Consider the following 71,778-nt stretch of genomic DNA (forward strand, 5'->3'; position numbering starts at 1 on the left):
GCCTGGAGAGGGTTGAAGGAAGTCGCAGGGGGCGGACCAAGGCTGCTCGTGCAGGCGGCGTGTTTGGACCTACTTGCAATATTTTATCTCTATAGCACACTAGGCTCAATTATTACTACTCTTTTATTCATGATTTTATGTGATCTCATATTTGTTGACAACTTGCTACTAGCAAATATCATAAACAACATCAAGTGACTGAGTGACCAAAAATTATATTTTTAAATTCTGACACTTGTGACTTTGATGAGTCACTACTCTGTGGTTGAGTATAAAGTGAATGAAGTATCCAATGAATATCATCAAAGAACTGAGAATTTGACAGCAGTGATTCTTAATATCTTGTACCTGGCCAAAAAGCACAGAGGTACGTTTGTAAGCAGATTTTTAATAGGAGGAAACTCGAGAAATCCTAGAGCACTTATAAATTCAACTGTAGTCTTATAAATCAATCTGAATTTCAAAATCAGAATTTTGATTTTAAAAACCAAAGTTGTGCTTGGATTTCTAATTAATAGAAGTATAAGATAATAAAATCATGTTATTTTAAGTTGAGATAATTTTACATAACAACAGACAATTAGTACAGCTTTAGTATCACATAACACAGAAGAGGAGAAAAAGAACAAAAGATACAGAAAAGTAGATATGCTATAAGATATCTAATCATAGGACAAAGGACAAAGTAAATGACTCCATAGAAATTATATGAAGATAAATAATAGGTATCACTAAAATTTTTGGAGATACTTATTCTTTGAAGTCTGAGCTTATTTTTAGAAAATATAGACACAGAACTGTCCTCCTTATCATCAAACAGGATTATTATATCACAATATCAAACACTGCTTGACTATATTTAAACTTAAGATATATGTGACTCTAATGTGATGGACACCAATATTTGAATGACAATGAGGGCAAAGTTAAATTTGCTCACATAACTCAATATGGATAAGAACACATAGAGTTTCTTAAGGCAGTCACTATGGGTATAAAGTGTTAAAATATATTAAGAAGGAATAAACCTTTTGAGTGAGATCATTGAAACTTCTCAATGGAAATGTATAACCTCACCTAAATTTTCATTTAGTAATGACCCATCAAACTGGAAGCCAGTTTTTTAAGAGAAAGTCATTTACCCAGTGTATAAAATTTTCTTCATGGAAAACTCATAATCATGAAACTTGAATACTGATATATTTAAATGATTTGGGCACCAGAACTGAATTGTTAAAAATTGTTAAAATACTATAGGTATTAAAATGAAATCTGCTCTCTACTGGGAACCCCATTAACCATACACTAAGAGCTGAAGGGTGGTTATTACTTCACTTTCATTGTCAATAATTCACCTGGATAATTTCCATCTTTCATTCCTATTTATATAGATTCTGTAAATAAAATGTATTGCAGCAAGAAAAAATAATTCCAAGGAACCTAATACATTCTGATTGGAAACAAATTTATGGCTGACATCTTATTATTGTGAGTTCTAGTGACAAGAGATTATCAGACAAGAAAGGAGCTATGAACAAAGAAAGATACGCTCATGATCACACCCTGAGCATTGCTGGGCATGGCTTAAAAACAAAACCAAAAGAAACAGACCTAACCAATGCCAGGTAAATTCAGGCACAGTATAAAAGAGACATATTCAAGTTGTTCACAAATATTATGAGAAGAAACTGACACAGAGTGGCAGTGAAGTACTCTTTGTGATCCAGAAGTGACATTTTTACACCAGGTCAGAGCATTCAAAGGGCAATAAAGGCACCAGGACAAGGAGAGAGGACTCCCATCCACACAGTCCCAAGAAATTGAGGCAGAAAGATATAGCAGCAGTGGGGTTCTCTTTGTGATTCAGAAGTTCTATTTTCATATGCAGGTCAGTATACTCCTAGAAATGCAAAGCTACTCCAGACTTCAAAGGTCACAATGGTAAAACAATGCAGAGGCCCATCATACTTAGTAAACAGATAGTAGTTCTGAAGACCTAACCAGTATCATCCAGCTGTATAAGCTTTCTTATAAGGACTTTAGAGGGGAAATGCTGAGTATGTTTAAGGAATTCAAAGAACCATGGAACAGGACAGTCAATAAGACTCAAGAGGACATAAGAACAAAAATGAGAAAACTCCAAACAGAAATGACAGAATTGAGAAACTTGTCAGGCAAAATGAACAAAATGGCAAAATGGAAGACCTCATCAGCAGAGTAAAAGCTACTGACAATAGAATTAGTGAGCTCAATGATGAACTGCATAACACCTCTGGACAACAGTAGAAGATGGCAGAGTCTTAAAATAAATAAACAGCTGACAAGAAAACTTAGGGATGAATTCAAGAGAAAAACCATAACAATTATTAGTGTCTGAGAAGGCCAGGAAGACAATCCAAATGAAGAATTAACAGTCAAAAATATCATTGCTGAGAAATTCCAAGAACTAGAAAGCTCATGAACCTACATCCTAGACATCCAAAGGGTAACAGCCAAAGAGATACAAAAATTACTCCAGGGTATATCCAAATCAAAATGATGAAAACCACAGATAGCAATAAAATACTAAAAGCTGCAAGACCAAAGAAGGAAATTACATACAAAGAAGCATCCTTAAGATTTGCATCAAATTTATCAAATGAAACCATCAAGACCCAAAGTTACAGTGAAAAATGAAATTAATGTCTCACCAAGAATATTTTATCCAGTCAGTCTGTCATTCAAATTTGAAGGAATGATACACAGCTTCATGGATAAACAACTCAGGAACTATATTTAGAAAATTCTAAAATTTCTAAATAATTCTTGTGAATTATTTCTTAGCCATTACCCTGCATCTTCAGACCTGTCAGCAGAAGGGGCTAGAGGAGCCATGCCAGCGAGGGAGTCAGTCAACATGTGGTTCTTTATTATTCATATTTTTATCAATAAAATAATACTGTGGTTTGGATAGGGATTCAGGTTTCAGAAATAATATAAATTACCCAGAGTAATATTAATCTGGTAGAAGTATCTAAAACTCTCCAGGTCAACTGAGAGGAATTGAGGCCCATAGATAATGATTAATGAGTTGATTAAAGATCACTGTAGAGAGTTGAGGATTAATTCTATCAGGATCCTTGAGACTGATACCATATTCCTCCACTCCACGGGCATTGACCCACCAACTCAGCCCTTTAGCTGAATAGTTTTCTGGCTTGAATCTATCCACCCCCACTCCCTATAGTTGAACATCTTTAGAGTGTGTTTGATCATCAGAAGAGCATTCTAACCACCAGTGTACCCAATTTCCTTCCAACCTTCTTCTCTACCATCGCCAGACATTTTGTTCTTTTTCTTTCTCTTCCTTTTTTGCACTATAGTTTGCAATCCTGGTGCCTGAAGTTCTTGCTTCAGCCAAAGGAATCCACCTGCCTTTATTGGGAAAGTTGTTCTGTGTATCTCTACATATTTATATTCATATGAAACTAGAAGAACTCTATATGAAGTTAAGAAGTGTTGAGCACATGCATTGTATTGCAAGAAACCTGAGTAATATCTCAAGCAACACATAGCATTTGAGCACCAGAGGAAACAAACTCCAAATACAGAACCAGAAATAATACCACAAGCAACACTGGTGAGGCCCAAATCATTATTCCACACCCCAAATAGAATGAACTGGAGATAGAGGTGAAGACCTAAAATCATGGGCTACGTCTACTCTTCCTAGAGATGGAACCAAAAACAAATGATAAAAATACAACACACAAATGTATTTCCCTATATTGAACTGCGGGAAGTTATTTTGCAGACTTTAGAAGGCTAAATCACAAACCAAAGTGGTGTCCAGGATTCAGCACCCTCCTCCCAACTATTTCTAATGACATAAAAGGGACATGCATATCTCCTTTGAATATTGTAGATATATTCCCTTAACCACTATAACTATTATTGAATATCCCCTAAAACGGTGACAATTGTGTCCACTGTCTTAAGTTAGTTTGTTTATTTTCCCCACTTTTTATCTTTTCTTCTCTTTGTGGACTGTTCAATAAGGAATTTTGGTGAAAGAGTCCTCAGTTTAATGCTTATGTTTTAACCAAGTCACAGGGATTGTTGGACTTGTTCTTGCGGCCCTCTTATGTGCTGATAATACCACATGGCATTATTCTTTGTTTGTATAGGCACATTAAAGTGGAAAATACTATACATATAAATAAGTTATTATCTAATAGAGATAGGAACACACAAATCTTGTAGTGCAATGGGACCTTACACCCTGAACATTGACATGATGACCTAGCACAGGCCTCAGAAGTATGGGCATTCTCCATTCACCCCTGAATCAAGGAAGCCATCTATGAAACATCCAAAGTTGTTTATGTCATCACCTGGAAGTGATGACACTACCAAGGAAGACACTACTGCTGCTCTGACATCGATCTACTCAAAAGAGTCTTCCCTTAACATTGAGAAGACTTAAACAAAAACAACGACCTGTGTACTGGACAGGGCTTTCTGCATTGCCCTTTAATTGTGAGTTGAAATTAGAGGATGCTCCGCACCATCTTGATTTCAATGTAGGATATACAGATTCCAGGATCTTCAATACAGAAACATGATACCAACAACAGAGACTGTGTGAAAAATAAAACTGTATTGGCACTACAGACAATGACCTGGATTGGACAAACTAGTTTGCCTGGAGCCTAGAATTGGTCTTATGTCAGGAAACTTCAGGGGTAGGGTCTCCTTGTATTTAGGCCAAGGCTTTTCCTTTCCATGTCCCCCATACTTTGGTGGGCCTATGCAAATTATAATTGCCACTCTAACACCGTTTTTACCTGCTCCTTTGACTCTAAACTTTAAAAAAAAACCACTTAAACTTTTGAGGTTAACTCAAACTAATATGCATGTGCATGGAAATGTAAAAAAAAACTACTATGTCTTCAAGTTTAAGGAGTTACATAAATTTTATGGCTTTAAATTGCTTTGTGTACCACTAAGAAATTTTATAATGAACTACAATCTGGGGTCTTGAGGGACAAAGTAATTGTACATGGGTTCTGTTTTATCTTTCTTTGATTGTAAGTTTAAAATTAAGGTGTAAGCTGGGGAATTTTTTCTGAGAACTTTGTTTTTGGGTGATTGTCCTTCCACTGTAATTTTACCTTGTCTTCTTTCTTTGCATCATTGTTTACATAATTAAAAATAAAAAATTAAAATATGAAAAAAATACAACATATTGGAGCTGGAAGGTACCATGGAGGTAAGGCATTTGCCTTTCATGCAGAAAGACAGTGGTTCGAATCCTGGCATCCCATATGCTATTTCTGAGCATAGAGCCAGGAGTAACCCCTGAGCGCTGCCGGGTGTGACCCAACCCCCACCCCCACCAAAAAAACAACACATCAACTTATTTTTTTATGTCTGAAAAATAAAATTTATTTAATTTTTAATAAAACAACATCAGAAAACGTGGCAGGAAACATATCAGCTGAGATAATAAGGTGTTGATAATTCAAGAAAATTAAAACTTTGAATTCATTTGATAGAGAAATATTGATGGGTGCAGTACATTTAGAGAGAAAGCATAATATCAGATCACTGAGTAATGCGGTTTTTCCAGAGGTGACTCAAATCAGCACTGAAATATATGGGGAAGTGGATTGCTAGAATACAGGTAGACACAGTCAGGACACTCAGCAGCAAGAGGCACTGGAGCAGGTAGGGCGGCAGCAGGTGGTCTGGCAGCAGATGGGACGACAGCAGCTAGAAGAGATGCAGCAGGTGGGTCTGCAGCAGCTAGAGCCACCGCAGGGAGAGCCACAGCAGCTGGAGCCACAGCAGGATGGGCGGCAGCAGCTGGAAATGCAGCAGGATGGGCGGCAGCAGCTGGAAATGCAGCAGGATGGGCGGCAGCAGCTGGAGCCACTACAGGGAGAGCCACAGCAGCTGGAGCCACAGCAAGAGGGGCGGCAACAGGTGGGGCGGCAGCAACTGGAGATGCAGCAAGAGGGGCGGCAACAACTAGAGATGCAGCAACTGGGGCGGCAGCAGCTGGAGCCACCACAGCAACTGGATCCACAGCAGCTGGGGCGGCAGCAGCTGGACACACAACAGCTGGGACGGCAGCACACAGATTGGCAGCACTGAGGCCTGCAGCAGCTGGACACACAGCAGCTGGGGCGGCAGCAGGTGGGCTGGCAGCACACAGACTGGCCACACTGAGGCCGGCAGCAGCTGGACACACAGCAAGAGGGCCGGCAGCAGCTCTCTTCACAGCTCTGCTCAGAGCAGACAGAGCCACAACACGAGTTGACCATGGTGTCAGAGAGGGGAGGTTCTGAGTGGGTTTCCAAGAAGGTGGATTGAGAAGTTTGGAGTTTCCTTTTCCCCAGTCCCCTTTTATACCCTGCTAAGGAGCCTGCTGTCATCACAAGTACATCTATTTCCTTGTCACTCTTTTTCCTAATGGAGAAACTATTTGACAAATTAAGTCAATTTGTTATTCTGGTTAAAGGATTTAATATGGGTGGAAAAGACTGATAAAGTACTTCCGTCCTTCTGAATCACCTTCCTATGATTTTTTTTTTTTTTTGCTTTAAGGAATGTTGTCACCTGATGTCCTGTCTTAGTGGTAGACGATGCTATCACATATTGAGACATAGTTTCCATCCTTAGGTGATGGGAATACTTTAGGTATCCATTCTTTGTTAAGAGAGAACTGCAATTCGGCAATGCTCCATTGTTGCCCCGTGGGCTAAGAAGGTTTAAGTAGAAGTCAGGATCATTGGCATAAGAAAAAGAAATTTATGATGGCATAATTCTTTCCCCTAGGTTATCCATCACCTCTGATTGGAAATATCAATTTAAAGAAGAAAACTAACCTTTAAGGAACTTTTCATTTTATTGATGTATATTTTAATGTAAAACTTCATCAAAGTATTTAAAGTGAAGCATTTAACACACTTCTGATGGCATTATAACAATAAAGTAATAATAACTACCTTCAAATTGCATTTTCTGCTCTTTTGTGACAAAAATACACAACATTACATTTCACCTCATTATTTCTCACCTATAACCTTTTTTGTTTGTTTTTGGCCCAAACACAGCTTTGTTCGGGACTGATTAATGGGGTTGTCAGTCCCATTACTCCTGGACATGTGCTCAAGAACCCTTCCTGGTAGGTCTTAGGGAATCATATTTAGTGCTGGTAATTAAACCCAAGCCAGCTGTGCACAAGATAAGAGCCCTATACTCTGTATTATCTATCTGGCTCTCATAATTAAAATTTTAGAAAACCAAGGCTTTCTGCTTCCTGGATTTAATAGAGCCCAAGAACTCATAGCTACTGTGTTTGATACTTACATTCCAACTTAGATTATCTAAGTCCTTGACTTTTACCTCTAATTCACATACGCCTATCTTGCTTTCTCTCTGTTGTCTTTTGGGCCTTTGAAGATATCTTGTCTATTGTATTTGTTGTTCAAGTTGATTAACAATTTTAATACCTCTGTCTTTATTTTCAAAAATAAAAAAATGAATACTGAGATAAAAGTTAGTCATATATAAAATTTTTGGTGAGAAGTTTCAGTGAAATCTTTATTGGGCAAAAAGTGCCTAATAAATGACTGACTGATTTATGTTTCAAAAATGTATGATATTGCCAGTTCTTCCTTTGGTTATTTATATGCTTACTTCCTTTTGAGGAATGGGAATCCAGAAAAGGAGAACACTTATTGTGTGTTTGGTTTTGTTTGTTTTTTGTAGCTACAACCAGCAATGCTTAGGGCTTATTTTTGACTTCGTGCTTAGGGATCATTCTTAGTAGTGCTCAGGTGTGGTCCCAATATCAAATACAGATTAGTTTTTACAAAGGTAAACATCTTATTCACTGTACTATACCTCTGGCCCTCTCATTAGATAGTATAGACTTACCAAAAGTTATGAATGGAAATTTTAGGATTTCGGGAATGGGGACATTCATTGGTATCTATATAGATCTCTCTAAGATCGGAGCCTAGATAAATCAACCTGTTTGAAAGAGTTTTCATAAAACATTTAAATGCTCTGAGTTGGTGAATACATCAGAACAGTTACAACATAAGGTGATGAAATTTGAGGGGGCTGATAAAATGACAGAATCATGGTTCCAAATGATTTGTACAAGACTAAAATTTACAAGACTTAGAAATTAGAATCATTGAAATGAGCAGTCATACATGTGTGTTGGTGCATGATTACAGGGAGCTGGGACTTTATCCAAAATTCTAAGGCAAACTTGTACTACCTAAACACCCTGAAATATATCATTAACTTTTCATACATCTCAAATATCACAAGACAAAATGAGTCAATTACATGTGTTATCAGCTGAGCAGAGATTGAAGACTGCCAGTCTATAAATACCCACTGTACTGGAGATTTGTGTGTGTGTGTGTGTGTGTGTGTGTGACAAGAATGAGACTTTAATCAGTTTTAAGTGGAGTTTATAACACTAAGAGATAAAAGGTTGTTAACAAATACAATAACAAATGGACCTCTGATTGGTGTGAGGGATTAATCTGTACACATATTTTTGTGTGTGTATCTGCAGTGCATAGCATTTACACAGAGAGCCACTACTGCACACCACAAGAGTATCTAAAGAGGCTGAATTGGAATACAGCTGTTTAAGAGACTGAAAGGTTTTAGTATATGTATTCTATATGAAAACAGATTGAACTGGGGTAGAAGGCAACTCTGCTGCACATGGTGGTTAAAATCTACCCTTTAGTGCACATTTCCATCCCTTCCATCTGTATGCATGAGACATTAACAGTACTTAAAGGAAATATGGCACTTACTTACTTTGTGGCAACCGCAGCCATCATTATGAACATGTTGCAAAATTTTTCTAAAACTAAACATGTAACTTATACCCTACTTTTTTTGTAAAGCTGAAACATTTGATGCTGATAGAAAACTCCCCTTTTAGTTTGTAACGTGTGCCATAGCAAAGGATGGTGATGCCTTTTATTCAACTACCCATTAATAAGTATGACAAAAAATGTTCAGGAGGAACTCTACAGAAGATTTGAGATGCTAAGGGCCCACTTGTAAGATTTCTTTAAAATGATGCCTTGAAGTAATTTCGGGCAAGTAAGCGCTTCACATCCAAAAATGTCTAAGAAAACATTCCAGAAAATGATATAGATTACCTAGAGACCGCATTTCAGGCTAATTATGAATACTGTCATAAATAAAGTTTTTATTAGGACTTGAAAATCTTTCACTCATAGCTATTCTTGACAAATTCTATGAGGAGAGTAACTAAAATAAAGGAGAGTAGTATGTATGTATAATATATATTTATATAAATATATAATAACTTTTTTCATTTTCAATGACTACTTAATAATATGTAAGTAAGGCTTCTCAAAAAACATTGAGACATTCAAACTCAAAATCTTCTGTTCAGAACTTTCCATTTCAAAGAAAAGTATTAACAGTGCAAAAGGCCATTATATTGTTATTATTTATGACTTGGCCCTCCATGTGACATATTGGTACCATAGTTTATAAACATACTGTGCCCAAAACTGTGACAAATAACAGTATTAATAACTATTTTCAAAACATGAAGAGTTTATTTTTATTTCAGTCAATAATTTTCAGCTTTATGAAAGATAACATGGCATATAAACTTTAATATTGAGATCTTAGGAAGAATCTTTTCTAAAGTAACCAATTTAACTTATGAGCAGTCAATTAATTCTCTACATACCAATGTTTAAGTATAAATGTGTAAATCCTAAGAACCTTGTAAAAATTTGCATTTGTTTAGTGAAAAGGAACATGTCAACATTATTATCTAAAAATATTTTTGAATAAGTTTTGCCTACCCTATTTGCCATCGTATTCTACAAATGCTACTCTAAAGTCCTCTGTAATCTGTATTTGTAAATTAATTAGGTCATACCACAGTTAGTGAACAATTTCAGCACCAATAAGTTGTTGAAAACTAGGTTTTACACCATTAATAAATAAATTGCCTGGAAAGTCATATGTTTTAAAGTCAGGTATAATTTCAAAGACACCAAATTTCTGGGAAAATATTCTTTTTAATATTATTCACATTGTTTTTGCAATAGTTGTTTTTACTCTGCTAAAATCCTATGCAGCCTGGGCATATCAAATATTATATTTAAGAGGTTAAATTGAAGCCCTAATTCTAACTATAGCACTATAAAGAAATAATACAACACTGCACACTATTACAAACATTTATTTTTCTATAGCAAATTAATGAAGCATTATGTGAGACACTTTTAACTGAAAAAAGTGTTATTTATGCAGTCTTGAAAATTTACTGCAACTCTAATTTCTTTTTTTAACACAAATAATGTCCTTTTAAATATAAACATATGTTGTCACAAAAAGATTTCATCATTGTATCTTACACTGAATGTGAAAATAATGCTGTCACAGGCAATAAGTATTGGAAAGTAATGAGGGGCAGGTTATTTGTGTGTAATATTAATATAGATAAGAGAACACAGAGTTCCTCAAGGCAGCCACCAGAGGTATTGTGACATATAAGTTGTAAGTATTTATAATATCTAAAGAAGGAATAGAACTTTTGACTCCAGTCAGAATTCTTTTTGGAAATGCATCATCCTTCACCCAATTCTAGACCTGAGCCAGGTTTGAAATGTATGTAATGGGATTTTCATAGGGTACCTCCAGGAGCAAAAATAATAAAATTCAGAAAAATAATTTGCTTGAAGGGTGCACATAAAACTCTCTAAGTCACCTGAGGAAGATAGATCTCTACAGAGAATGGTTAATGAACTGAATAGAAATCACTGTAGAGGTCAATTCCTCAGAGGATCTTTGAGACTTCACTTCTTTAGGGAGAAGAGCTTGAATCTAATCCACCAACTCCATTCTTGGGCTGAGAATCTCTTGACTTAAATTACCTTCAGTTTAAAATACCCCAGAGCTTACTTGCTCATCAGAATATACACATGTAGAGAATATATATGAAACCACTTTTGTTATTAGAAGTAAGAGTACTAGGGAATGGAAGTGAAATTCTGATTTCATATACCATCTGTGATATGTCTGAAATAAAATCAGACACTAAATAGCAGGGCTGACAAGTTAAGAAATAATGAAACCCACGTCTTAAACATGTATATTTTGAAAATTAAGATTTATTTGATTGCAGAATTAGTTTTATAAGAGATAATACAGCAGGAAATATATATCAGGATTACATTATAATAAACATTTTAGGATATTTTAAACTGATAGTTCATTTGGGAAAGAGAGAGAAACATGGATGAGTGCAGTAAATTTAGATAGAAAAACATTTTAGAGCAGTAGGAAATGTAGTTTTTCTATAAGTGACCCAAATCATTTTAGAGTAGGACTATATGGGGAAGTAAATTGCTAGAACACAGGGGAACACAGGTCAGGACACTCAGCAGCAAGAGGCACTGGAGCAGGTAGGGCGGCAGCAGGTGGTCTGGCAGCAGATGGGGCGACAGCAGCTAGAAGAGATGCAGCAGGTGGGTCTGCAGCAGCTGGAGCCACCGCAGGGAGAGCCACAGCAGGAGGGGCGGCAGCAGCTGGAAATGCAGCAGGATGGGCGGCAGCAGCTGGAGCCACCACAGGGAGAGCCACCGCAGCTGGAGCCACAGCAAGAGGGGTGGCAGCAGCTGGAAATGCAGCAGGATGGGCGGCAGCAGCTGGAGCCACAGCAAGAGGGGCGGCAGCAGCTAGAAATGCAGCAGGATGGGCGGCAACAGCTGGAGCCACAGCAAGATGGGCGGCAACAGGTGGGGCGGCAGCAACTGGAGATGCAGCAGGAGGGGCGGCAACAACTAGAGATGCAGCAAGAGGGGCGGCAGCAGTTGGAGCCACCACAGCAACTGGATCCACAGCAGCTGGGGCGGCAGCAGCTGGACACACAGCAGCTGGGGCGGCAACAGCTGGGGCGGCAGCACACAGACTGGCAACACTGAGGCCTGCAGCAGCTGGACACACAGCAAGAGGGCCGGCAGCAGCTCTCTTGACAGTTCTGCTCAGAGCAGACAGAGCCACAACACGAGTTGACCATGGTGTCAGAGAGGGGAGGTTCTGGGTGGGTTTCCAAGAAGGTGGATTGAGAAGTTTGGAGTCTCCTCTCCCCAGATCCCCTTTTATACCCTGCTAAGAGGCTTCCTGTCATCACAAGTACCACTATTTCCTTGTCACTCTTTTTCCTAATGGTGAAACTATTTGTCAAATTAAGCCAGTTTGCTTAAAAAGTTTTAATATGGGTGAAAAATACCGATAAAGTACTTCCGTCCTTCTGAATCACCTTCCTGTGATTTTTTTTTTTTTTTTTTTGCTTTTGATTTCAGGAATGTTGTCACCTGATTGTCTGCCTTAGTGGTAAATGATGCTATCACATAGTGAAACATAGTTTCCAGCCTTAGGTGACAGGGATATTTTAGTTATCCATTCTTTGTTAAGAGAGAACTGCAATTCGGCAATGCTCCTTCATTGTTGCCCAGTGGGCTAAGAAGGTTTAAGTAGAAGCCAGGATCATTGCCATGAGAAAAAGAAATCTATGATGGCATAACTCTTTCCCCTATTAATCCATCACCTCTGATTGGAAATAACAATTTAAAGGAGAAAACTTAGCTTTAAGGAACTTTTCATTTTATTGATGTATATTTTGATGTAAAACTTGATCAAAGTAATTTGATAAAGTGAAGAATTTAACACACTTCTGATGGCATTATAACAATAAAGTAATAATAACTACCTTCAAATTGCATTTTCTGCTCTTTTGTGACAAAAATACACAACATTACATTTCACCTCATTATATATCACCCTCATAACCTTTGTTTTTTTGTTTTTTGTTTTGGCCCAAACTCAGCTTCTTTCGGGACTGATTAATGGGGTTGTCAGTCCCATTACTCCTGAACATGTGCTCAAGAACTCTTCCTGGTAGGTCTTAGGGGATCATATTTAGTGCTGGTAATTAAACCTAAGACAGCTATGCATAAAATAAGAGCCCTATTCACTGTATTATCTATCTGGCTCTCATAATAAAATTTTAGAAAACCAAGACTTTCTGCTTCCTGGATTAAATAGAGCCCAAGAACTCATAGCTACTGTTTTTGATACTTACATTCCAACTTAGTTGGATTATCTAAGGTCTTGACTTTTACCTCTAATTCACATACTCCTATCTTGCTTTCCCTCTGTTGTCTTTTGGGCCTTTGAAGATATCTTGTCTATTGTATTTTGTTGTTCAAGTTGATTAACAATTTTAATACCTCTGTCTTTATTTTCAAGAATGAAAAATGAATATTGAGATAAAAGTTAGTCATATATAAAATTTTTGGTGAGAAGTTTTAGTGAAATCTTTATTGGGCAAAAAGTGCCTAATAAATGACTAGCTGATTTATGTTTCAAAAATGCATGGTGTTGCCAGTTCTTCCTTTGGTTATTTATATGCTTACTTCCTTTTGAGGAATGGGAATCCAGAAAAGGAGAACACTTATTGTGTGTGGTTTTGTTTGGTTTTGGTAGCTACAATCAGTAATGCTCAGGGCTTACTCTTGACTCTGCTTATGGATCACTCTTAGTAGTGCTCAGATGTGGTGCCAGTATCAAAAACAGATATGAAACATCTTATTCATTGTAATATCCTCTGGCCCCTCATTTGATAGTATAGTCTAATCAAAAGTTATAAATAGAAATGTTAGGATTTGGGGGGTGGGGACATTCATTGATATCTCTATTGATCTCTCTAAGATCAGAGCCTAGATAAATCAACCTGGTTCAAAGAGTTTTCATAAAACATTCTGAATTCTCTGAGATTCATCAGAACATTTGCAACATAAGATGATAAAAATTTGAGGGGGCTGACAAAATGACAGAATCATGGTTCCAAATGATTTGTACAAAGACTACAATTTACAAGATAAAATCAGAATCATTAAAATGAGCTGTACATGTGTGCTGGTGCATGATTACAGGAAGGTGGGACTTTATCCAAAGTACTAAGGCAAATTTGTACTATCTAAACACCCTAAAATATAGCATTCATTTTAAGTATATATTCTCTATTATCACAATACGAAATGAGTCAGTTGCATGTGTTATCAAGTTGAGCAGACATTGAAAATTGCCAGTCTATAAATAACCACTATACTGGAGATATTTTTATGTGTGACTAGAATGAGACTTTAATTTTAAGTGGAGTTTATAACACTAAGATATAAAAAGTTGTTAACAAATACAATAACAAATGAACACCTGATTGGTGTGAGGCATATATATTTGTTGTGTATCCTCAGTGCATAGCATTTACACACAGAACCACTGCTGCACAGCACAAGAGTATCTGAAGAGGCTGAATTGGAATACAGCTGTTTAAGAGACTAAACATTTAAGCATATGTATTCTATATGAAAACAGATTGAACTGAACTGGTGGGGGTAGAAAGCCACTCTGCTGCACATGATGGTTAAAGCCTACTCTTTAGTGCATCCCTTCCATCCGCATGCATGACACATTAAGAGTGCTTAAAAGTAAATAAGGCACTTTGTGACAACTGCTGCCATCATTATGAACATATTGCACAATTTTTCTAAAACTAAACATGTAACTTGTAACCTACCTTTTTTGTAAAGCTCAAACACTTTATGCTGATAGTAAACTCCAATTTAAGTTTTTAATCTGTGCCACAGCAAAAAATGGTGATGCCATTTATTCAACTACCCATTAATAAGTATGGCAAAAATATGTTCAGGAGGAACTCTACAGAAGATTTGAGATGGTAAGAGCTCAATTGTAAGATGTCTTAAAAATGATGCCTTGAAGTAACTTCAGACAAGTAACTACTTTAACTTATGAGCTCTCAATTCTCTATATACCTATATTTAAGTATAAATGTGTAAATTCTAAGAACCTTATAAAAGAATTTACATTTGTTTAATGAAACGGAAGAGGTATGGAACATGTCAACATTATTATCTAAAAATATTTTGAATAAGTTTTGTCTAACCTATTTGCCTTCAAATTCTACAAATGCTACTCTAATGTCTTCTGTAATCTGTATTTGTAAATTAATTAGGTCATACCACAGTTAGTGAACAATTTCAGGACCAATAAGTTGTTGAAAACTAGATTTTTACACCATTAAGAAATAAATTACCTGGAAAGTTAAAAATTGTAAAGTCAGGTATAATTTCAAAGACACCAAATTTCTGGGAAATATTTTTTATTTTTTTATTTTTTATTTTCTTTTAATATTATCTTCAAATTGTTTTTGCAATAGTTGTTGGTACTCTGCTAAAATCCTATGCAGCCTGGGCATATCAAATATTATATTTAAGAAGTTAAATTGAAGCCCTAGTTCTAACTATAGCACTATAAAGAAATAATACAACACTGCACACTTTTACAAAAATCTATTTTTCTATAGCAAATTATAAAGCATTATGTGAGACACTTTCAACTGAAAAAAGTATATTTATGCTGTGTTGAAAATTTACTGCAACTCTAATTTTTTAACACAAATAATGTCCTTTTAAGTATAAACATTATATGTTGTCACAAAAAGATTTCATCATTGTATCTTATGGTGCATGTGAAAATAATGCTGTCACAGGCAACAAGTATTGGAAAGTAATGAGGGGCAGGTCATTCGTGTGAAATATTATTATAGATAAGAGAACACAGAGTTCTTTCAGGCAGCCAGCAGAGATATAGTGACATATAAGTTGTAAGTATTTAAAATATCTAAAGAAGGAATAGAACTTTTGACTCCAGTCAGAATTCTTTTTGGAAATGCATCCTCCTTTACCCAATTCTAGACCTGAGCCAGGTTGGAAATGAATGTAAGAATATTGAAATTTTCTTTTTTTTTTTTTTTTTTTTTTTTTTGGTTTTTGGGCCACACCCGGTAACGCTCAGGGGTTACTCCTGGCTATGCGCTCAGAAGTTGCTCCTGGCTTGGGGGACCATATGGGACACCGGGGGATCGAACCGCGGTCCGTCCAAGGCTAGCGCAGGCAAGGCAGGCACCTTACCTCTTGCGCCACCGCCTGGCCCCAAATTTTCATAGGGTATCTTTAGGAGCAAAAATAATAAAATTCATAGTAAATGATTTATTTGAAGGGTGTAAATAAAACTCTCTAAGTCACCTGAGGAAGATAGATCTCTACAGAGAATGGTTAATGATCTGAATGAGATCACTGTAGAGGTCAGTCCCTCAGAGGATCTTTGAGACTGCACTCACTCCAGGGAGAAGAGCTTGAATCTAATCCACCAACTCCATTCTTGGGCTGATAGCTCTTCTGACTTAAATTACCCTCAGTAAATAACCCCAGAGCTTACTTGCTCATCAGAAGAACCTACTCATGCAGAGAACATATATAAAAATCACCTTATTATTATTATTATTATTATTATTATTATTATTATTATTAGAAGTAAGAGTACTAGGGAATGGAAGTGAAATTCTGAAATCATGTACCATATGTGATTATGTCTGAAATAAAATCAGACACTAGATAGCAGGGATGACAAGTTAAGAAATAATGAAACCCACGTCTTAAATATGTATATTTTGAAAATCAAGATTTATTTGAGTGCAGAATTAGTTTCATAAAAGAATACAGCAGGACATATATATATATCAGAATTACATTATAATAAAAAATTTCAGAATATTTTAAACTGATAGTTCATTTGGTAAAGAGAGCGAGAAATATTGATGAGTGCAGTAAATTTAGAGGGAAAAACATTTTAGAGCAGTAGGAAATGTAGTTTTTTCATAGGTGAGCTTAGAGTAGGACTACATGGGAAAGTAGATTACTAGAACATAGGGGAACACGGGTCTGGACACTCAGCAGCAAGAGGCACTGGAGCAGGTAGGGCGGCAGCAGGTGGTCTGGCAGCAGATGGGGCGACAGCAGCTAGAAGAGATGCAGCAGGTGGGTCTGCAGCAGCTGGAGCCACCGCAGGGAGAGCTACAGCAGCTGGAGCCACAGCAAGAGGGGCGGCAGCAGCTGGAAATGCAGCAGGATGGGCGGCAGCAGCTGGAGCCACCACAGGGAGAGCCACAGCAGCTGGAGCTACAGCAAGAGGGGCGGCAGCAGCTGGAAATGCAGCAGGATGGGCGGCAACAGCTGGAGCCGCAGCAAGAGGGGCGGCAACAGGTGGGGCGGCAGCAACTGGAGATGCAGCAAGAGGGGCGGCAACCACTAGAGATGCAGCAAGAGGGGCGGCAGCAGCTGGAGCCACCACAGCAACTGGATCCACAGCAGCTGGGGCGGCAGCAGCTGGACACACAGCAGCTGGGGCGGCAGCAGCTGGACACACAGCAGCTGGGGCGGCAACAGCTGGGGCGGCAGCAGGTGGGCTGGCAGCACACAGACTGGCAACACTGAGGCCGGCAGCAGCTGGACACACAGCAAGAGGGCCGGCAGCAGCTCTCTTCACAGCTCTGCTCAGAGCAGACAGAGCCACAACACGAGTTGACCATGGTGTCAGAGAGGGGAGGTTCTGGGTGGGTTTCCAAGAAGGTGGATTGAGAAGTTTGGAGTCTCCTCTCCCCAGATCCCCTTTTATACCCTGCTAAGAGGCTTCCTGTCATCACAAGTACCTCCATTTCCTTGTCACTCTTTTTCCTAATGGATAAGCTATTATCAAATTAAGCAAGTTTGTTTTCCTGCTTAACCATTTTAAGATGGCTGAAGAAGACTGTTTCCTATATCTTTAGCCCTCGTGAATCACCCTCTCTGAATTTTTTTTTTTTGCTCTGTTTTCACGAATGCTGTCATCTGATGTCCAATTTAAATGGTACAGATGTTGTTATCACCTACTGAGACATAGTTTCCACCTTTAGGTGGTAATGGAATGTTCAGGTCTCTGGCTTATTGGTAATTTGTAAAAGAGAGCTGCAATCCAGTGATGACTCCTTCGTTATTGCCTAGTGGATAGATGTTTACGTATAGGATCACAGGCATGAGAAAAAGAAATCTATGATGCATAACTCTTTTCCCACTGCAACTCACCATCACTGATTGGAAACGAAGAAAATTGTATTGCAATAATTTCTCATTGGAAATAAATAACATAAGGTAAAAAACTAAGTGATATGAAATTGTTTTCAATATATTGATGTATAATTTAATGTAAAATTTACTAAAGAATTACATTTTGAGAAAGTAAAGATATTACTTTTTATGATGATGTTATATATTATGATGATGTCTGACATTATCATAACAAAAAAGTAAAAATAACCACTTTCAAATTGTGCTGTCTGCTCTTTAGTGACAAAAACACACAACATTGCATCTTCACTCTTAATGCTTTTATTTTTTTGGTTTTTCCCAAACTTAGCTCTGTTCAGGGCTTATACCAGGCACTCACTGCTCATGGATCATTTTGGTGAGATCACCTTTGTGATCATTACTGGGCATCTCATCTCAATCAGCTGTGCAATAGTCAAGAGCCTTGCCCAATGTACTATCATCTAGCCGTCAAATAAATATTAAGAATATCAGAGTCTGGGGTCGAAGTGATAGCACAATGGTAATGCATGAAGCCAACACAGGACGAACTGGTTCAAATACCGGCGTCCCATATGGTCCCTCAAGCCTGCCAGGAGCAACTTCTGAGCGCAATGCCAGGAGTAACCCCTGAGCATCACAGGTTGTGATTCCCCCCCCCCCAAATAATCAGAGTCTGTAGTCTATTGTTTGAATTTTCTGAAACTTACTCATGACATATACTGTATTTTATACCAATTGCTCAAACAACTCAAGTTTTCCTCCTTCAGAAAAACCCTATCATTTAATCCTTTTTCTTCACAATATAACTATGATCCTACTCCAGTAACTGGCCCTTGCCCAACAGGATATTTTCTATGCCTATCTTTGTTTTTGTACAAAGTAGAATTTTCTACTAAAGATTGACAGCATTAATTTATATATACATAGATTGACAACATTAAATTGTATATACATCTACTTGTCTTCAACTGTGACTTTATCCATTCATCTGTTCATGGATATTTGCATTATTTTCATATTCTAGGTATGATGGATAATGCTGAAATAGTAGATGTATAGAAAATTTTTGGATATCATTGCTTTAATATTCAGTAGGTGTCAAGGTATATGACTGCTGAATGATTAATAGCTTTAAATATTCAACCTTTTCTGCATCAGGGTGGTACAATTTTATATTCCCATCAGGAACTATAGTGCTTCTTATTTTTCTACATTTTCACTGATCTTTATTTTATCAAAGGATAGCCTTTAAGTTTGGGAATGATAGCTTATATTTTTCCAGAGACAATCATCTAGAAAGAAGCTTTGATCTCAGTGGGAACTAACTATGGGGATATAGAATATCTCTAACCAAGTGGAACCCAAGACTCAGATCTACCCTTTCTTCTTTGATTTTCCTTCTCACCATGATTCCTGTCTTCTGAATTTAAGTGAAACCAAGCACTCATAACTTGTGTTATGAGATTTATATTCCAATTTAATTAGATCATCTAAATCTTTGACTTCTACCAAATTTGTATCTTTGCATCTTGGTTATTTCTATGCTTACTTCCTTTTGACAAATGACAAAACCAGCAAAGAACATTTACTATATATTTATATTTTTCTTCTATTTTTATATTTGGTTTTGTTAGCTATGCCCAGCAATGTTCAGGACTTACTCCTGAATTTGTTTATGAACATTCCACTAGTGCTCAGAAGTAGTGCCAGGTATCAAATCCAAATCAGTCATAACAAGGCAAGCATCCTACTCACTCTTCTATCTCTCTGGCCAGTTCATTTGGTAGTTTATTCTTCCCAAATTGTTAAAATGTAAATTTTATGATTTTTTAAGTTTTTCTGGTTTTTATATTAATCTTTCAAGATCAGAGACTAGATGAGTTAATCTGGTTGAAAGAGTTCTTATAAAACTTATTCTTCTGGACATATACAAATAAGGCTATTAAAAGTGGATGAGACTGTTAAAATTACAGAATCATGATTTCAAATAATTTGCACAAAAACTCTATCTTGCAAATAAGGCCACTAAAATTTGAGGAGACTGTTAAAATGACAGAATCGTGATTTCAAATGATTTGCACAAAAACTATGTCTTAAAAGATAAAATGTCAGAATCTCTTTAAAATGAGTGTTTATTCATGTGTGAAGGTGTATGCTTATAGGGAGGAGTGATTCTTTTTTTTTTTTTTTTTTTTGGTTTTTGGGCCACACCCGGTGACGCTCAGGGGTTACCCCTGGCTATGCGCTCAGAAGTCGCTCCTGGCTTGGGGGACCATATGGGACGCCGGGGGATCGAACCGTGGTCCGTCCTAGGGTAGCGCAGGTAAGGCAGGCACCTTACCTTTAGCGCCACCGCCCGGCCCCGGGAAGTGAATGCAATATTTTAAGGTGCATAAGTAGTACAAAAACTTTGGGAGGAGTGATTCTATCCAAAGTTTTTGTACTACTTATGCACCTTAAAATATTGCATTCACTTCCTGTATGGCTTCTCCAGCGCCATATCTCAGATTGAGTCAATAATATGTGTTACTAAGTTTAGCAGAGATTGGGACTTCTGGACTATGAATATTCATTGCTCTAGAGATGGAAGAATTTTATCATGAAAATATCATAAGCATATAATCCACTAGTTGAGGCAGAACAAGTGCACAATTATTGCCAATTTCTGTCAGTCATAAAATAATGAGTTAAACCAAGATGCAAATCTGTACTGTGCTATACAAAAGAATGAGAAAGTCTTTTCAATCATCTCAGTGCATTAAGAACACATCTTAAAATATAAACTCAATGGGGCCGGGCAGTGGCACGAGAGGTAAGGTGCCTGCCTTGCCTGCGCTAGCCTAGGACGGACTGCGGTTCGATCCCCTGGCGTCCCATATGGTCCCCCAAGCCAGGAGAGACATCTGAGCGCATAGCCAGGAGTAACCCCTGAGCATTACCGGGTGTGGCCCAAAAACCAATATATATATATATATATATATATATATATATATATATATATATATATAAACTCAAGGCTACCTACAAGATTACAGAGAAATTGCCTTGGGATAAAGATAACTTTGCTGTTATACTGCTATCATGAAGAGTCGGTCAAAATAAATTAGACATTTAGTCTAAGAAAGATAAAACTGGGGTAAAATCTTTGGCTTTGGTTGTCAAAGGAATTCATCCAGAATGTCTGACCTAGAACAGACCTTGAGATTTATATTTACAAGAGCTCATATTAAGTGAAAGTCGAGGTGAGCTACTACTTTAGGATGTTCATTTAATCTTTGAAGGCATGCCTAAATTATGTATTGTGGACTACATAATATGAGAGACCCATGTTGCTAGTCATTGAGTTTGCCATGGCGACTTGGAATTTCCTAATCTGTGGAATCTGTTTATGGAAAACCAAACACCCAGCACAAATATGCAGTCTCTCTTGTGCATGATCTCTTTTTCTTTTTTTCCTCCTCTCTTTTTCTCACATGCAAGCACACACTTGCATGTAGCAAATATGTACATATACTCACAAATGATTAGTTTCTCTTAAGGTGGGGCTTATGGTCTTACCAGTGCTCATGACTTACTCCTGGCTCTATGGTTGAGGAACACTCATGGAAGTTCTGAGATATCATCTAGTGTGCTAGGGATGAATCCTAGATGGATGTGTGCAGCCCTATTCATTGTATAGATATATAATTCTGGCCCTTTTAGTATTTTTGTTTGTTTGTGGGCCACATTATTAGTGCTCTTTATGACGCAGATTGTATTTCAATAAATGTTATGCACATTGAAACTCACTAATTATTTTTTGTTTGTCTTTGTTTTTTTAGCCACACTTTAGCTACACTCAAGGATTACTCATGGCTCTGCACTCAGATATCACTCCTGGTAGGTTTGTGGGACCATATGGAATGTCGGGGATTGAAGCTGGGTCGTTTGTAAGGCAAACATCCTCCCTGCTATGCTATGACTCCGGACTAAAAATTAATTGTAAATGTGGTGATATGTCACTTACAGAAAGAATATTCCAAGTATCTAGCACTCTGTATGTTTCAACTGCTTTACATCCTGGTAAACATCTGCACCACTCCACCATGGTCTAGTATCAGTGGTCGGCAACCTTTTTTTTCAACTGAGCCAAATCTCGCCAAAACCACGATGGAAATTTATTTTGAGAGCCACACAGGGCGCGCACTGACAGAGGCTAGGAGCAGAATCCTGACTCCTGGAGCGGCCGCCCGGCACACAGAAGAGCCACATTAAAAGTGTAAAGAGCCACATGTGGCTCATGAGCCACAGGTTGCCAACCACTGGTCAGCTACTCACTGCTCTTAGATCAGCTATTTCTCCAGTTTCCTCCTCTTAACTTCTACTCAATAACCATACTTTGGGGGAAAAAAGTACTTTGTTTATTTTATTCCTTGAGTATAAAATAATGAAATTATCTATATTCACTTTTCTTTTAACTTATTTTGCTTACTACATCACTTCACATTTTAACCAGTTTGTCACAAAAAGAGAGATTTCTTCTTTATCTGTAACTGATATTCTATTGGACAAATGACCAAAAAATCTGGCTAAAGTCTTTAATGTAGGACCTGGTAGTGTAAATAATCAGTGGAAAATATTGATGGTATGCTCCTTGACATTATGCTCCTATTTCATTCGAACTAATTAGGCCATTATCAAGGCTTTGATTCAGGTTCATGTGATATTGCTATGCTCATGGAGGAACTTGGACAGAGAACCTGGACATAGCATTATAAAATAGCCTTTAAATAGGGCAGAAAAAAAGATTTTCATATTAGGCATTGTTATAAAAAACATAATTCTTACTTTTATTATTGTCTGATAAAAATTTCTGTTGCTAAAACATATTACTACTTGGTAAATCAGGGGAACCTAGTTCTAACATCATGCTCTAAATAGAATTATATATAAAACATTTGGCTAAATGATCGACTGATTAATGTATTTCCATTCAATTAAGTTTCTTTACAGAACAAACTGAAGCTAATAAAATGTTTAAAAAACTTATTAAAAACATTATTGGTCTTATTTTTATACAGCATGTTAACTATAGACTAATATTTAAAATAGAGTAATAGGTACCTGAGAAATATTACAGGGTGCTTGTCTTGTATGTGGCTTGCACATCATCAGAACCCTATAAAATTTCCTAGGCAATACCAGATGTAATCCTTGAGCATAATTGGATGTAACCCAGTAGCCAAAAAATTAAATAATGTTTTTATATACTGTATCTTTATAACATTGTTTGAACTTCCCTTGGTTCTCTATCTTCTATTGTAATTTAATATAATCTTTTTAATTTTTATAAAGTATTTCAATCAGCATGATTCATTAAATATTCTTTCTTCTTAGATAAAACTAGATTTATGGGAGTCAGAGAGATAGTACAGTGGGTAGGGCAGTTGCCTTGTAAGACAATGAACTCATGTTTGATTCCTAGCATCACACAATGTCCTCTGAGCACTGCCAAGTGTATTTTTTGAGTGCTGAGAAAGGAGTAAACTTTTAGGTGTGGCCCAAAAGCCAATATAAAAGTTATAAAATTTAATAAAAGAAAACAAATAAAATAATATGGAATACAATTGTCAAGAAATAAACATCTAGCTACCTACAGCTCAACAAAAAATAGATTATTGCCATTGTCTATAAGATTTTTGCTCATCTTTTAGAAATATTCCTTTTTCTTCTCTAGGGAAAATCTTTTATTTTTAAGTCCCCCACTCTCACAAATTATGCAGTCGAGTTTCCCACATTTGGGGAAATCGCAGGGGTCAGCACACCCTGAGTGCAATGGGTAAGCCTCACCCTGAGGAAACCACCTTTGTGATCATGGTATCTCCCTTGCCAGGAAAGTAGACTAGAGAAAATCTTTATTTGATATTTTCTCTTTGCTTTCTGAGCCACACTCAGCAATGCTCTGGGGTTACTCCTTGATTTGCACTCATAAATCTCTCCTTGCAGTGCTCAGAGGACTATATGGAATGACAAGGATTGAACCCAGAGCATCTGTGTGTAAGAGAAGTACATCCTCTTTGTTATTTGTCTGACCTCTTTAACCAGATTTTGAAAACAAACATTTAAGATTCCTTGGTTTTACTATGTAGACATATTTTAAGCCAGGAAGTTTAAATTTGTATGTTTTTTTTTGTCCCCCAATTTACAATACAGACCAGGCAAAGGGCCTGAATTGAGGTGTATATGGGGTGCATTTACTGTACCTCCTCTTTCTATACAGTCAGTGTAAAGAACACAGCCTGTGGTAAGAATTGGGAGGCCTTATCTTTTTTTTCTTTTTTTGATATATATATACATATATATACATATATATACAAATAAATATATATATACATATATATACATATATATGTATGCGTATATATGTATGTGTATATATATGTATATATACAAAAAATCCTTCACCATTGCAACATTCCCATGAGCAATATCCCAAGTGTCCTTCCTCCCCACCCCACACCAGCCTGTACTCTAGACAGGCTTTCTACTTCCCTCATTTAGTCACATTTTGTTATGATAGTTCTCAGTGTAATTATTTCTGTGACTATACTAAACGATCCCTGTGGTGAGTTTCATGTCAGGAGCTGGACCCTCCAGTCCGCCTCTATTTTGTCTCTGAGAATCATTATACAAATGTTTTTCATTTTTCTCAAAACCTATAGATGAGTTAGACCATTCTGTATTTATCTCTCTCCCTCTGACTTATTTCACTTAGCATAATAGATTCCATATACATCCATGTATAGGAAAATTTCATGACTTCATCTCTTCTGATGGCTGCATAATATTTCATTGTGTATATGTACCATAGATTCTTTAACCATTCATCTATTGAGGGGCATCTAGCCTGTTTCCAGAGTCTGGATATTGTAAACAACACTGCAATGAATATAGCTGTGAGAAAGGGATTTTTGTATTGTATTTTTGTGTTCCTAGGATATATCCCTAGGAGTGGTATACCTGGATCATATGGGAGCTCAACTTCCAGCTTTTGAAGAAATCTCCATATCGTTTTCCACAAAGTGATAAAAATGATAAATATATATCATATATATTTAAATATGATAAAGATGATAAATATCTATAAAAACTCAGCAATATGAGAATTAAAGGAACCTTTCTCAATCTAGTCAAGGCCATCTATCACAAGCCAGTGGCAAATATTATCCTCAATGGAGAGAAACTGAAAGCCTTCCCTCTAAACTCCGGTACAAGAAAAGGTTGCCCCCTCTCACCACTCCTATTTAACATATTACTGGAAGTACTTGCTATAGTGATTAGGCAAAAAAAAAGATATCAAGGGAATCCAGATAGGAAAGGAAGAAGTCAAGCTCTCACTGTTTGCAGATGGCATGATACTATACTTAGAAAACCCTAAAGATTCTATCAAAAAACTTTTAGAAACAATAGATGCATATATCAATGTATCAGGCTATAAAATTAACACACAGAAATCAATGGCCTTTTTATACACCAAAAATGATAGGAAGGAAATGGATATTAAGAAAACAACCCCATTCACATTAGTCTCACATAAACTCAAATACCTTGGAGTCTACTTGACTAAAGATGTGAAGGACCTATACAAAGAAAACTATAAAACCCTGCTACAAGAAATAAGAAAAGACACACGGAAATAAAAATCCAGCACCCTGTTCTTGGATTGGCAGGATTAATATTATTTAAATGACAACACTCCCCAAAGCTTTGTACAGATTTAATGCGATCCCTCTAAAGATAACCATGACATTTTTCAAAGAAGTGGATCAAACACTTCTGAAATTCATTTGGCACAATAAATATCCTTGAATAGCTAAAGCAATACTTGGGAAAAGGAATATGGGAGGTATTATTTGCCCCAACTTTAAACTGTATTACAAAGCAATAGTTATCAAAACAGCATGGTATTGGAATAAAGACAGACCCTCAGATCAGTGGAACAGGCTTGAGTACTTAGAGAATGTTTCCCAGATATACTGTTACCTAATTTTTGATAAAGGAGCAAGAAAACCTAAATGTAACAGGGAAGGCCTCTTCAATAAGTGGTGTAGGCACAATTGGCTAGCCACTTGTAAAAAAGCGAACTTAGACCTCCAGTTAACATCATGTACAAAGGTAAAATCCAAATGGATTAAAGACCTAGATATCAGACCTGAAACCATAAAGTATATAGAACAACATGTAGGTCAAACACTCCATGACATCGAGACTAAAGGTATCTTTAAAGAGGAAACAAGTGAAAGCAGAAATAAATAGATGGAACTATATTAAGCTGAGAAGCTTCTGCACCTCAAAGGAAATAGTGCCCAGAATACAAGAGCCACTCACTGAGTGGGAGAAACTATTCACCAAATACCCATCAGACAAGGGGCTAATCTCCAAAATATACAAGGCACTGACAGAACTTTACAAGAAAAAATTATATAACCCCATCAAAAAATGTGGAAAAGAAATGAACAGACACTTTGACAAAAAAAGAAATAAAAATGGCTTAAAGACACATGAAAAAATGCTCCACATCACTAATCATCAGGGAGATGCAAATCAAAACAACTATGAGGTACCATATCACACCATAGAGATTGGCACACATCAGAAAGAATGAGAACAAGCAGTGCTGGCAGGGATGTGGAGAGAAAGGAACTCTTATCCACTGCTGTTGGGAATGCCATCAGGTCCAACCTTTGTGGAAATTTGCATGCTTTTCATATTACATAAATGTAAATTATATATCCTTATTCTTATAGATGGTGGAATATGGCAGACAGCCTCTAAATTGGTCTAAATGTTTCCCTCTGGTGTATCATTTTACCCTTTTCCACTGCTTCTCATAAGCAGGATAGATTGACCATGAAGAGAATAAGATAAATTTAAGATGATCTATACTGTTAGTCAACTCTGTCTCCAATAATGAACTATCTCAGAATCAAAGGGAATTAACTCTCTATACAACAACAAAGACAAGAAATCTCAGATAGTATTATAATATATAAATATATAATAATATAATGTATATAATACAATATCCTCAAGGATTTTATTGACCTGGTCATAAATCACACAAGTAGGTTTGAAAGTGGACTAATCACAGAAGGATACTCAGAGAAGACACCATGCAAGATATATATTGAAGTTTCTTTGGTCAGTTAGAGCAGAAAATTCAGAAAGCAGAAAATTGTGCTTTAATTCCAACTCCATAATTAATAGTGTTTTAAGTCCTGACATCTCCAGAAATGGTAAAAAAAATAAGCAAGTTGTTTTAAGTTGCTAAGTGTAAGGTCATACTAAAAACAAAATAACTAATTAGAGCTTGCATGATTTTATTGTTTGGTTTTTGGATACTTCTCCAGTCTTAATCCTGATTTTGGGCAAAGAGATCACTCTTGGCATTGTTCAGGGATCAGAAGTGGTCTTGGGAATTGAAATGGGGTTTGACCAGTGCAAACTAGTGCCTTTATTCCTATACTATCTACTGTTCCCTAGGCCTATTTTAGGAATACTGATACAGAACTGCCCAGATTAAGAGCAAACTCATATCAGTGATTGGATGGCATCATTGAGATTAACATGCAAGTAAAAATTTATAAATAATGTTGACATGGACAAGTTTGGGAAAGCAATTAGGGGCAGAGTTACTTGTGTACATTATTAATATGGGTAAGAGAACAGAGAGTTCCTCAAGTCAGTCAGCAGAGGTACAGTGGTATCTAAGTTATGTCTTTAAACTATCTAAAGAAGGAGTAAAACTTTTGACTGCAGTCAGAAGTTTTTTGGGGGGCTTTATCATCCTTCACTCAAATTTCAGAATTGAGTCAGGTTGGAAATGAATAAAGAAATACTGAAAATTGCATAGGGTGTAATCAGGAGAAGAAATAAAAAAAATTCAAAGCAAACTATTTGTTTAGGAGATGTACTTAAACCACTAGAAATCACATGAGAATTTTTCCATAAAAATGGTTAATGAGCAGAATAAAGATAATTGTAGGGGTCACTCCGTCAGCGGATCACAGTAAAGGGTCGAATTCTCATCCACTCACTTCATTCTCTGGCTGAGCTCTCTTGACATGAGTTATCCCTCAGCTGACCTACCCAGACCTTGCTTGCTCATCAGGTGAAATCCTGAATCATGTACTGTATATGTGCTCTCTGCTGAGAGAATACTAGACAATTGGCAACAAGGACTGACAAGTCAAGAAATAAATAATGAAACACGTGATTCTTATGTATGTATGCGTTGGAAAACTAACTTTTATTTTATTTTAGAAATAGCTTCATGAGAAACATTACAGAAGAATATATGTATCAGCTAGGGTTACATTATATAAAGATTTCAAGATATTTTAAAATGATAGTTTATTTGGGAGAAATATGGTTATATTTATGGGCTCAATACATTTAGAAGGAAAATACAATTTCAGATCAGTTGGAAATATGTTTTTTCCAGAAGAAATTATATCAGCTCAGAATAAGACTACATGGGGATATGTGTAGTGCTAGAATACAGGTGGACACAGGTCAGGACATTCAGCAGCAAGAGGCACTGGAGCAGATAGGGCGGCAGCAGGTGGTCTGGCAGCAGATGGGGCGACAACAGCTAGAGATGCAGCAGGTGGGTCTACAGCAGCTGGAGCCACCGTAGGGAGAGCCACAACAGCTAGAGCCACAGCAAGAGGGGCGGCAACAGCTGGAAATGCAGCAGCTGGGACGGCAGCAGCTGGAGATGCAGCAAGTGGGTCTGCAGCAGCTGGAACCTCCACAGGGAGAGCCACAGCCGCTGGAGCCACAGCAAGAGGGGCGGCAACAGCTAGAAATGCAGCAGCTGGGGCGGCAGCAGCTGGAGATGCAACAGGAGGGGCGACAGCAGCTGGAACTACAGCAAGAGGGGCGGCAACAGGTGGGGCGGCAACCACTAGAGATGCAGCAAGAGGGGCGGCAGCAGCTGGAGCCACCACAGCAACTGGATCCACAGCAGCTGGGGCGGCAGCAGCTGGACACACAGCAGCTGGGGCGGCAACAGCTGGGGCGGCAGCAGGTGGGCTGGCAGCACACAGACTGGCAACACTGAGGCCGGCAGCAGCTGGACACACAGCAAGAGGGCCGGCAGCAGCTCTCTTCACAGCTCTGCTCAGAGCAGACAGAGCCACAACACGAGTTGACCATGGTGTCAGAGAGGGGAGGTTCTGGGTGGGTTTCCAAGAAGGTGGATTGAGAAGTTTGAAGTCTCCTCTCCCCAGGTTCCCTTTTATAGCTTGCTAAAGGGCTTCCTGTCATCACAAGTACCTCTATTTCCTTGTCACTCTTTTTCCTAATGGATAGGCTATTATCAAATTAAACAGGTTTGTTTTCTTGTTCAATCATTTTAAGATGGTTGAAAAAGACTGTTTCTTATTTCTTTAGTCCTCGTGAATCATCCTTTTGGGATTTTTTTATTTTTTGCTTTGTTTTTAGAAATGCTGTCATCTGATGTCCAACTTAAATGGTACAGATGTTGGAATCACCTACTGAGACATAGTTTCCACCTTTAGGTGATGATGGGTTTCCATTCTAATGGTAACTGGTAAAAGAGAGCTGCAATCCAGTGACGACTCCTTCATTATTGCCTAGTGGGTAGAGGTTTAAGAATAGGATCACTGGCATGAGAAAAAGAAATCTATGAGTGCTTAACTCTTTTCCCACTTCAGTCCACTATCTCTGACTGAAAATGAGTAAAGTTGTAATCCAATGATTTCTCAATGAAAATAAATAACAATTTAAATGTAAAAAACCAAGCCATAGAAAATTATTTTCATTTTATTGATGTTTATTTTAGTGTAAACACAGTAAAGTATTACATTTTGATGATGAGAAACATCAGATCTTTAATTTCATCATAATAATAAAGTAATAATGACCACCTACAAATGGTGTTTTTGGCTCTTTGGTGATAAAAATACACAATATTGTATCCTACATCATAATGTTTTTTTGTTTGTTTTGGCCCAAACTTAGATCTGTTTAGGGCTTACTCCTGGCACTGCACTCAAGGAACATTTTGGTGAGAGTCAGGGGATCATATGCATACTGGAAATTTAACCCAAGTCAGCAGTGCAATAGACAAGAGCCCTTCCCAATAGATAATGTCTTTCCAAATAAATTTTAAGTATGTCAGAGTCTATATTTATTCACAATGATGTCTGAATATCTGAAATTTACCCATGGTGTATACTGAATTTTATAACCAGTTAGCATACAACTTGACTTTTCCCCCATAGTGCAAAAAAGTCATATCATTTTATTCTTACTATACTATTTTGGTATCTCCACTATGTGTGATCCTGCATTAATGCTAGACAATTGACTGATGCTTGTCTAACAGATTACCTTCAGTGGCCATCCTTGCTTTTGCACATTGTAGAATTTTCTACTAAAGATTGACAGTATTCAATTGGGTATACTTTTACTTGTCTTCAATAGAATCTTCATACATTCATCTGTCCATGGTTACTTGGATTTTTTCCATATTCTATTAATTATGAATACCACTGCAATAATATTAGATGTATCGAAAAGCTTTGGGGATCATCGTTTTAACACTCAGTAGGAACCAAGATGTATGACTGCTGAATAATTAATAACTTTAAATGTTCAAGCTTTTCTGCATCATGCTGGTACAATTTTATATTTCATCAGGAAACAGTGTTTCTTATTTTTTCTTTTTCTTTTTTTTTTGTTTTGTTTGTTTGTTTGTTTTTGGGTCACACCCAGCAGCGCTCAGCGGTTACTCCTAGCTCTATGCTCAGAAATTGCTCCTGGCAGGCTTGGGGGACCATATGGGATGCTGGGATTCGAACCATCATCCTTCTGTGTCTAAGGCAAACACCTTACCGCTGTGCTATCTCTCCAGCCCCTGTTTCTTATTTTTCTACATTTTGGCTGATCAAAAAAAAAGCCTTGTAAGTTTGAGATAATAGCTCATATTTTTTCAGAACCAATTATCAAGAAGGAATCTTTATATCTCAGTGGGAAATAAAGACAGATGTAGACTATCTCTAACCAAGTAGGTCCTAAGAATCAGATCTACCACTCCCTTATTCGCAAAACTGATTTACTTCTCACTCTGCTTCCTGTCTTCTGAATTTAACAGAGCCCAAGGACTTCTCATAGCTACTTTGTTCAAGATTTACATTCCAATTTGGTTGGGTTACCCAAGTTCTTGCCTTCTACCAAATTTGTATCCTTATATCTTGCTAGCTCTCTGTTTAATTCTGGGCCTCTGATGATGCCTTGTATATTATGCTTTATTGTTCAAGTTGATTATCAGTATTAATATATATGTTTTTTTCAAAATAGGAAAAAATGAATATTTGGATAAAAATTATGTATATGTATATATGGGTACATACATATATACACTTGTGTATATATCTCTTTACATGTTGAGAAGAATCAGTAAAAGCTTCATTGGGCAAAAAAGCCTAATAGATGAGCAGATGATTCATGTTTCAAAAATGCATGCCATTGCCACTTCTGCCTTTGGTTATTTTTATGTTTGCTTCCCTTTGAGAATTGGGGAAACCAGCAAAGAACATTTACAGCATATTCCTCTTTTTATGTTTGGTTTTGTTTGCTACACCCAACAATGCTCAATGCTTACTCCTATACATGTGTTTGTAAATCACTTCTAGTGTGCTCAGAGAAGTGCCAGGTATCAAACCCAGATCAGTTATATCAAGACAAATATCCTACTCACTTGTTACCTCTATGGCCCTTTGATTTTATAAGGTATTCTTACCAAAAGGTCAAAATATAAATTTTAGAACTCTTTTAAGTTTGTTGTTGTCTATATTGATCTTTCTAAGGTCAGAGCCTAGATAAATCGACCTGGTTGAGTTTTCATAATACTTATTCATCAGAACATGTACAACATGAGGCCATAAAATTTGATGAAACTAATATAAATGTCAGAATTATGGTTTCACATTATTTTTACAAAGACTACATATAACAAGATTAAACATCAAAATTATTTTAAATGAGCAGTTTTTCATGTCTGAAGATGCATTATTACAGGGAAGAGGGACTCTATACTAGAAACTGGAGATTTTTTGTCATGAAAGTATCATAGGCTGCTATCCCACTACTCAGAGCAAAACAAGTGCTCAATTATTGCCAATTTCTGACAATCATTAAATAATGAGTTAAACTATGAGGCAAATCTGAACTATGAAATGCAAAAGAAAGAGAAAGCCTTTTTATTTATGTCTGGGCATTTAGAACGCATCCAAAACTATTTTAAATTCAAGACTACTTAGAGTACAAAGAAATTGTGGTGTGATAAAGTAAATTTAATGTTATGCTGCTATGTGAATAGTAAATATTAGATCAAAATAAATTAGACATTAAACTAAGATAGATAGAATTGTAGCAGAGACTTGGCTTTGGTTGTCAGGAATCCATCTGGGGTTTCTGACCTTTTTGTTATATTTCACTACTCTTATATCATTTACTTTTACAGTTTCCTCCTCTTAAGTTTTCAATAATTATACTTTGATAAACTGTTTTGATTATTTGATTCCTTGAGTATGAAATAATAAAATCACTTATATTCACATTTCTTTTTAACTTATTTTGCTTACCACATCACTTCATATCCTAACCATTTTGTCACAAAAAGAAAGATTTCACCTTTATTTGTAACTGAGTAGATATTCTATTGGACACGTAGACCAAAAACATGACTAAAAGCTTTAATGTAGGACCTGGAACTGTAAATAATCAGGGGAAATTATTGATGGTATGTTCCTTGCCATTATGCTCCTTTTTCTTTCAAACTAAGTAGGCCATTATCTAGGCTTTGTTTCAGGTGTATGTGATTGCTATGCTTATGGAGGAACTTGGACAGAGAAACTGGACTTCGCATGATAAAATATTCTTTAAAAGAGGACAGCAAAAGGCATTATTATAAAAAACCATAATCATTACTTTTATTAATGTCTGATAAAAATTTTTCACTGCTTGGTGAAGCAGGACGGTGAAGAAGGACGGTGGTTCAAATCCCGGCATCCCATATGGTCCCCTGTGCCTGCCAGGGACGACTTCTGAGCATAGAACCAGGAGTAATCCCTGAGCACTGTCGGATGTGGCCCAAACCCTACCCCCAAAATACTATTAAAATAATAAAAAATAGGGGCCGGAGAAATACACAACGGTAGGGCGTTTGCCTTGCAAACTCCGGCCGACCCAGGACTGATGGTGGTTCGAATCCCAGCATCCCATACAATCCCCTGTGCCTGCCAGGGGCGACTTCTGAGCATAGAACCAGGAGTAACCCCTGAGCACTGCCGGGGGTGACCCAAAAACAAAAACAAAAAATTTTTCACTGCTAAAACATACTACAGCTTGGCAAATTATGGGAACTGCATTCTAACATAGTGCTTTAAATAAAATCCATGTATAAACACTTGGCTAAAGGATCACATAATTGATGTATTTCCATTCAATTAAGTTCTTCACGGTACAATTAAAGCTAATAAAAGATGAAAATACTCATTAAACAACATTATTAGTCTTATTTTTATATAGCATGTAAACCATGCTATTATAGACCAATATTTAAAAAAAAGGGCAATATGGGAACAGGGAGATAGTACAGGGTTATGGTGCTTGTCTTACACATAGCTAGCCCCTATTAAGTCTCACAGTAAATATCTAAGGCTCCCGAACCACCATTAAAAGTGATCCCCGAGCATAACTGGGTGTGGCCTAGAAAGCAAAAAACTAAATAAAGGAAATAGAGCACTGTTTTAAATCAATCTGTATTTTTACACTGAGAACACTTGGTTCTCTAACAATCTTCAATTATAATTTAATGTAATCTTTTTCATTTAAATGGAGTACTTCAATCAGCATGATTCATTAAATGTTCTTTCCACTCAGACATAACAGGATATAAGGGAGTCAGAGAGATAGTACAGTGGGTAAGGCACATGCCTTGTATGACAATGGACACAGGTTCGTTTCATAGCATCCCACAATGTCCTCTAAGCACTACCAGGAGTAATTTCTGAGTGCTGAGCCAGGAGAAAACCTTGAACACTATTAGGTGTAGCCCCAAAGCCAAAATATATATAAAATAAAAAAAATGTGACTTAAAGCAAGTCACATTTACTTTTACTTAAAGCGAGTAAAATAACATGTAATACAATTGTCAATAAGTCATCATATATACCTACAGCTCATCAAAAAATAGCTTGTGAAGATCTTTGATGAACAAAAAATATTGCTTGTTCTTCTCCAGAGAAAATCATTATTCTGATTTTTTTTATATTTGCTTTTAGTGCCACACTCAGCAATACTCATATCTGAGAATTTGCACTAAGAAATCTCTCTTGGCAGTGCCCAGAGGACTATATGGAATGCCAGGGATCAATCCTAGATCTGCTACATGCAAAAAAAGCACCCAACCCTCTCTACTATTCCTCTAGCTTCTTTATTCAGATTATTAAAATAGTAATTTAAGTTATTTTTCTTAGTTTGACTATGTAGGCATATAAACTAAGCCAGGAAGGTTAGACTTGCATGCTTTTAATATTACATAATGAGTATAATGTGTATATTATATGTCCTTATTCTTATAGATGGCGGGATATGGCAGGCAGCCTCTAAATTGGTCCTATGATGTTTCCCTCTGGTGTAAAATTTTATTCTTTTCTATTGCTTCTCATAAGCAGGATAGATAGACCATGAAGAGAATAAGATAAATATAAGATCATCTATAGTGCTATCAACACTATCTCTAATAATATGAATCGCTGCTCTGACTGAACTCTCTGGACCATGAAGGGAATGAAGTATTCATTCAACAAAAAACATCTGGGAATCTCATCACAAGTCCTCAAGGACTTGGACAAGGTTCAAAAAAAAAAAAAAAGTAAATGTAGAAGTGGAGAGATCACAGAAGGATAATCAGTGGATACACCAGGTAAGAAACATATTGAGATTTATTTTGTAATTTAAAGCAGAAAACTCAGCTGTGTTGTGCTTGGATTCTGAATTCATCATTAATATTATTATAAATACTGGTCCCTCCATAAGATGGTATTTTTTTAAAAAAGAAAAGCTAGTTGCTTTAAGTTTCTAAGTGTGAGATCATATTACAAAACAATAAATATTAGTCTAGCTTTAGTATCTCATGGCACATAGATGAGAAGAAAAAGAAGATAAATCAAATTTTCCAGAGAAAATCATACTCATACTTAGAGTATTCAAGTGATCAGTAGCATGGCTGGAAATTCATGTGGAAGGCAGTTCTCTGGTCTTACTCCTGAATTTGTGCAAAGATATCACCCCTGGCAATGCTCTGGGGATCAGATGTTGTGTTGGAGATAGAACTTGGGGTTGGCTATGTGCAAGGATAATATCTTTGCTCCCGTAATATCAATCAGGCCTATAGATTTATTTTAGGAATACTGACTCCGAACTGCACTGCTTAAGAACAAAGTAGAATAATAATGTCTTTCAGTATCAGTGACTAGATGGCATAAATAAAATGAACCTCAAGGAGCATGTAAAAATAATGTTGTCATGGGTAAGTTTGGGAAAGTAATGAAGGGCAGAATTACTAGTATACAATATTAATATGGAAAAAGAGAGCACAGTTTCCTCAATGCAGCCAACAGAGATACAGAGGCAAACACATTATATGTCTTTAAAATATCTAAAGAAGTAAAAATTTAAACTGCAGTTAAAATTTCTTTGGAAATGCGTTCTTCACCTAAATTCCAGGCCTGAGCCAAATTGGAAATGAATAAAGTTACAATGCAATCTGCATAGGGTGCCCTCCGGAGCAGAAATAAAAATAATAATTCAGAGAAAATGATTTGTTTGGGAGTTGTGCTTAAACCTCTCTAAATCTTGTGAGAAGGATAGATCCCTCAGAGGATCTCTGAAACTGGTACCTCATTACCCCAGAGAAAAGATCAAGATTCTCATCCACCAACTCCATTCTCTGGCTGAGAGCTTGCTTGACTTGAAGTATTCCTCATCTGGCCTCCCCCCTAGCTTGCTTGCTTATTAAAAGAACATACTCGTGCAGATAGTTCATGAAAAATGATCTCCCTCTATAAGAATGAGGAATTCTGGGGAGTGAAGCTGAAATCCTGAAATCATTACTATAAATGTGCACTCTGCAGAGAGAATATCAGACAATTGTAACAAGGAATGACAAGTCAAGAAATACATAATGAAACACATGATTCTTATATATGTATACATTGAAGATTTATTTGATGATAGAAATAGCTTCATAAGAGACAAAATAGCAGGAAATATATATCAAGACATTTAAAATGCTAATTCATTTGGCAGTGATAGTTGCATTGCTGGTGCAGTACATTTAGAGGGAGGCACAATTCAGATCAGTGGGAAATGAGGTTTTTCCAGAGGTGACTCAAATCAGCACTGAAATATATGGGGAAGTGGATTGCTAGAATACAGGTAGACACAGTCAGGACACTCAGCAGCAAGAGGCACTGGAGCAGGTAGGGCGGCAGCAGGTGGTCTGGCAGCAGATGGGGCGACAGCAGCTAGAAGAGATGCAGCAGGTGGGTCTGCAGCAGCTGGAGCTACCACAGGGAGAGCCATAGCAACTAGAACCACAGCAAGAGGGACGGCAGCAGCTGGATACACAACAGGTGGGTCTGCAGCAACTGGAGCCACCGCATGGAGAGCCACAGCAAGAGGGGCGACAGCAGCTGGAAATGCAGCAGCTGGGGCGGCAGCAGCTGGAGGTGCAACAGCTGGGGCGGCAGCAGCTGGAGGTGCAACAGCTGGGGCGGCAGCAGCTGGAGGTGCAGCAGCTGGGGCGGCAGCAGCCGGAGGTGCAGCAGCTGGGGCGGCAGCAGCTGGAGGTGCAACAGCTGGGGCGGCAGCAGCTAGAAATGCAGCAGCTGGAATTACCGCAGGGAGAGCCACAGCAGCTGGAGCCACAGCAAGAGGGGCGGCAACAGCTAGAAATGCAGCAGCTGGGGCGGCAGCAGCTGGAGATGCAACAGGAGGGGCGACAGCAGCTGGAACCACAGCAAGAGGGGCGGCAGCAACTGGAGCTGCAGCAGAATGGGCGGCAGCAGCTGGATACACAACAGGTGGGGCGGCAGCAGTTGTAGCCACCGCATGGAGAGCCACAGCAGCTGGGGCGGCAGCAACTGGAGCTGCAGCAGGATGGGCGGCAGCAGCTGGATACACAACAGGTGGGTCTGCAGCAGCTAGAGCCACCGCATGGAGAGCCACAGCAAGAGGGGCGGGAGCAGCTGGAAATGCAGCAGCTGGGGCGGGAGCAGCTGGAAATACAACAGCTGGGGCGGCAGCAGCTGGAGACACAGCAAGAGGGTCGGCAACAGCTAGAGCCACAACAAGAAGGACGGCAGCAGCTGGGGCGGCAGCAGCTGGGCCGACAACAGCTGGAAATACAGCAGGAAGGGCGGCAACAGGTGGGTTGGCAGCACACAGACTGGCAGCACTGAGGCCTGCAGCAGCTGGACACACAGCAGCTGGGGCGGCAGCAGCTCTCTTCACAAGGGCCACAGCCCTGCTCAGAGCAGACAGAGCCACAACAGGAGTTGACCATGGTGTCAGAGAGGGGAGGTTCTTGGTGGGTTTTTAGGAAGGTGGGTTGAGAAGTTTGGAGTCTTCTCTCCCCAAGTCCCCTTTTATACCCTGCTAAGGGAGCTGGGGAAGGGAGTATAGTCATCACAAGCACCTCTATTTCCTTGTCACTCTTTTTTCCTAATGGGAAGGCTATTATCAAATTAGGTAAGTTTATTTTTCTGTTTAAGCATTTTAAGACTTATGGAAAATATAATTTCTTTAAGAATCACCCTTCAACCTTGAATATCCCATTTCAGTGAATTTTTATATCTTGCTTCTTGGAATGCTGTTACCTATTTTCACCTTTGTTAATACAAGCATCCTGAATAAGACATTATTTCCACCCTTATTTGAGAGGATGTTTAGATACCTGTTTAATTGGTATCCTAGTGATGGCTCTTTTTTATTGTCCAGTGACAGAGAGGTGACTGGGATCCCTGCATGAGATAAAGAAATTATTTAATGTGTTTCATTTTTAAGACAGTCTTATTATAGTCAACTACCTTTTTACAAAGGAATATTAAGTTGTGGAACTTATGAAGGTTAAAACATTTTATTGTGCATACTTAAATAAAGCTATATTAAATTTTATTCATTTTGATCATGTAGAACATACATATAGTTCTAATTTGTCATGAAATTGAAGAAATAAATATTTACCATCTCCAGATGACCTTTGTGTTCCTTTGCTCTTTTGTCATAAAATTTAACAGAATTATATCCAACCTCCATAGTTTTTCTTCTTTAAAAAAAAAGAAAAAACTTTAAAAAAAATAAAAGGGGGTTGTAGAATGACAGCAAAACGGTGGGTTTGAGATGTTTGGGTGGGTTAAGTAGGCATTTTGACAACATGGCTTCTCCTTTGGCATGTTTAATTGTGATGTTTAATGGACATCCTTGCGGTTTAAAATGACACTTTTAAAATTAAATTCTCTTTATATATATTTTTTTATTTAAACACCTTGATTACATACATGATTGTGTTTGGGTTTCAGTCATGTAAAGAACACCACCCATCACCAGTGCAACATTCCCGTCACCAATGTCCAAAATCTCCCTCCTCCCCACCCAACCCCCGCCTGTACTCTAGACAGGCTTTCTATTTCCCTCATACATTATTATTATTATTATTAGAATATTTCAAAATGTAGTTATTTCTCTAACTAAACTCATCACTCTTTGTGGTGAGCTTCCTGAGGTGAGCTGTAACTTCCAGCCCTTCTCTCTTTTGTCTCTGAAAATTATTATTGCAAGAATGTCTTTCGTTTTTCTTAAAACCCATAGATAAGTGAGACCATTCTGCGTTTTTCTCTCTCTCTGACTTATTTCACTCAGCATACTAGATTCCATGTACATCCATGTATAGGAAAATTTCATGACTTTATCTTTCCTGACAGCTGCATAATATTCCATTGTGTATATGTACCACAGTTTCTTTAGCCATTCATCTGTTGAAGGGTATCTTGGTTGTTTCCAGAGTCTTGCTATGGTAAATAGTGCTGCAATGAATATAGGTGTAAGGAAGGGATTTTTGTATTGTATTTTTGTGTTCCTAGGGTATATTCCTAGGAGTGGTATAGCTGGATCGTATGGGAGCTCGATTTCCAGTTTTTGGAGGAATCTCCATATCGCTTTCCATAAAGGTTGAACTAGACGGCATTCCCACCAGCAGTGGATAAGAGTTCCTTTCTCTCCATATCCCCACCAACACTGTTTGTTCTCATTCTTTGTGATGTGTGCCAATCTCTGGGGTGTGAGGTGGTACCTCATAGTTGTTTTGATTTGCATCTCCCTGATGATTAGCGATGTAGAGCATTTTTTCATGTGTCTTTTGGCCATTTGTATTTCTTCTTTGTCAAAGTGTCTGTCCATTTCTTCTCCCATTTTTGATGGGATTAGATGTTTTTTTCTTGTAAAGTTCTGTCAGTGCCTTGTATATTTTGGAGATTAGCCCCTAATCTGATGGGTATTGGGTGAATAGTTTCTCCCACTCAGTGGGTGGCTCTTGTATCCTGGGCACTATTTCCTTTGAGGTGCAGATGCTTCTCATCTTAATATATTCCCTTCTGTTAATCTCTGCTTTCACTTGTTTGGAGAGTGCAATTTCCTCTTTGAAGATGCCTGTAGTTTCAATGTCCTGGAGTGTTTTGCCTACATGTTGTTCTATATAAATTCTCTCTGAATGATGAGTTGAGCCCTGCCACTTGATGGGAGAATTACCAGAACCTGTAGGAACTTATTTGGAATTGACATTGTCTATTGTAATTTTGTTCTAATTTATTTTAAAATTTTTTTTTGTTTCACTGGAAAGGAAAGATGCTCATTTTTAAAAGTTAAAAAAGTGTACAAAGTTCCTATGTTCCATCCTGTGATCTGTGCAAATACCAAAATCTCTAGTTACAGAGGTCTGATTTTATCATTCACGACTGAGCAGAAAGTTTCCAGTCATCACAAAAGGACCTAGGAGAGAGTAAAAGAGCATGTATGAAGCCTGTAGTTATTCCCATGACAGTATACGTTAAGGGTGGAGAGACCCTGTATCTCTTAAGACAAGGGAATTCCCTTTCTAATCTCCCCAATATGTACTGTACCTATGCAAAAAGCACAAATTAATTTTTTGTAATTGTTGTTGTTGCTTGGATTTTTTTTGTGCTTAGTTTTGTTTTTATTTCAGGACTGTGGCTATTGTTTGGTTGTCTTTATTGCTGTGGTGCTTTTCAGGTTTTTTTGCTTTATTTTTTTTTGTATTGTTATGTTTTTCTTCCTTTTACCCTTTCTTCTCTTAAATTGATATTTATAGACTCTAGAAGAACTCCTCCTGGTTTTTGCTTGTTTGATTTTTGCCCCCCCCCCCCCGCTTATTTCCCTTCAAACAGAACCACATAACTTGAACCTTGTTCTGCCTCACAATTTGAAGGGGAAATAATGGAGGGTACCAAGACCAAACAGTAGTATGAATTTTGAGTAGAAATAATAAATGATCAGGCTTAAACAGCAAATCCAAAGCCAACGACAACAGAATCAATACCCAATCTACAACAAGTTAGACACAGAGGAGACCACTTATACTAGCAGCCGTGGGGGCAAAGGTGGGGAAAATGGGATGCATGCTGGGAACAGGGGTAGAGAAAGGACAGCATTGGTGGTGGGAATGCCCTTGATTCAATGTCATTATGTACCTAAAATATTACTGTGAAAGATTTATAATCCATTGTGGTCAAAATAAAATTTATTTAAAGAAATAAAGAAAAATGTGTACAAGTTGCTCTCTTACAATAAAACTAAATGTGTACACACACAAAAAAATTGTATCCAACCTCATAATAAGTTACCAAGATTTATTATTTAGTATATGTGTATATATTCATACATACATGCATCTGTAGTATAAAATAAATCATGAAATTTCTCATGGTGTGTATTATATTTTATAACCATTTAACAAATTATTCCTTGTGTCTTTCCCCCTCCAGAAGCCACTATCCAATTATATGTCTCTCTGTGTCTGGGTATTCAGATACCTTAAATTTGGGAATAATGCATTGCTGCTCTTCCAGTAACTATCATTTGCTTAGTCCCATACTTTCAAGGTTCATCCTGTTGTACATTTCTATTCAATATTGAAAATATTTCATTGTATACACATGCATATGTCTATACACACTTTATTTAACCATTAGTTTTACTAGGGATACTTGGGTTGTTTCCATAAATTGGTCGTTGTGACTATTGCTGCATTATTCAAAGAGCAAAGAAATCTTTTTGAAATCCTTACATAAAATTTTAAAATAAATACACAGATATATAACTGTTTGATGATTAATATCTTTAAACCTCTGTGGTTTTCCCACCAAATCTCTGACATTTTATATTTTCATCACAGGCATTTTTGCTAATGTTCTTTCTATTTTCTCAAAGGTCATCCTCACAATGGGGGTGGGTGTAAAAACCTCATATTTCTTCAGGAACAAATTCCATAAGGCAACATTGGAACTTCAGAGGAAAGTGACTACAGAGAACGAGAATCTATCTAATCAAGAAGATCCTAAGACTTAGATTCACCAATTATTTCCTTTGCTGGGATGATTTATTTCCCTGACTTTCTATCTTCCAGAATTTAACAAAGTCCATGTTAAATAGCTATTATGTTTAAGATTTGCATGTTAATTAGTTGGATTATCTAACTCTTGCCTTTTTACCTAACTTACATACTAGCTAACTCTTTCTGTCTGTTGAATATCTGGGCTCTCCAGGTGCCTTGTAGATTGAACTTTCTATTGTTTTGTGTGTGTGTGTGTGTGTGTGTGTGTGTGTGTGTGTGTGTGTGTTATTCAAGTTAATTAAGTTTCACTCTTTAGAAACTGAAATAGAAAATTTCAAGAAAAAAAAAGAAAATGGATATTTAGATCAGACTTAACCCATACATTTTTCTACAGTGTGGTATGAATAGAATCTCAACTGGTACCAAAAATGCCTAATAAACTACTAGTTGAATATTATTTAAAAAATGTGTTGTACTGCCAGTTCGGCTATTTATATGAATGAATTCTTTTCGGAAAACAGGGAAACTAGGAAAGAAAGAACACTTACTAAAATTCCTCCTTAGCTGGTATTATATACATCTAAATAAGTGTTATTTTTAACTTAAGGGTATTTTTGAACAACAATTCTAGACTAAAATCTATTTTATTTATTTCTCTGGAAAGGAGTTATGCAAGTTATACTCAAGGGTTTTCTAAAACTAATGCTTCATAATTCTTTTATTTTTGTTTGTTTTTTTGGGCCACACTTGTTTGATGCTCAGGGGTTACTCCTGTCTAAGCACTCAGAAATTGCCCCTGGCTTGGGGGAACCATATGGGATGCTGGGGGATTGAACTGCGATTCTTCCTTGGCTAGCGCTTGCAAGGCAGACACCTTACCTCTAGCGCCACCTCTCCGGCCCCAATTCTTTTTTTTTTTAATTTTTAAACCTTGTATTATGTTTTAACAGCAAATGACATAAAAACAATTTGTTTTGTGCCATTATATACATACATACATATATATATATATATATATATATATATACATTTTCTTTTTTTTTTTCTGCTTACTGCCTTTATTTCTTTTTTTTTTCTTTTTTTTTTTATTTAAACACCTTGATTACATACATGATTGTGTTTGGGTTTCGGTCATAAAAGGAACACCACCCATCACCAGTGCAACATTCCCATCACCCAAGTCCCAAATCTCCCTCCTCCCCACCCAACCCCGCCTGTACTCTAAACAGGCTCTACATTTCCCTCATACATTCTCAATATTAGGACAGTTCAAAATGTAGTTATTTCTCTAACTAAACTCATCACTCTTTGTGGTGAGCTTCCTGAGGTGAGCTGGAACTTCCAGCTCTTTTCTCTTTTGTGTCTGAAATTTATTATTGCAAGAATGTCTTTCATTTTTCTTAAAACCCATAGATGAGTGAGACAATTCTGCGTTTTTCTCTCTCTCTCTCTGACTTATTTCACTCAGCATAATAGATTCTGTGTACATCCATGTATAGAAAAATTTCATGACTTCATCTCTCCTGACAGCTGCATAATATTCCATTGTGTATATGTACCACAGTTTCTTTAGCCATTCGTCTGTTGAAGGGCATCTTGGTTGTTTCCAGAGTCTTGCTATGGTAAATAGTGCTGCAATGAATATATGTGTAAGGAAGGGATTTTTGTATTGTATTTTTGTGTTCTTAGGGTATATTCCTAGGAGTGGTATAGCTGGGTCGTATGGGAGCTCGATTTCCAGTTTTTGGAGGAATCTCCATATTGCTTTCCATAAAGGTTGAACTAGACGGCATTCCCACCAGCAGTGGATAAGGGTTCCTTTCTCTCCACATCCCCGCCAGCACTGATTGTTCTCATTCTTTATGATGTGTGTCCGGCCCCAATTCTTAACCAACAAGACCATGGATCAAAGCTAGGAACTGAAACTAATATTCCTTTTTTTTTGTTTTGTTTTGTTTTTTGAGTTTGTTTGTTTGTTTGTTTTTTGGGTCACACCTGGCAGCACTCAGGGGTTACTCCTGGCTCTACGCCCAAAATATCGCTCCTGGCAGGCATGGGGGACCATATGGGATGCCGGGATTTGAACCACTATCCTTCTGCATGCATGGCCTTATTTCTATGCTATCTCTCCGGCCCTGAAACTAATATTTCTACCAAAATATCCTAGGACAACTCAACCTAATTCAAACTTTTCATAAAACATACTCATCAAAGCATACACACCATGAGATCATGAAGTTTGAGGGAGATTTAATTTGGAATAACAGAATTACTGCTCCATATACTTTTATATCCTAACACTAGAGACTAAATCTTAGAAGATGAAATATCAAAGTCCTAGAATTGAAAGAATAGTTAGTAATATATAATACTGTATGCTATAGGGAAGAGGAAAAATGTCTCTTAGAGCAATTCTATTAAATTCTGCATATACCCCAACATCATATTGACTTTTAGAAGCTTTTCCCAATAAGAAAATCACCTGAGTGAGTAAGTTATGCCTGGAATCAGGTAGAACAGAGACTCAGAATCACTACTTCATAGTCACCATATAAAAGACTGAACTATTTTGTCATAAAGAAAATAGACAACTGTCATGATACTATATCATTACAAGTCCCCTATTATTGTTAACCACTTATTGTCATTAAATGAACTAAATGCTAATAAAAATATTGATATATAAAATGAAGTGTAAAATGAGTTGAGCCTTTTCTTAGCATTCTGGAGGCCCAGGTTTGATTCCTAGTACTACATTATTCTCTGATCATTGCCATGAGTGACTCTAAAACCCAAAATAAAATAAATGGAATCATAGCATGCAAAATGAAGATACTATTTTTTGAATTCTCCATGAGCATTAAGAATGAATCTATACAAATTTTAGTAAAGTTTATTTTAAATCTTCTGTTTCACAGGAGAGAAAATCATATGCATTCACTAAACAAAATAGTGATGAGCAACTCAGGAGCTTCATGTAACTTTATAGTTTGTTGAGAAGTATCAGCAATTACACCAAGAAAAAAGACCTTATTTTTGAATAGTGAGGAAGGACAATGCTATTTGTGTATGAACATGGTCACCTCTATGCCACAGGAATGGGTTTTCTTGCATGTTTAAAATAGTTTCCCACGTACTGCATCTTAATCCCCACAGACAATTATCTGCATGTTTCCTCTTACTATAATTACTCATAGATTTTTAGATTATTTTGCTATCGTATAGGGTTTGGGCTCTTTTTTTTTAACATTCTGTATTAAGCTATGTTTTTTACAATCTAGAAGATATTGCTTCTTTTGTAGTCCATGTCTCATGCTTTATTGTAAATATGTCCTTAATAGGACAAAAATAGGCTGAATAATCATGTAGCCATTTTCATAATGAAACTCCCATATTAAGGATATACAGAAAGATGTTTTGATCAATTGGAAATGTGCTTAAAATTTGGCACATTTTATCTTACTTATTATTTCTATGGATCCTCCCCTAATTATGTTTATATTTGTGTACTTAAAGATTGTTATGTTAACTATAAGCTCCTATACTTTCTGATGGGAGGGTGAAGTGCAAGGTTTCACATTTCTTTTTTTTTCTTTTCTTCTTCTTCTTTTTTTTTTTTTTTTAGTTTTTTGGGCCACACCCAGCGGTGCTCAGGGGTTACTCCTGGCTATCTGCTCAGAAATAGCTCCTGGCAGACACGAGAGACCATATGGGACACCGGGATTCGAACCAACCACCTTAGGTCCTGGGTTAGCTAACTGCAAGGCAAATGCCACTGCACTATCTCTCTGGCCCCAAGGTTTCACATTTCTATAAGGCCTCAGGGCCCACCCCTCTTTGATTCCAGACCACTCTTTGATGGCCTGCTACATGCCTTCTTGACTAAAGAAGGCAGATTATTTAGTGGGTAATCTAAGAGAAATATGTTTTCAGTCACTGGTGTCTAGATATGGCACAGAGACTTCTCTCAGGGAATTATCAATTTACTAGAAGACCAGACACATTACACACACACACACACACACACACACACACACACACACACGGACACACGGACACACACACATTGCAAATGCAATACCAAAGGGACCACGTAGTAATTTTATGACGAGAATTGAAATTAAGGCAAATTAAACAACATTATGTATTTTTTTAAAAATACACACCTTCATAAATAATAATGTTATTCTTTAATTTAATTAATGATGTATAAAAATTCAGTGCCAAGATCAAGCCCAACCTAGGTCTCATGCTTACACTTGATCAATGAGTCAACAACTTCCCTGTCCCTTTAAATATTTAAATTAATCAATTCTAAGTCTTCCATTTGATGGATTCAATAATAACTGGTAACTCTACTCACCCCCAAAGAATCAACACACATGTGTCTTCCTGATACTACCAGAATATCAGTGACCAATGCTACTGACATGGGACTTAAAGTCCAAGCACCTGATCTCCAAGAGATAAATATTGTGTGGTAGTTTTAGCCACAAGTTCACAAAGATAGAATGGACTGAAACCTCATTTTGACTGAGCTGCTTCTCCCCACCAAGAAACGGATTCCTCAGTTCTTCCAAACATCTCTTGACAGTACTCCCTGATCAATAACTTCAGCAAAAATATATGTCTAGGATCTGCTTTTAGTGACTCTAATCTGAGGCCTTGAGGATGACTGGCTAAATAATTGCTACTGCTATTTGTTCTCCCCTTCCCTAATGAGAGAGAAAAAGGCTGATATCTGCTACTGTGAAAATAGTTGTGGAAACCATGTGAGAAGATGACAAATAATCAAGACAGCAATTGAGTGGATGGTAAATTCCAGAATTGGACTTTGTCAGCAGTACTTACACTGTATGAAAAATATGTCAGGTCCCTATGAACAAGGTCCAGAATGCATGTGTTTGAGATAGGAGGACTCCAGTTTTATTCCCTCAAACCAGAATTTCAAAGAAAGTAATTGGTTAAGGAAATAATTCAAATGAGAGCAGCAGAGTTTCCTAAGTGATGGAGTCAGACTAATATAATGAGAATAATTTCAGGCTACCAGATTCTGTCCTGTCCCCAGAGGAACTATGGAAACTAGAACAACATATGGCCTTCCAAGACCAAGAGCTGGGCCTTTATCTACCAACCCCATTTCTGGTTGATCCTGCTCCCAGACTTAAACTACCCACATCCAGCCCAGGAGAACATGATTTTGGAGAGAGTTTCAATGCTTTTCCAGAAACCATCTTCCTCTGTTATAAGGAAGAATGCTGAATAAAGCTGTGAACCTAATATCACCTCAGGGATCAATTCTATTTGCAGAAAAGACCAAGAACCTGACAGTTAATGATGACAATTCAGGGAGGAAAAGAGAGAAAGAATACCCTTATGTTTGTCTAGATGTTAAATTAAGTTTTATTTAAAAGTTATAAGCATTTTCATATGAGAAGCATAGTAAGAAAATCATTACTTCAACTTGAATGACATTTTTTTTTCATTTGGGAGAGACATGGGAGTCTAGGGAGATGCAGCATAATTGTTTAGAGGCTTAGAATTAGCTTATGATCAGAAGGAACCCAGATTTTACACGTGTTCTCATTTCTCAGCTCAGAATTAGAACATGAAAGAGATGGTTGATAGAGCACAGGTGGGCACAGGTCAGGGAGCTCAACAACAAGAAACACTTGAATAGGTTTGGCGGCAGCAGGTGGTCTGGCAGCAGATGGGGCGGCAGCAGCTAGACATGCAACAGGTAGGTCTGCAGCAGCTGGAGCCACCGCAGGGAGAGCCACAGCAAGAGGGGCGGCAGCAGCTGATAGAAATGCAACAGGTGGGGCGGCAACAGGTGGGGCGGCAACAGGTGGAACTGCAGCAAGAGGGGCGGCAGCAGCTAGGGAGGCAGCACTGGGGCCTGCAGCAGGTGGGGCGGCAGCAGCTGGACACACAACAGCTGGGGCGGCAGCAAGTGGGCCGGCAGCACTGAGGCCTGCAGCAGCTGGTAACACAGCAGCTGGGGCGACAGCAGGTGGGTCGGCAGCACACAGACTGGCAGCACTGGGGTTTACAGCAGCTGGATACACAGCAGCTGGGGCGGCAGCAGCTCTCTTCACAGGGGCCACAGCTCTGCTCAGAGCAGACGGAGCCACAACACGAATTGACCATGGTGTCAGAGATGGGAAGTTCTGGGTGGGTTTACAGGAAGATGGATTAAGAAGTTTGAAGCTTTCTTCCCCCCAAGTCCCCTTTTATACGCTACTAAGGGATCTCGGAAAGGGGATACAGTCATTACAAGCACCTCTATTTCCTTGTCATTCTTTGTTCCTACTGGATAGACTTTAGTGGATCAAACAAGTTTTCTTTCCTTGATTTCAAGATTGGATTAGAAAGATGGTTTCCTTTTCCTGGTGAGTTAGGAATCACCCTTCAGTTGTTGTGAGTCACCTTTCTCTGCGATTTCTGGCTCTTGTGTCCTCAAGGAATGCTGTCACCTGATATCTGCTTCTGGGAGATATCGGCCTTTGGTCTCCTTTGGAAAAGTATCATGTAGGCTCTTGGTGATAATGATTCTTATAGGCTCATCTTTTCTTGCTTAAAGCATAAAGGTGCATTTTCTTGTAGCAGAAATTTGAAGGGAGCAGGTGAACTGTGACCTTAGAAAAAGAAGCCCATAAAGCTCTACCTTAGCTCATAACTGCAAAGCATGATCCCTTTTTTCCTGGACTTACTAAAGGGAAACAAGCACTGTTTAAAAGAGGGAAACTAAGCTGTGTGAATTTTGATATTCACTTTTTTCCTTTTATGATCTAAAGATATGGAGCTAGAGCAATAGTACAGCAGGTGTAGGGAGTTTGCCTTGCATGCAGACAACCTGGGTTCAATCCCTGGCATCCCATATGGTCTCCTGAGCTTGCCATGAGTGATTTCTAAGCACAGAGCCAAGAATAAACCCTGAGTGCTACCAAGTATGGCCCAAAAATAAAAAGAAAAACTAGAGATATTAAAACTTGACTTTTTATTTAATGTATACATTTTTTAATGTTTGGACATACCATAAACCCATAATATCATCAGGACAATCAAATACAAATATATCCACCACCTCCACATATTTTCTATATTCCTTTGTTCCTCTCTCACCCTTTCTCTCTCTCTCAAATGAGGGTTTGGTCCATTCCTGGCAGTGCTCAGGGCTTGCTCCTGGCTCTGATCTCAGGGATCATTTTTGGCAGGGTTTATGAAGCCAGGGATTGAACCCTGTTAGTCAAGTGCTGTACTATTGCTCTGGTCCCCATCATCTTGTGTTTTTTTTTTTCATAAAAATAAAAATACACAGCATTGTGTCCATATTCATTATTTATAGAAAGTTTTAAGTATACCAAACTTTATTAACTGTACAGACATTATGATCCAAAGATGTATATAATGTATTTTATATACCATCTTATAAACCATTGAACAACTGCTACCCATTTTTCCTATGACTGGAAACCACTGTTTCTCCTGACTTCAATGAATCTATTTTAAACATTTATGTAAGTGAAGTCAGACAGTTTTGTTCTTCAGTAACTGATGTTTATTTTGGCATAATGACTTCTGGTCCTATCCATGATATTACAAAGAGTAAAATTTACTCTTTCTTTTAAAGGCTTAACAATATTCTAAGTATTTGCATATTTTCTTATTCTCTATTAATGGACATTTGGTTTATTTTCTTATCTTTTGTGGATAATTCTTCAATAACCACAAAAATACAGATATGTATATTTGAGAGACTTTTTAATTCTTTCTATTATCTATACATAAGGGAGATATCAAATTGTATAAAATTTCTATAATTGTTATAGTTAATTATAGTATTAATATACTTTTATGCATAATTTTCATAATAATGACATCATTTTATATTTCCATCACAGAGAATAAAGTGTTAATTTCTCCACATAATCATTAACATTTTTAATTATTATTCATATAGTATTCATCCTCAAAAGTATGAGAGAATATCTCATTTTCTCTGATAGCAATCCCATAAACATAGCTTTGGTATTTCTTAGGGGAAGTGGCTACCAAGAACTTAAAACTGTCCCAGAAGCAGGATCTTAAGTTTCAGGTCTACCATTCTACTTTATTGGGTTGATTATCCTTCTGGCTCTGTCATTCTGTCTCTCAGGTTTTGATAGAGCCCATTGACTCTTCTATTTCCAAGTTTTACATGCTAATTTGAATTGAATTGCCGGGTAACCTGACCTTTTATTCTAACTCATTCCCTACTGTCTGTTGTAGTTTAATTGCTAAACTTTGAAGAGGCCTGATTTTTTTTCATTATACAAGTTCTTTATCATATTTTAAGGTTTTAGTTTTTATTTTTCAAGGTGGAAACAAATTTCAAACCAACCATAATCAGTACATATATGTGTATATATTAAACAGTGTGATAGAATGCAGGCTTCAATGGCGTACATAGGCCCAACAATGACCAGTTGACTAATGTTGCAAAAACTGACTGTAGCTTTTGTTTTAGCAGCTGACTAGATAGATGCTTCCCTTTTGGGCTGAGGAATGCTCAAGGAAGTAAGCATATACTCATTAGAAAATTCTGATTCGGTCTTCTATTCTTTCCTTTACATGTCATTTTCAACTTAAGGTTTTTTGGGGGTAATGAATTGTGTCTGTAGTTTTTTCTAAGCTTTCTACACTTAACCTAATTGATTTTTTTTATAAGCTAAGCCTATTAAAATATATAAAATATAAAGTCACAAAGCTGATGAAAATTAAGTATTGAATGAAAGATCATAATCCCAAATGCTTTAGATTTGCATTAAAAAGGAACTTACAAGCAAAATACTGGAATTGATAAAGGATTGAAAGAGCAGTTATTTTGCATAATGGTGCGTGATATCCAGGAAGAATCAATGTTTCTATATTTTTATGAACATCTAGTTGAAGTCTTTACATACTAGAAGATCACACTCACTCTTTGTGTCTCTTCCTAATTTTAATATTACTAAAATGAGCCATTTACAACTGGTTTCAGGTAGAACATAATAGAGAACTGCTGGTCTGACAGGACAAAGCCAAAGCATTTTGTCATTAAAAAAAAAAATACAAGCATTTCACATATTAGTCATCCTACCACACACCCACACATATTTACAGCCCCTTCCTGTCATTAAATCATTAGACAAGCATTAACATTGATGGACATGTAGAACTTAAAAAAAAATAGGCTTTTCAATCTTCTCTGAGCATTCTCAACACTCAACCTCTGAAAAGTACCTTGAGTTCAGAGCTACATAAAAGAATGCAAGAAATTGTGGGTAAAAGTAGAAAAAAAAAGTAGAAGTAAAATTCCTTGGCTGGTGACATCAGAGCTAGCAAAGACTGGATAAAAATATAGCCGCCTCCACAGATTAACAGTGAGTACAAATTAGTGCTGCAGAAAAATAATCTTAAAGCTGGAGGAGAAAATCAGATGAAATGATTTATTTTAAATGAAATGATTGATGACAGATGAAATGCACTGAGGAACTTATAGACTGAATAAAGCAAGCACCATATGATGTCTCCACGCATACCCTCAGCCCACCTAGTTTTTTTTTTTTTTTTTTTTTTTGGTCCTGGACCCAACTTCCAGGTTTATGTAACTAGGATGATAGCAACATGGATCTTCTGATTGGGCCTTTACTTTGTGCTTGGTCTTGTGTATGAGCCGCCTTTTATACTCTGATTAACTCAGGTACAGCATATGTTGTTGGAAATGTCTTAGTCTCTCCTTTATCACAGGAAAAAGAGGAAATAGACTCACTCCCCAGGTAATCATGCAAACAAAGACAATTGGAGGGCAAATATTCCTAAATATATATATATATATATATATATGTGTGTGTGTGTGTGTGTGTGTATGTATGTAGTTATATATATGTAGTTATACATATATATTCTTAAGAATATCTCTAAGTATTTCTTATGACTGATGCCAGCTCAGAAAGAGCCTTTTTGTTTCTTTTTTGTTGTTTTGTTTTTTATAATTACTGTATTAAGAACCTTGGATACAAAATTGTTCATGATTAAGTTTCAGTTCTAAAATGTACCATTCTTCACCAGTGCACATTTCCTACCGTCAGTGTCCCAGTTTATCCCATCCCAACCTCTCCTGTCTGCCTCTGGGCAGACATTTTACTTCTCTCTCTCTTTTTCTTTTTTGACAATGTGGTTTGCACTATTATTAATGAAGGGGTACCATGCATATTCCCTTCAGCATCCAGTTCTTGTCCACAGTGATCAGTTCCAACTATTATTGTCATAGTGACCCTACTCTACTCTAACTTCACTCAAGGCTTTTTGAAGCAAGTTTATTACCATGGACTGGTCTTGTTGACCCTCATTTCTTTTATCTTTCTGGATATTATTACTATACTGTCTTTTATTTTTCTTATATCTGACAAATAAGTGAGATTATGTTATTATGTCTATCCCTCTCCCTTTGACTCATTTCACTAAGCATAATATTCTCCATATCCATCCATGTATAAGCAAATTTCATGACTTTATTTTTCTTAACAGTCTCACAGTTTTTCATTATGTAGATGTACCACGGTTTCTTGAACCACTCATCTGTTCTTTGGCACTTGGGTTGTTTCCAGATTCTGGCTATTGTGAATAGTACTGCAAAAAATATAGGAATGCAGAGGGTTTTTCTGCATGGTGTTTTTGGATTCCTAGGGTATATCCCTAGGGGTGGTATTGCTGGAACATATGGGAGCTCAATTTCTAGGGGTTTTTTTGTAGACATCTGGCTAGATAATGATTCAATTTCATTCTTTAATATGTGACATATTAGTGTTCCCAACACCAGTTTTTAGAGACCTATTCTTTTATAGTGTATGATCTTGGCTCCTTTGACACAGATTTGCTGTTGTTATGTGTGGATTTATTTATGAGCTCTAGATTCCATTCCATTGGTTCATGTATCTTACTGTCTTAATTCTGCTGCTATTTGTCAATTCAATACAATTTGATGTCAGCTAAGATAATGTCTTTATTCTTTTATCTCAAGATTTGCTTTAGCTGTTTGGTATATTTTGTAGATTTATTTAAAATTTTTATTCTATTTTCCTTTTAAAAATCATTAAAATTTGGATAAGGATTGCAGAGAACCTAGTTACTAAATTAGGGATAATGACATCCTCTCCATTTTTACTGAGATAATGTAGTTTAAAATATTTTCCATATAATTCATTTATTCTTCCAATGCACTTCAACTCCCCAAACACTAGATTGTCAACTATTCTTCACCATTTTTCCAGGTTCCTTCTTTTCCCATCTCTTTTGCAGCCTCAGTTTATCATTCTGTTAGCAATATCTCAGAGTTTGATTCTCCTGAGGTTTTTCTATTCCCTTGTTTTTTTTTATTCAGACTCAACATATGAGCTAGGTCATCGCTTCCCATTCATGTACTTGGAATATTTTCCCACCACTTTTATTTTTACTCCCAGTGATGCTCTGGACTTATTTCTGGTTCTGTGCTCAGGGATCATTCCTGTTGGTGCTCAGGGTACCATATACTATGCTGGGAATTGAACCCTGGTTGGCTACATGCAAGACAAAGACTTTACCCACTGTACTCTCTCTTTGATATTTGTTGTAGCTATTTTAATCTAATTGTTCTTATGTTAGGCATACTAAATTTTAAGATGCCCCCATTTAAATCTCCTCATTTCTGGTATAAGGCTATTATAAAAACAAATTTTATTAGTATCAATTAAATTTTCTATTGTAGACTCACATGAGAACAGGCACTCCTGTGTCATGCAGAAAAGATGGCCTTAGGCATGAAATATTTCATTAATAAAAGGTAATGAGAGAAGAGTAATTTAATGCTTTTGAGGGCTAAAAAGTTTTATTGGAAGACACCAACCAAGTAATTCCACATAAAATAAATTACATATGAAAACATCCAAAGAAAAAAATCAAGTTGGAGAACACTTGAAGGTGTCTCTATTTCAAACCAGAATTAAGAACAATCTGATACATACTCTGTAAATTCTTATTATTAGTCAGAAGATGCTTCCTCACATTATAAATAGCAAAATAGAAATTAGAGTTTTATAAATCAGTCCATGGGTTTTCTTGCTAATTCATCATAAAATGATGAACCAGATGCTTTCTGCCTGGATGGAAGAATAGAAAGCGAAATTCCTGGATACAGAATAAGATATTTAGCAGCATGAACCACCACAGCATCTGGGATTACAGCAGGTGGTCTGGCAGCAGCTGGAACCACAACAGCTGGGGCGGCAGCAGGTGGACACACAACAACTGGGGCGACAGCAGCTGGAACCACAACAGCTGGGACGGCAGCAGGTGGACACACAACAACTGGGGCGACAGCAGCTGGAACCACAACAGCTGGAGCTAGTACAGGAGGGGCCACAGCAGCTGGATACACAGCAGGTGGGACGGGAACAGGTGGGCTGGCAGCACACAGATTGGTAACACTGGGGCTTACAGCAGCTGGAAACACAGGAGTGACGGCAGCAACTGGATACACAGCAGCTGGGACGGCAGCACGTGGGCTGACAGCAACTGGGACTGCAGCTGGTCTCCTGGGAGAGGCTCTGGTCACAGCCAGGGTCAGAACAAACAGATCTACAAGAGTTCACCATGATGTCAGAGTTTAGAAGTTTTGAGTGAGTTTTCAGGATAGTGTGTTCCCTGAATATGCAAGTCTTCTTGCTTAGGGTTCCCTTTTATACCCTGCTAAGGCAGCACTTTCCTTGCTATTGCTTACTTAATTAGTAACTAATTGTTAACTCAGGCAATTATATTTTCCAAATTGGATGGAAAACATTGTTTTCTTTTCCAAATGGGTTAGAGTTTATCTCTTCTTTTGTATACATCATCTTTGTTCAGAGATAGATAGAATATTGTAAGCTGAATATGTATGTTGCTCTCACTCCTATTCATTCTTCTTCAGTATCTCCTGTCTGTACATCTCTGTAGATATCATACATTTACAGATTTTTTTAGCTCCTTTCATGGAGTAGTTGTCTTGTGCATTTTGACATAGAGTAGTATGATTCTCTCTTCTCTACCTGTGGTCTTAACATATCCAAATATTTTTTGTCACAGTCCTTAATGAAATTGTTGCAGGTCCTACTGAGTAAAAGAAAATGCCATAAGGATGGAATCTTAGCATGATAAGGCAAAGCCAATTTTTCTAGTGTTTTCTGATGTTTGTAAACAAAAATGGTCAATGAGGATAGAAAATAGGATCGTCAGTATATACATATCCTGTTCTTTTATGTCAGACTTGAAGTACTGGCTGACTTTTTCTTTTCTTCTTTCTTCTTTCTTTCTTTCTTTCTTTCTTTCTTTCTTTCTTTCTTTCTTTCTTTCTTTCTTTCTTTCTTTCTTCTTTCTTTCTTTCTCTTTCTTTCTTTATTCTTTTTTTCTTTCTTTCTTCTTTCTTTCTTCCTTCCTTCTTTCCTTTCTTCCTTCCTTCCTTTCTTTCTTCCTTCCTTTCTTTCTCTCTTTCTTTCATCCTTCCTTTTTCCTTTCTTTCTTTGATTGTTGCTGTTCAATTAAAAAAATCTATTGAATTACCATGAAACTGACTTTCTCTTTTTAAAGAACAAAGATGTATCAAGAATGTAGCTCTTAAGTAATCACTGCTAGAATTTATAACAGCATTTATGTTACTGAAAATATTTATATACTATGTAAAATAGAATGTATAGTATAACCTTAGTTATATAAATTATATACTAAATATTAGCATAGTTTTAATTAAAATTAGTAGAAGTATATGTGATGAGATATGGACACTATTTTGTTTTAACATTGTATTATATTCTTTTTTACTCTTTATTCTGTTTACTCTTGTAAACAGATGAGATCTGAAAGAAAACATCATCATATTATGTAGAAATTTACAGTGTCTGGGCTAGAGAAATGGTACAGCAGGTAGGCTCTTGACTTGCACATAATTGACCCAGGTTAGATCCTAGTGTAGGTTATGATCTCCCAAAAATGTTCCCTATGTATTACTAGTAATAATATTTGAATATAAAGTAAAAAGTAATCCCTGAAGACTACAGATGTACTCTCATGCAACAACAACAATAAATAAAATAAAAAAGTAAAGAAAAGAAATCTTCATAAAACATGGCTGGGAGTGTCCATCTGTGTGTTTTGTTAAGAATTGAAAGTTCGGCGAGGTGGCGTTAGAGGTAAGGTGTCTGCCTCGCAAGCGCTAGCCAAGTAAGGACCAAGGTTTGATCCCCTGGCGTCCCATATGGTCCCCCCAAGCCAGGGGCAATTTCTGAGCACTTAGCCAGGAGTAACCCCTGAGCATCAAATGGGTGTGGCCCGAAAAAACAAAAAATTTGAAAGTTCCATTGGTAAACAGCCACCTGAATATCCTCCTCAATGCCACATCCCTATATTTCAGAAAAAAAAATCTAAAACATTAGAAATGGCTGCAGGCTACTGATCTAGGACAAAGATTGATGATTATACTCATTACTCGATGACTTTGAATTACTAGTTTAAGTATTTTAAATCTCATTCTTTCCTGAATGCTTATTCAGAAATTCAAGGCTGCCTGTCCCTACATTTCACAAGCTAGATATTTATAAACAAGCATGCCCTTAAACAACTTAGGAGGCTAGCAAGTCTATAAAGAAAGAGATGACTTGCTCTGCACTATGAGGCAGGGACATAGTATTAAACTTGGTTCTCCCAAGACTCCCCCCAAAGAGTCTGCAATCAGAAGATATGGAGTGTTTCTTGGATTTAATATCTTCATGCTTCATTTTTATTGAGATATATATTTGAGGCATAGTGAGAGTTTCAACCTCCAGAATTAGGTGTCAAGGTCAAAGGTGGAGGGAGCCAGAAGTCACAGGAAAGCATGAAGAGAATCATGTGGAAATAAAAAATAAATATGGACAAGTCAGGAATGACAATCAGTCTGACTTAGGGAATATAGGCAAATCATTAGAAATACTTTTACTTTTTTTCTTATACAATTCTTACATGTTGTGATTATTGGAGACACTTGGACCTTTTTCAGCAATTTTCAAATAAAATAGTTTTCTTAAAATAAATGAAAAGATTGCCTTGGGCCTAGAAAAGATATTGTGAGCTATATTTCTTGAAAGACCTTTCTGCACACATTTGGCATGTCACTTCTGAACTTGGACAAGGGATGAAAATGAATGGCTACTTGATTGGCCTTAAGATGTTTCCTAAATTCCTTACCACTTCACATACCTATCTTGCTTCACACACCTATCTTGTCGGCCCCATTTCTTTTTTTGTTATTTAAACAACTTTATTACATACATGAGGGTTTCAGTCATGTAAAGAACACCACCCATCACCAGTGCAACATTCCCATCATCAATGTCCCAAATCTCCCTCCGCCCCACCCAACCCCCACCTGTACTCTAAACAGGCTTTCTATTTCCCTCGTACATTCTCTTTATTAGGATAGTTCAAAACATAGTTATTTCTCTAAACTCATGCCTGTTTGTGGCGAGCTTCATGAGGTAAGCTGTAATTTCCAGCTCTTTTCTCTTTTGTGTCTGAAAGTTATTATTGCAAGAATGTCTTTCATTTTTCTTAAAACCCATAGATGAGTGAGACCATTCTGCATCTTTCTCTCTCTCTCTCTTACTTATTTCACTCAGCATAATAGATTCCATGTACATCCACCACTTGTTGAAAAGGCATTCTTTGCTCCATTTAGGATTTCTTGCTTATTTATCAAAAATTAGGTGAATTGATGTCTGGGGAACATTCTCTGAGTATTCATGCCTATTCCACTGATCTGAGGGCCTGTCTTTATTCCAATACCATGCTGTTTTGATAACTATCACTTTGTAGTAAAGTTTAAAGTTGGGGAAAGTAATTTTTGCCATATTCTTTTTCCCAATGATTGCTTTAGCTATTATAGGATGTTTATTTTTGCAAATGAATTTCAGAAGTGATTGATCTACTTCTTTGAAGAATGTCATGGGTATCTTTAGAGCAGTGGTCCTCAAACTATGGCCTGCAGGCCACATATTGTATTTGTATCTGTTTTGTTTCTTCATTGCAAAATAAGATATATGCCATGTGCATAAGAATACGTTCATAAGTTTTGTTTTTAGTATAGTCAGACCCTCCAAAGGTCTGAGGGACAGTAAACTGGCCCCCTATTTAAAAAGTTTAGAGGGATCGCATTAAATCTGTACAATGCTTTGGGGAGTATTGCCATTTTGATGATGTTAATCCTGCCAATCCAAGAGCAGGGTATGTGCTTCCATTTCCACGTGTCCTCTCTTATTTCTTGGAGCAGAGTTTTATAGTTTTCTTTGTATAGGTCCTTCATGTTTTTAGTCAAGTTGATTTCAAGATATTTTGAGTTTGTGTGGCACTATTGTGAATGGGGTTGTTTTCTTTTTTTTATAATTTTTTTTATTTTTAATTATGAGAACAAGGATGCAAAGAAAGAGGACAAGGTAAAGTTACAGTGGAAGGACAATCACCCATAACATAATTCTCAGAAGTCCCCTTGCTGATATCTTAACTTTGAAATTTCAGCCAAAGAACCAAAGAACATTAAGATAAATAAGACAGAATCCATGTACAATTACTTTGTCCCTCAAGTCCCCAGATTGTAACACATTATAATATTTCTTAACAGCATACCAGGCAATCTAAAGCCATAAAACTTACATAACTCCTTAAACATTACAGACATAGTATTTTTTTTACATTTCCATATACATGCATATTAGCTTAAGTTAACCTCAAATTTTAAGTGGGTTCTTTTTAAGGATTGGAGTCAAAGGAGCACAGTAAAAATGGTGTTAGAGTGGCAATTGTTGTTTGCATAGGCCCATCAAAATATGAGGGACATGGAAAGAAATAACCTTGGCCTAAATACAAAGAGACCTGACCCCTGAAGTTTCCTGGCACAAGACCAACTCTCTAAGCTCCAGGCAAGCTAGATCATCCAATCCAAGACATTGTCTGTAGTGCCAACACACTTTTATTTTTCACACAGTATCTGTTGTTGGTATCATGTTTCTGTATTAAAGATCCTGGAATCTTTAATAAACACAGGCCCCTTGCCGGGTATGTATTGTGAATTGGGGGACAAAAAAATAAAAAAAAAAATAAATAAAGATCCTGGAATCTGCATATCCTACATTGAAGTCAAGATGTGGAGCATCCTCTCATTTCACCTCACAATCAAAGGGCAATGCAGGGAGCCCTGTCCTGTAAGCAGGTCGTTGTGGTTAAGTCTTCTCAGTGTTAAGGGAAGTCTCTTTTGAGCAGGTCAATGTCTGAGCAGTGTAGGGTCTTCCGTGGTAGAGGATTACTTTCAGGTGATGTTATAGACAAGCCTGGATGTTTCGTGGATGGCTTCACTGGTTCAGGGGTGAATGGAAAATGACCTTTCTTCTGAGGTCTGTGCCAGGTCTATGTTCAGGGTGTAAGGTCCCCTTGCACTACAAGATTTGTGTGTTCCAATCTCTATTAGATAGGATCTTATTTGTATGTATAGTATTTTCCCATTTTAATGTGCCTATGCAAAAAAGGAGCAATGCCACGGGGTGTTATTGGCGCATATGGGGGCCATAGGAACAATTCCAACAATTCCCATGACATGGTTCAATCATAAGCATTAAACTGGGGGACTCTTTCACCAAAATTCCTTGTTAAATAGCTCAAAAAGAGAAGATAAAAAGTGGTTAGAATCGTCATTGTATAAGACAACATTTAGTAAGAATTATAGTTGTCAGAGAAAAAACACAAAATATTCTAAAGAAATATGTGTCCATTTTATGTGTCTTGAAACAGTTTGGGGTTGTTACACACATTGCACGGCTTTGGTCTGTGATTAGGATTGTACACTACTGAAGATAAAAAGAGTAATGTAGGTTAGTGACGTTTGGGGGGGTTAGAGAGTTAAGGAGTAAAAAAGAGCTTTGTAGGAGTGTGTGAAAGGGCAGAATAAAAAAATGAACATTCTAGATATGCAAAACATATTCTCAATAAATGAAGTACGCGCATGCCCCCGTGCAGTTCTGTAGTTTTTGGATGCATGGGGAGGAATTTCTCCCTCCCCCCAGGGCCCGATTAACCAGGCGTGGCCCTGAAGACCCGCCTGGTGTGGGGGGGATCTTGTTCCCCTGGACTAAGTGGTCAGCCCAGGGGGCCTATGGCTACCTGTCCTGCCCAGAGCCCCCAACATACCAGTCAAAGGCCAGAAATCCTGGCATGTGGAGTGTTCTGAGCCCAGCCGAGCCTCTGTAGTTTTTGGATGCATAGGGAGAAATTTCTCACCCCCTCCCCCCAGGGGGGGTTGTTTTCTTAATGTCCATTTCTTCCTTATTACTATTGGTGTATAGAAAGGCCATTACTTTTTTGTGTGTTAATTTTGTAGCCTGCCACCTTGCTATATGAGTCTATTGTTTCTAGAAGTTTTTTCGTAGAGACTTTAAGGTTTTCTAGGTAGAGTATAATGTCATCTGCAAACAGCAAGAGCTTGACTTCTTCCTTTCCTATCTGGATTCCCTTGATAGCTTTTACTTGCCTAATCGCTATAGCAAGTACTTCCAGTGCTATGTTGAATAGGAGTGGTGAGAGAGGACAGCCTTCTCTTGTGCCAGAATTTAGAGAAAAGGCTTTTAGTTTTTCTCCATTGAGGACAATATTTGCCTCTGGCTTGTGGTAGATGGCCTTAACTATATTGAGAAAGGTTCCTTCCATTCCCATCTTGCTGAGAGTTTTGATCAAGAATGGGTGTTGGACCTTATAAAATGCTTTCTCTGCGTCTATTGATATGATCGTGTAATTTTTATTTTTCTTGTTATTGATGTTGTGTATTATGTTGATAGATTTACAGATGTTAAACCAGTCTTGCATTCCTGGGATGAAACCTACTTCATCATAGTGGATAATCTTCTTAATGAGGCTGAATCCTATTTGCCAGGATTTTGCTGAGGATCTTTGCATCTGTATTCATCAGCAATATTGGTCTGTAATTTTCATTTTTGGTAGCATCTCTGTCTGGTTTAGGTATCAAGGTGCTGTTGGCTTCATAAAAGCTATTTGGAAGTGTTTCCGTTTGTTCAATTTCATGAAAGAGTCTTGCCAGGACTGGTAGTAGTTCCTCTTGGAAAGTTTGAAAGAATTCATTAGTGAATCCATCTGGGCCTGGGCTTTTGTTTTTGGGAAGACATTTGATTACCGTTTTAATTTCATCAATAGTGATGGGGTGTTTAGATATGCTACATCCTCTTCCTTCAACCGTGGAAGATTATAAGAGTCCAAGAATTTATCCATTTCTTCCAGGTTCTCATTTTTAGTGGCGTAGAGTTTCTCAAAGTAGTTTCTGATTACCCTTTGAATCTCTACCATTTCAGTAATGATCTTTTCTTTTTCATTCCTAATACGAGTTATCAAATTTCTCTCTCTCTCTCTCTCTCTCTCTCTCTCTCTCTCTCTCTCTCTCTCTCTCTCTCTCTATGTTAGTTTTTCCAGTGGTCTATCAATCTTGTTTATTTTTTCAAAGAACCAACTTCTGCTTTCTTTGATCTTTTGGATTGTTTTTGGGTTTCCACTTCGTTGATTTCTGCTCTCAGCTTTGTTATTTCCTTCTGTCTCCCTATTTTTGGGTCCTTTTGTTGAGCACTTTCTAGTTCTATAAGCTGCGTCATTAAGCTACTCAGGTAAGCCCCTTCTCCCTTCCTGATTTGTGCTTGCAAAGCTATAAATTTTCCTATCAGTACTGCTTTTGCTGTGTCCCATAAGTTCTGATAGTTTGTGTCCCTATTATCATTTGTTTCCAGGAACCTTTTGATTTCCTCCTTGATTTCATCTCGGACCCACTGGTTATTCAGTATGAGGCTGTTTAACTTCCAGGTGTTAAAGTTTTTCTTCTATGTCCCTTTGGAATTCACAAATAATTTCAGAGCCTTGTGGTCAGTGAAGGTAGCATGCAATATTTCTATCCTCTTGATGTTATGGAGTTATGTTTTATGTGCCAGCATGTAGTCTATCCTGGAAAATGTCCCATGTACATTTTGTATCCAGGTTTCTGGAGATGGAGTGTCCTATATATATCCACTAGGCCTCTTTCTTCCATTCCTCTCCTCAGGTCTAGTATATTCTTGTTGGGTTTCAGTCTGGTTGACCTATCCAGTGTTGACAACGCCATGTTGAGGTCCCCCACAATTATTGTGTTGTTATTGATATTATTTTTCAGATTTGTCAACAATTGTATTAAATATTTTGCTGGACCATCATTCGGAGCATATATGTTTAGGAGAGTGATTTCTTCCTGCTCTACATACCCCTTGATTAATATAAAATGTCCATCTTTGTCCCTTACAACTTTCCTGAGTATAAAGTTAGCATTATATGATATTAGTATGGCCACTCCAGCTTTTTTATGGGTGTTGTTTGCTTGGATAACTTTTCTCCAGCCTTTTATTTTGAGTCTATGTTTGTTCTGACTATTCAGGTGTGTTTCTTGTAGGCAGCAGAAGGTTGGATTGAGTTTTTTGATCCATTTAGCCACTCTGTGTCTCTTAACTGGTGCATTTAGCCCATTGACGTTGAAAGAATTGTCCTGGGATTTAATGCCATCTTTATATTGAAATTTGGTGTGTCTTTTGGTTAGTTTTGTCTTAAATTAGGTCTTTCAGTTTTTCTCTTAAGACTGGTTTTGAGTCGGTAAAGTTTCTGAGCTGTTTTTTTGTCTGTGAGACCATGTATTCTTCCATCAAACTGGAAAGTAAGTTTTGCTGGGTACAGTATTCTAGGTGAAGCATTCATTTCATTCAGTCTTGTCACAATATCCCACCTCTGCTTTCTGGCCTTGAGTGTTTCTGGTGACAGGTCTGCTGTAAATCTCAAGGATGCTCCCTTGAATGTAATTTCCCTTTTTGATCTTGCTGTTTTCAGAATTCTGTCTCTATCTGTGGGATTCATCATTGTGACTAGGATGTGTTTTGGAGTATTTTTCTGGAGTTTCTTTTGGTTGGTACTCTTCGAGCATGCAGGATTTGATCATATATATTCTTTAGCTCTGGAAGTTTCTCTTTAATGATGTTCTTGACCATTGATTCTTCCTGGAAATTTTCTTCCTGGGTCTCTGGGACTCCAATGATTCTTAAGTTGTTTCTGTTGATCTTATCATAGACTTCTATTTTCATCTGTTCCCATTCTTTGACTAATTTTTCCATTGTCTGTTCATTTGCTTTACGTTTTTTTTTCCAATCTCTCCCGCTGTATGGATTTGTTATTTATCTCATCTTCCACAGCACCAAGTCTATTCTCAGCTTCTGTTACCCTGTCCCAGAGCTTATCCATTTTGTCATTCTCTTCATTTACTGAGTTTTTCAGGCCTGTTAGTTGACATGTTATTTCAGTTTGGAGTTTTGTGATTTCTGTCTTCATATTTTCTTGGTTCTTGTTAGTGTTCTGTTCAACTCGATCCATGGTTTCTTTGAGTTCTTTGAGCATCTTCCATATTGCTTGTCTAAAGTCCTTATCTGAGAGGTTGATTAGTTGGTTGGTCATTATCTGATCATCAGAATTGTCATCTTCATTCTCTATGTGTGATGCTGGCCTGCGTTGTTACCCCATTGTCACACTTGTATTGTGGGTTTTTCTACGTGTTGTGGTGGTATTCATTGGCTAAATGATGTACACAGTCAAACTCCTCTGGCTCCACCCTTTCTGGGTGGGTCAACTTGCTGCCAAGGGAGGGGAGTCCTCGTGGATGAAGCCTCTCACAGGATCAAATCTTAGGCCTAAGCATGCAGCAGAGAAGACAGTCCAGAGAGAAATGCTGGGCTTCAGTGATCCATTGATCCAGCACAGTTCTTAGTGTGATTTTTTTCTTCTTGTTGCGATGGTGTTCTTTCCTTAGAAAGAGCACACGGCGGCATAGCGAAATGGAGTGGCTGTGCTCTGCTGGAGCCTCTTTTCGGCCCACTCCCAAGAGTTTCACTCGACAGGACAGGAGACAGACACACACAGGCAGCACTCACAATTTTTCACAGTCAGCGCCATTTCTGTTTACTGTCTTCCTCCTTGATGAAATCTAAATAGAGTTTTCTAGAATTTATCTTTTGCAATTCTATCTACCTCACTTGAGAACTTATTCCTTATATTCTTTTTATTATTTTTAATTATATTTCATTAAAACCATTGTGATCTACAAAGTTCTTTGTAGTGAATATATACAATGAACCAGGGCCAATCTCACAACCAGTGTTGACCTCTCTCCACCAATGATCCCAGAGTGCATCATATACTGCTGCCCTTTAGCCCCTGGCCTGCCAGTATAATGGCCCATTTAGGTTTACATTGCTAAAGTGTAGGTCTCTTGCTGTTAATGTTGACTTGAATATTTCTTTATTCCTTTATTTCCTTTACCAATGCACCTTTTTAATAATTATTTTATTTAAGCACTATGGTTTCTAAGTTTCTCATAATTAAGTTTCAGTCATACAATGTGCATCACTCTTCATTCATGCACTTTTTCCACCACCAGTACCCCGTTTTCCTTCCACCCACCCCCTACTTCTTCTGAGGCATTTTACTTCTCTATCTTTTTCCCTTTCTTTTTTGTTTTTGTTTTTGTTTTTGGGCTACACCCAGTGATGCTCAGAGGTTACTTACTTCTGGCTACATGCTCAGAAATCGCTTATGGCTTGGGAGACCATCTGAGATGCCAAGGATCCAAATGAGGTCCATCTTGGATCAGCCGCAGGCTATCACTCTGGCCCCTACCTTTTCTCTTTCTTTCTCTCTTTCATTTTCTCTTTTTAACACTGTGGTTTTCACTATTGTTAATGAATTATTATCAAGAAAACCAATTTATCCCTGTTCAGCACTCAATTCTTGTCCAAAATGATTAGTTCCAACTAAAATTGTCATAATCAACACTTATTTACCCTCACTGCACTCACCGCTCTTTGAGGCAAGCTTCCTACTATGACTTGGTCTGCCTAGCCCTTATCTCTATTGTCACTGGATATTATTACCATACTATCTTTTATTTTTCTTATATCCCACAAATAAGAGCTTATTCTATCTCTATCCCTCTAACTCATTTAATTCATCATTATACTCTCCATATCATCCATTTTTAAGTATAATTCATGACTTTATTTATCCTAACAGCTGCATAGTATTCCATCTGTTTTAAGCACCTGAGTTGTTTCCAGATTCTGCTATTGCAAATAGTGCTGCAACAAGGATTAAATATTTTATATAATTATTAAAATATTTTTTATTTTCTATCTTGCAAAAACCTAGCAGATGCTTCTCTATGATATCTCATTTTATTGTTTCAGCTGGTTATTAGTGTTATTCCCTTGATAGTCTCACAAAAATCAATCTATCTTTGAGATAGAACTGGAACTATATATTTCCTGCTTCCTGCCCCCACTGATATTAGCAAAGCCCTTAATACACAGTTGGTATTTAATAAAATTTTCCTAAAACATTAAATTTTAGAGATATTTATAATAAATACTGATAAAATATCTCAGTAAAATAGAATAGTAATTTTTCATTAAAAAGAAAAAAGCATCATTAAAAAGATAGTTCATGGTAGAGTACATGGCTAGCAAAGTTCTGAGTTTGATCACTAGTGCTTCCTGGTTCCCTCAGCATCATTGAAAGTGATCCCAGGTTCTTAAGCATGACCAGATATGGCTCCTCCTTTAAAAAAATATTCTTTAGGGGCCAAAGAGATAGCATGGAGGTAAAAGCATTTGCCTTGCATGCAGAAGGTCGGTGGTTCAAATCCCAGTATCCCATATGATCCCCCGAGCCTGCCAGAAGCGATTTCTGAGCATAGAGCCAGGAGTAACCCCTGAGTGCAGCCTGGTGTGATCCAAAAACCAAAAAAAATTTTTAAAGATTAAAAAATTTGGTCAAATTTAGATATCAAGAAACTTTTCAAATAATAGCAGTTAGCATCTGTCTAATACACTTAATGCATAATCAAGAATTATCTCTGAAACATGCTTCTAAGTGATAGATTCAAGACTTAGGTGCAGATTTATATGATTCATTTGCAATTAGTGCTAAATAGGCCCATATAGAGTTAAATATATCATCTATAATTATTTTACCTTCTCAGTTTGACTTACAAGCAGTCATTTTATGGAAGATGCCCAATTTCATATGAGTATAAGCCAGAAAAAAAATTAGCCTGCACATGTCCTAGATGGTGTGTGTTCAAATTAAGAAAACTTTATTGTGTGAATATCATAGCAAGAGGTTTAAAAGGTAGGAGGTATTTAGAGCATTGTCCTAATCCTTTTCTGATCGTTCAAGTAATGAATCAGCTGAATGATAGATTAGTGCCCAATGCAATTGTGTAATATCTAAGAACAGAGTTAGTTTCCTGAGAGTGAAAGTGAGTCACCAATCCCACAGTTTTCCTTTTTCAGAATGTATATGGATTAGTGTAGGGAGATGGGGCCTAACAGAGCTTTAAGTGATTCACAAATGGAATAACAAATAGCAGGCAAGATCTATGTTGCTCATAAAACTTCTCATATCTTCTTAGATTTCTATTAAAACACATGTCCCAAAGAGCTCTAAGTTAACATTAATCTTTTCAACATACAAGAGTTGAAAGCTCCCGTATTGTATCCCAGGAATTATGATAAACCTTCTTTACATATGCTCTAACACTTAGAAGACATTACTTCCTCCAGTAAATCCCCCCCCACTCTATCTCCCTTCAAACCAGCCCTCCTTAGGCTGCCCTCTTCCAATATCTTATGGTCATATGTCTTATGAGTTTACATCAATTATCACTTTTTCTGAGTTTCAAAGATAGACACTTTACAAATGAGCCACTTAGATTTGAGTCCTTGCTTTTAATAAGGGGAATCTCCCAAGCAGTTATATGGGACCTCGAAGCCCCCTGCTACCACCATTATATCAATAGGCAGAATCATGATGCTACTCAGACTTATGAGTAGTGGAAGCATCATATCCATTCTGTGTTATTCAAGACCCTCTAATATTATATCTGGAGGTGTTACGAGTACATGCTAGGAATTAAATTTGGATCCTTGTACATGCAAGGAATGTACTTTTGACTACTGAGATACATTCTTGGCTGGGAGACTACTTTATATTCCCATGCTTAGTTCACCATGTGGTCAGAAGCTGCTTGATACAAATGTTGATTGAATGATAACCCATTACCATCCAGTTTCTTAAATTGTTTTCTTAACTTGTATTATTTTTCTGTTTTCATTTCCCCCAATTTAATGATACTGCTGAAAGCTAGAGTGTTCCACTCTCAAGTTATTAGATATGTCAGGAATTCCTACAAAATTTGAATAAAGTTTTCCTCTCTATAATATTTCTTCACTCTAATTTGTGTTCAAATTAATTTTTGTGTTTCTTCATTGTGTATATCATCTCATTTTTAAGACTTTAGCTCTCTATTTGGTTGTCACTAAGATTGACCATTATTACATTTATCTATATGTCCTTTCTTCAAACCTGGCTCAACCAGGCCTAAACTATAAAGCTCAGGAACTCAGGAGACTCAAAAGACTAACAAAATTCCTCTTTGTTATGAACACATTATGAGTAACTCTTAAGCAATGAGAAAGGAAATGGCTCTATGTGAAGGTTGACTATGACTGAGCAAGGAAAATGAATTCCAAACAATGTTTTTGGCTTATTTCTTATGAAATTAGTGATTCTACTTAGGATACATAAAAGCTCTTTAAACTCAATAACAAAGAATTTGAAAATGTGAACTCCAAGATGTTATAGAAAAAACATATAATCCCTTAAAGAAAGTATAAATCCAAACCATGTCTGTTACTTCATATTTTCACTAGGATGACTGTAATTGAGACAGCTAATGATAAATGTTTGTATGAAGATGTAGAAATTGTAAATTGTTATGTAAAAATGCTCTTTACATTGCTCATAAGATTTTAAAATGATGAACTACTTTGGAAAAAAGTGATCAGTCCCAAAAATTCACCATATAGTAATCATGTGCAGACACTGAAGTTCCAACCCTAGATATATATATATGCAAGAGAAATCTAAATATAGGTCCACCTAACATTGGTACAAAACCATTACAACAGCATAGTTCATAAAAACCCAAAGTAGAGACGATCTAAAACTGATGACTGTAATAAATGAATTGTAGTATATTCATACAATTGAATATTATTTGTCAACAAATATTGATGGAGTGTTGGCATATGATTCAATGTGGAAACATTTAAAACAGTACACTAAGTAGTAGAAGTTAATCACAAGACTATGTACTATATGACTTTATTTATAGGAAATATCTCTTGGCAGTATCTTTAAAAACTGAATATGCAACTAATCTACAACCCAGAAATTTAACTTCTGGACATTCACATTAGATAAAGATCTTGCCCATCAAATAAATTGTAATTGGATATTTGTGGAAACTTTGATTATGACAAAGAATGGAAACAACTCAGAAGTCTTTCAGTGGGTGTTAGTGGGGGAAAACTATGATACATTCAAACTTTTAAATACTTCTAATGATTAAAAAGTAATGAATTACTTATATGTTCTACAATATATGATTCAATAAAAATTACATGGAGAAGAATTAAGAAAATAACAATACATTGAGTGTAAAATATAAACTCCAAAAGTTACATACAATGTTTTCTACATGTGAATTATTAAAATTAAAATTATAGAAATGAAGAACTTATCAGTGATTATAGAGGTAAGAAGGTGAGATAGTGAAGGACCTGGGTATGGCCCTAAAAGAATAGAAGAGATTTATGTGGTGTTGGAAATTTTCATCTATTGGTAGAAGCAATTAGCCTAAAGAATAATCAAATTAACTACTTCTAGGCCCCCGGCTTGGGGCGCCTTGCATCTCATGGTGGGACACCTGGCTTCCGACTTTGCCCTCGCTGGGTGGTGGTGGCGATTGGCCGGGAGGGCCAGAGCCAGGCTGAGTTGACCCTCGGACCTGCCCGACGACGAGCCCAGTGCGGGAGTGGAGAGCAACTCCTCCGAAGGGGCCTACCCGGGACCCTGCGCTGCCCCCCAAGTGGCCGTGAAGCTGGAGAAGGAGAAACTAGAGCCGACCCCCGAGGAGTCCCAGGACATCACCGTGCTACAGAAGGACCTCGAGCAGTTTGCTAAGCTTCTGAAGCAGAAGAGGATCACCTTTGGATATACCCAGGCCGATGTGGGGCTTACTCTGGGTGTTCTCTTTGGGAAGGTGTTAGCCAAAAGACCACCTGCCGTTTTGAGGCACTGCAGCTCAGCTTTAAGAACATGTAAGCTGCGGCCCTTGCTGCAAAAGTGGGTTGAAGAAGCTGACAACAGTGAAAATCTACAGGAGATTTGCAAAGCAGAGACCCTTATGCAGGCCCCCAAGAGAAAGCGAACTAGCATCGAGAACCCAGTAAGAGGCAATTTGGAGAGCATGTTCCTGCAGTGTCCGAAGCCCACACTGCAGCAGATTGGCCACATTACCCAGTAGATCGGGCTCAAGAAGGATGTGGTCCGAGTGTGGTTCTACAACTGCCGCCAGAAGGGCAAGCGAACCAGTAGTGATTACGCCCAACGGAAGGAATATGAGGCTGCTGGGTCTCCTTTCACAGGGGCACCCATACCCTTTCCTCTGGCACCAGGGCCTCATTTTGGTGCCCCAGGCTTGCGGGCCCTAACTTCACTACACTCGACTCCTCAGTCCCTTTCCCTGAGGGCGAGGCCTTTCCCCCCATGACTGTCACTGCTCTGGGTTCTCCCATGCATTCACATTGAGGTGCCTGCTGCTCCAGGTGGCAGAGGAAAGGGAACTTGACTAAAAATGTGAAGGACCTATACAAAGAAAACTATAAAACTCTGCTTCAAGAAATAAGAGAGGACACATGGAAACAGAAACACATACCCTGCTCATGGATTGGCAGGATTAACATCATCAAAATGGCAATACTCCCCAAAGTATTGTACAGATTTAATGAGATCCCTCTAAAGATACCCATGACATTCTTCAAAGAAGTAGATCAATCACTTTTGAAATTCATTTGGAACAACAAACACCCTAGAATAGCTAAAGCAATCATTGGGAAAAAGAATATGGGAGGAATTACTTTCCCCAACTTTAAACTATACTACAAAGTGATAGTTATCAAAACAGCATGGTATTGGAATAAACACAGGCCCTCAGATCAGTGGAATAGGCATGAATACTCAGAGACTGTTCCCCAGACATACAATCACCTAATTTTTGATAAAGGAGCAAGAAATCCTAAATGGAGCAAAGAAAGCCTTTTCAACAAGAGGTGTTGGCACAACTGACTAGCCACTTGCAAAAAATTGAACTTAGACCCCCCAGCTAACATCATGTACGAAGGTAAAATCCAAATAGATTAAAGACCTCGATATCAGACCCAATACCATAAGATATATAGAACAACACGTAGGCAAAACAATCCAGGACATTGAGACTAATGGCATCTTCAAAGAGGAAACTGCACTCTCCAAGCAAGTGAAAGCAGAGATTAACAGACGGGAATATATTAAGCTGAGAAGCTTCTGCACCTCAAAGGAAATAGCTCCCAGGATACAAGAGCCCCCCACTGAGTGGGAGAAACTATTCACCCAATACCCATCAGATAAGGGGCTAATCTCCAAAATATACAAGGCACTGACAGAAATTTACAAGAAAAAAAAAATCTAATCCCATCAAAAAATGGGGAGAAGAAATGGGCAGATACTTTGACAAAGAAGAAATACAAATGGCCAAAAGACACATGAAAAAATGCTCCACATCACTAATCATCAAGGAGATGCAAATCAAAACAACTATGAGGTACCACCTCACACCCCAGAGATTGGCACACATCACAAAGAATGAGAACAAGCAGTGTAGGCGGGGATGTGGAGAGAAAGGAACTCTTATCCACTGCTGGTGGGAATGCCATCTAGTCCAACCTTTATGGAAAGCGATATGGAGATTCCTCCAAAAACTGAAAATCGAGTTCCCTATGATCCAGCTATACCACTCCTAGGAATATGCCCTAGGAACACAAAAATACAATACAAAAATCTTTTCCTTACACCTATATTCATTGCAGCACTATTTACCATAGCAAGACTCTGAAAACAACCAAGATACCCTTCAAAAGATGAATGGCTAAAGAAACTATGGAACATATACACAATGGAATATCATGCAGCTGTCAGGAGAGATGAAGTCATGAAAATTTCCTATATTTGGATGTACGTGGAATCTATTATGCTGAGTGAAATAAGTCAGAGAGAGAGAGAGAGAGAGAGAGAGAGATGCAGAATGGTCTCACTTATCTATGGTTTTTAAGAAAAATGAAAGACATTCTTGCAATAATAATTTTCAGAGACAAAAGAGAGGAGGGCTGGAAGTTACAGCTCACATCATGAAGCTCACCACAAAGAGAAATGAGTTTAGTTAGAGAAATAACTACATTGTGAACTATCCTAACAATGAGAATGTATGAGGGAAATAGAAAGCCTATCTAGAGTACAGGAAGAGGTGAGGTGGGGAGGAGGGAGATTTGGGACACTGGTGATGGGAATGTTGTACTGGTGATGGGTGTTGTTCTTTACATGACTGAAACCCAAACATAATCATGTATGTAATCAAGGTGTTTAAATAAATTTAAAAAATTTAAAAATAGAAAAAGAAAAAAATAATCAAATTAAAATTAAACAAAATATGGGCATATTCTTACATATTATAAAACAATTACAAGTAAAAGAATAAATGAACCAAATTTTGCTAATTTCTCATCCTTTAATATTTGAAATAGACATGTATGATCTCAGGCTCATGTGTATTAACAAGAGAGGAATGAAATGAGGCTCCTAATGAGAGCAATTATCATCTAAAAATATGACTAATTATAATATATTGAGTTTACTGGTATGACTTTTATTTAGGATACTAATAAAAATTGTTCTATTTATATG

The 71,778-nt window shown here is 37.4% G+C and overlaps 7 protein-coding genes, 2 non-coding genes and 1 pseudogene across 14 annotated transcripts; 1 reads left to right on the plus strand and 9 right to left on the minus strand.

The window, feature by feature from the left end:
• Nucleotides 1-5,684: 5,684 nt before the first annotated feature.
• Nucleotides 5,685-6,308, minus strand: LOC126019180 (keratin-associated protein 4-3-like). Its single transcript, XM_049781374.1, has one exon. It carries the CDS (start codon nt 6,306-6,308, stop codon nt 5,685-5,687), a length of 624 nt encoding a protein of 207 aa, XP_049637331.1.
• A 5,147-nt stretch (nt 6,309-11,455) lies between these two features.
• Nucleotides 11,456-12,094, minus strand: LOC126019138 (keratin-associated protein 4-3-like). The gene is made up of 2 exons (XM_049781336.1): nt 11,701-12,094; nt 11,456-11,625 (listed from the first exon to the last, which is right to left on the minus strand). The coding sequence occupies exons 1-2, from the start codon at nt 12,092-12,094 to the stop codon at nt 11,456-11,458; spliced, it is 564 nt and encodes a 187-aa protein (XP_049637293.1).
• Nucleotides 12,095-16,888: 4,794 nt separating this feature from the next.
• Nucleotides 16,889-17,527, minus strand: LOC126019148 (keratin-associated protein 4-3-like). The gene has a single exon (XM_049781349.1). It carries the CDS (start codon nt 17,525-17,527, stop codon nt 16,889-16,891), a length of 639 nt encoding a protein of 212 aa, XP_049637306.1.
• Nucleotides 17,528-23,775: 6,248 nt separating this feature from the next.
• LOC126030734 (U1 spliceosomal RNA) lies at nt 23,776-23,942 on the minus strand. Its single transcript, XR_007503174.1, has one exon. It is a non-coding gene; the product is annotated as a U1 spliceosomal RNA (small nuclear RNA).
• Nucleotides 23,943-24,229: 287 nt separating this feature from the next.
• On the minus strand, nt 24,230-24,362 carry LOC126031097 (small nucleolar RNA SNORA51). The gene has a single exon (XR_007503234.1). It is a non-coding gene; the product is annotated as a small nucleolar RNA SNORA51 (small nucleolar RNA).
• A 4,263-nt stretch (nt 24,363-28,625) lies between these two features.
• LOC126019157 (keratin-associated protein 4-6-like) lies at nt 28,626-29,261 on the minus strand. Its single transcript, XM_049781360.1, has one exon. The coding sequence runs from the start codon at nt 29,259-29,261 to the stop codon at nt 28,626-28,628; it is 636 nt and encodes a 211-aa protein (XP_049637317.1).
• A 7,333-nt stretch (nt 29,262-36,594) lies between these two features.
• Nucleotides 36,595-37,704, minus strand: LOC126018458 (keratin-associated protein 4-3-like). Of its 6 annotated transcripts, none has more exons than XM_049780610.1 (2): nt 37,598-37,704; nt 36,595-37,342 (listed from the first exon to the last, which is right to left on the minus strand). In XM_049780610.1, exons 1-2 carry the CDS (start codon nt 37,702-37,704, stop codon nt 36,595-36,597), a joined length of 855 nt encoding a protein of 284 aa, XP_049636567.1. The 6 variants fall into 6 exon arrangements, with proteins under 6 accessions (XP_049636567.1, XP_049636578.1, XP_049636586.1 ...); XM_049780621.1 differs by having other exon boundaries at nt 36,595-37,288; nt 37,589-37,704; XM_049780629.1 differs by having other exon boundaries at nt 36,595-37,181; nt 37,497-37,704.
• A 9,717-nt stretch (nt 37,705-47,421) lies between these two features.
• Nucleotides 47,422-47,916, minus strand: LOC125999900 (keratin-associated protein 4-7-like). The gene has a single exon (XM_049767684.1). It carries the CDS (start codon nt 47,914-47,916, stop codon nt 47,422-47,424), a length of 495 nt encoding a protein of 164 aa, XP_049623641.1.
• Nucleotides 47,917-53,972: 6,056 nt separating this feature from the next.
• Nucleotides 53,973-54,419, minus strand: LOC126019711 (keratin-associated protein 4-6-like). Its single transcript, XM_049781411.1, has one exon. The coding sequence runs from the start codon at nt 54,417-54,419 to the stop codon at nt 53,973-53,975; it is 447 nt and encodes a 148-aa protein (XP_049637368.1).
• A 14,276-nt stretch (nt 54,420-68,695) lies between these two features.
• LOC126018721 (POU domain, class 5, transcription factor 1-like) lies at nt 68,696-69,591 on the plus strand (annotated as a pseudogene).
• The last annotated feature ends 2,187 nt before the right edge of the window (nt 69,592-71,778 follow it).

This window comes from Suncus etruscus, chromosome 1, assembly GCF_024139225.1.
Source record: "Suncus etruscus isolate mSunEtr1 chromosome 1, mSunEtr1.pri.cur, whole genome shotgun sequence".
Taxonomy (NCBI): Eukaryota; Metazoa; Chordata; class Mammalia; order Eulipotyphla; family Soricidae; genus Suncus; species Suncus etruscus.

Coding starts and splice junctions, on each gene's coding strand:
- LOC126019180 (XM_049781374.1), bottom strand. CDS start 6,308: ATGGTCAACTCGTGTTGTGGCTCTGTCTGCTCTGAGCAGAGCTGTGAA.
- LOC126019138 (XM_049781336.1), bottom strand. CDS start 12,094: ATGGTCAACTCGTGTTGTGGCTCTGTCTGCTCTGAGCAGAACTGTCAA. Junction 11,626..11,700: donor CTGCCGCCCATCCTGCTGCA/TTTCCAGCTGCT, acceptor CCAGCTGCTGCC/GCCCATCCTGCTGCATTTCC.
- LOC126019148 (XM_049781349.1), bottom strand. CDS start 17,527: ATGGTCAACTCGTGTTGTGGCTCTGTCTGCTCTGAGCAGAGCTGTGAA.
- LOC126019157 (XM_049781360.1), bottom strand. CDS start 29,261: ATGGTCAACTCGTGTTGTGGCTCTGTCTGCTCTGAGCAGAGCTGTGAA.
- LOC126018458 (XM_049780596.1), bottom strand. CDS start 37,704: ATGGTCAACTCCTGTTGTGGCTCTGTCTGCTCTGAGCAGGGCTGTGGC. Junction 37,238..37,432: donor TCCAGCTGCTGCCGCCCCAG/CTGTTGTATTTC, acceptor CGGTGGCTACAA/CTGCTGCCGCCCCACCTGTT.
- LOC125999900 (XM_049767684.1), bottom strand. CDS start 47,916: ATGGTCAATTCGTGTTGTGGCTCCGTCTGCTCTGAGCAGAGCTGTGGC.
- LOC126019711 (XM_049781411.1), bottom strand. CDS start 54,419: ATGGTGAACTCTTGTAGATCTGTTTGTTCTGACCCTGGCTGTGACCAG.